This window comes from Arachis stenosperma, chromosome 4 (assembly GCF_014773155.1).
Source record: "Arachis stenosperma cultivar V10309 chromosome 4, arast.V10309.gnm1.PFL2, whole genome shotgun sequence".
NCBI classification, from domain to species: Eukaryota; Viridiplantae; Streptophyta; class Magnoliopsida; order Fabales; family Fabaceae; genus Arachis; species Arachis stenosperma.
In genome coordinates, this window is record NC_080380.1 from 90,071,355 (window position 1) to 90,143,443 (window position 72,089).

General features: G+C 40.3%; 1 protein-coding gene and 4 non-coding genes across 5 annotated transcripts; 4 read left to right on the forward strand and 1 right to left on the reverse strand.

The window, feature by feature from the left end:
- Positions 1 to 6,656: 6,656 nt before the first annotated feature.
- LOC130975189 (uncharacterized) lies at positions 6,657 to 8,386 on the forward strand. Its single transcript, XM_057900014.1, has 2 exons — positions 6,657 to 7,074; positions 7,788 to 8,386. Exons 1-2 carry the CDS (start codon positions 6,657 to 6,659, stop codon positions 8,384 to 8,386), a joined length of 1,017 nt encoding a protein of 338 aa, XP_057755997.1.
- Positions 8,387 to 22,317: 13,931 nt separating this feature from the next.
- LOC130977739 (small nucleolar RNA R71) lies at positions 22,318 to 22,425 on the forward strand. Its single transcript, XR_009085418.1, has one exon. It is a non-coding gene; the product is annotated as a small nucleolar RNA R71 (small nucleolar RNA).
- A 13,221-nt stretch (positions 22,426 to 35,646) lies between these two features.
- Positions 35,647 to 35,754, forward strand: LOC130978221 (small nucleolar RNA R71). The gene has a single exon (XR_009085876.1). It is a non-coding gene; the product is annotated as a small nucleolar RNA R71 (small nucleolar RNA).
- Positions 35,755 to 53,439: 17,685 nt separating this feature from the next.
- Positions 53,440 to 53,547, reverse strand: LOC130977955 (small nucleolar RNA R71). The gene has a single exon (XR_009085623.1). It is a non-coding gene; the product is annotated as a small nucleolar RNA R71 (small nucleolar RNA).
- A 17,498-nt stretch (positions 53,548 to 71,045) lies between these two features.
- LOC130978666 (small nucleolar RNA R71) lies at positions 71,046 to 71,153 on the forward strand. The gene has a single exon (XR_009086285.1). It is a non-coding gene; the product is annotated as a small nucleolar RNA R71 (small nucleolar RNA).
- Positions 71,154 to 72,089: the final 936 nt, after the last annotated feature.

The following is a 72,089-nucleotide window of genomic DNA, read 5'->3' on the forward strand; positions in this document are numbered from 1 at the left end:
AAGCTGGGGATCAAGGAATTGAGCATCGAACCCTCATCGGAAGTGTTTGCACTCTAGTCACTCGGTGTTTGGGGTTGATTCACTCAATTCTCCCCTAATCATGCTATCCAAGATTTGATTTTCATCTAACAATCAACAATTATTCAATGCACGCATACATGTATCATGAGGTCTTTTCTTTAGGTTGTAATGGGGCTAGGGTCAAGGTAGGATCATATATGGCTAGTGGACTTAGGATTTGAATCTTTGATTAACTGAAACTTTCCCACCTAACCTATATAATGACCTATACAATTAAGTACTAATCTAACTACCTATTCCTCACTTTTTCATATACTCATGCATTTTTGACGGTATAGAATTTCATAAATGAATTCTCGTTGCAAGTATAGTTTCTAAACCAATCACTAATCCTTTCATACAAAAAGTTGTTTGTCACTAAAACAAACCCCTAAAATTTATAAATCGAAGTATTCAAACCTCGGGTCGTTCTCCCTAGGAATTACAATAAAGTGTCTTGTTATTGGTTGTGAGTTATTTTGGGGTTTTGATAAGAAGCATGAAAGATAAATGACAAGAAAGTAAACTAAGGCCTAAAAAGATCTTCGCAAGGGTTGGTGGTCAAGGATCTCTATCCTAATCACTAACCACAATATGAGAATTGGCAAGGATTAATCTCATTAAATCATCCTCTAACTAGTAGTAAAGGAAAGTCAAATGAGCTATATCAATCCTAGTCCATAAGTCCTAACTCTCCACTAATTCAATTAGTGAGAACTAGAGTCAATGGATCCCAATCATCAATTACTTGGACATTAGTAACTCAAGAGGTCCTAAATTACCTTTCCAAGCCAAGAGTATAAAATTCTACTCTAAAATCCAACCAAGCATTTCATCAAACACTTGGAAGGCATAAAAGGAAAGCATAGTAAAATTGCAAGAAAAGTAAATCTACACTACTCAATTGCAAGGAATTAAACAACAACAAATCAAATGAACACAATTATTATGAATTACCTCTAATCGAATTGAAAGAGAATAGGAGGAACAAAAGTAGATCCACAACAAAGCATAAGAACAACATAAAGGAAATTACAACAAAGGAATAGAGGAAGATGAATGTAACAACAAAGAATTGAAAGGTAGAAGTAGAAGAAAACAAAGATTAAAACCTAGATCTAAGAACTAATCCTAATCCTAATCCTAGAGAGAAGTGAGAGCTTCTCTCTCTAGAAACTAACTCTAACTACTAAACTAAACTAATGGTTAAAAGTATGTAAAGTATCCTCATTCCCTCTTCAATCCTTGGCTTAAATAGCATCAGAAATGAGTTGGATTGGGCCCACAAGGCTTTAGAATTCGCTGGCCATGTATTGCTTTAAGTGGACCATATGGCAGCAGCGACGCGCGCGCGTACAGTGCGCGTACGCGTCACCATACGTGTAGCAACTATGGTAAATCTTATATCGTTTCGAAGCCCCGGATGTTAGCTTTCCAACCCAACTAGAACCGCATCATTTGGACCTCTGTAGCTCAAGTTATGGTCGTTTAAGTGCGAAGAGGTCGGCTTGACAACTTTCCGGTTCTTTCATTTCTTTATGAGTTCTCCAACTTTTCATGCTTCTTTCTTCATTCCCTTGATCCAATCTTTGCCTCTTAAACCTTAAATCACTTAACAAACATATCAAGGCATCTAATGGAATCAAGGAGAATTAAATTTAGCTATCTTAAGTCCTAAAAAGCATGTTTTCACTCTTAAGCACAATTAAGGGAGAAGTTATAAAACCATGCTATTTTATTGAATAAATGTGGGTAAAAGGTCATAAAATCCCTTAAATCAAGCACAAGATAAACCCTACAAATGGGGTTTATCAACCTCCCCACACTTAAACCAAGCATGTCCTCATGCTTAAACCAAGAATGAAGTAAGGGTATGGCATTTATTCAATGTAACCTATCTATATGCATCCTATCTACATGAATGCAACTAGATGCAAAATGGTTGTACCTACTTGGTTAAAAATAAATCAATCTCCAAGTCATACATGCACAAGTAGGGTCAAGATCATATAACGATTCATGAATCCTACCAATTCAAATATAAAAATTGAAGTTCAAATAGACTTGCAAGAAGAATGCTCGTGAAAGCTGGGGATCAAGGAATTGAGCATCGAACCCTCACCGGAAGTGTTTGCACTCTAGTCACTCGGTGTTTGGGGTTGATTCACTCAATTCTCCCCTAATCATGCTATCCAAGATTTGTTTTTCATCTAACAATCAACAATTATTCAATGCACGCATACATGTATCATGAGGTCTTTTCTTTAGGTTGTAATGGGGCTAGGGTCAAGGTAGGATCATATATGGCTAGTGGACTTAGGATTTGAATCTTTGATTAACTGAAACTTTCCCACCTAACCTATATAATGACCTATACAATTAAGTACTAATCTAACTACCTATTCCTCACTTTTTCATATACTCATGCATTTTTGACGGTATAGAATTTCATAAATGAATTCTCGTTGCAAGTATAGTTTCTAAACCAATCACTAATCCTTTCATACAAAAAGTTGTTTGTCACTAAAACAAACCCCTAAAATTTATAAATCGAAGTATTCAAACCTCGGGTCGTTCTCCCTAGGAATTACAATAAAGTGTCTTGTTATTGGTTGTGAGTTATTCTGGGGTTTTGATAAGAAGCATGAAAGATAAATGACAAGAAAGTAAACTAAGGCCTAAAAAGATCTTCGCAAGGGTTGGTGGTCAAGGATCTCTATCCTAATCACTAACCACAATATGAGAATTGGCAAGGATTAATCTCATTAAATCATCCTCTAACTAGTAGTAAAGGAAAGTCAAATGAGCTATATCAATCCTAGTCCATAAGTCCTAACTCTCCACTAATTCAATTAGTGAGAACTAGAGTCAATGGATCCCAATCATCAATTACTTGGACATTAGTAACTCAAGAGGTCCTAAATTACCTTTCCAAGCCAAGAGTATAAAATTCTACTCTAAAATCCAACCAAGCATTTCATCAAACACTTGGAAGGCATAAAAGAAAAACATAGTAAAATTGCAAGAAAAGTAAATCTACACTACTCAATTGCAAGGAATTAAATAACAACAAATCAAATGAACACAATTATTATGAATTACCTCTAATTGAATTGAAAGAGAATATGAGGAACAAAAGTAGATCCACAACAAAGCATAAGAACAACATAAAGGAAATTACAACAAAGGAATAGAGGAAGATGAATGTAACAACAAAGAATTGAAAGGTAGAAGTAGAAGAAAACAAAGATTAAAACCTAGATCTAAGAACTAATCCTAATCCTAATCCTAGAGATAAGTGAGAGCTTCTCTCTCTAGAAACTAACTCTAACTACTAAACTAAACTAATGGTTAAAAGTATGTAAAGTATCCTCATTCCCCCTTCAATCCTTGGCTTAAATAGCATCAGAAATGAGTTGGATTGGGCCCACAAGGATTTAGAATTCGCTGGCCATGTATTGCTTTAAGTGGACCATATGGCAGCAGCGATGCGTGCGCGTACAGTGCACGTACGCATCACCATACGTGTAGCAACTATAGCAAATCTTATATCGTTTCGAAGCCCCAGATGTTAGATTTCCAACCCAACTGGAACCGCATCATTTGGACCTCTGTAGCTCAAGTTATGGTCGTTTAAGTGCGAAGAGGTTGGCTTGACAGCTTTCCGGTTCTTTCATTTCTTTATGAGTTCTCCAACTTTTCATGCTTCTTTCTTCATTCCCTTGATCCAATCTTTGCCTCCTAAACCTTAAATCACTTAACAAACATATCAAGGCATCTAATGGAATCAAGGAGAATTAAATTTAGCTATTTTAAGTCCTAAAAAGCATGTTTTCACTCTTAAGCACAATTAAGGGAGAAGTTATAAAACCATGCTATTTTATTGAATAAATGTGGGTAAAAGGTCATAAAATCCCTTAAATCAAGCACAAGATAAACCCTACAAATGGGGTTTATCACTTGTCCCCAAGCAACTAAAATCAAAATAGAATAAAAAGAAGAGAATATACAATAAATTCCAAAATATCAATGAAGCTTAGCTCCAATTAGATGAGCGGGACTAGTAGTTTTTTGCTTCTGAACAGTTTTAGCATCTCACTTTATCCTTTGAAGTTTAGAATGATTGGCATCTCTAGGAATTCAGATTTAAGATAGTGTTATTGATTCTCCTAGTTCAATATGTTGATTCTTGAATACAGCTACTTTACGAGTCTTGGCCGTGACCCTAAGCACTTTGTTTTCCAGTATTACCACTGGATACATAAATGTCACAGACACATAACTGTGTGAACCTTTTCAGATTTTGACTCAGCTTTGCTGAAGTCCCCAGTTAGAGGTGTCTAGTGTTCTTAAGCACACTCTTTCTGCTTTGATTCACGACTTTAACCACTCAGTCTCAAGCTTTTCACTTGGACCTTTATGACACAAGCACATGGTTAGGGACAGCTTGATTTAGCCGCTTAGGCCAGGATTTTATTCTTTTGGGCCCTCCTATCCATTAATGCTCAAAGCTTTGGGTCCCTTTTACCTTTGCCTTTTTAAGGGCTATTGGCTTTTTTCTGCTTGCTTTTTCTTTTTCTTTTATTTTTTTGCCACTTTTTTTCGCAAGCTTTGTATTTTTCACTACTTTTTCTTGCTTCAAGAATCAATTTCATAAATTTTCAGATTATCAATAACATTTCTCCTTTTTCATCATTCTTTCAAGAGCCAACAAGTTTAATATTCATAAACTTCACTATAAAAAATATGCACTGTTCAAGCATTCATTCAGAAAACAAAATGTATTGCCACCACATCAACATAATCAAACTAATTTCAAGATAAATTTCGAGATTCAAGTACTTCTTGTTCTTTTGTAATTAGGCACATTTTTCATTTAAGAAAGTTAAAGGGTTCATAAGACATTCATAGCCTTAAGACAGATACTAGACACTAATGATCATGTAATGAAGACACAAACATATATAACACATAAAGCATAAAAATTGAAAAACAGAAAGATAAGAACAAGGAAATCAAAGAACGGGTCCACCTTAGTGATGGCGGCTAGCTCTTTCTCTTGAAGATCCAATGGAATGCTTGAGCTCCTCTATGTCTCTTCCTTGCCTTTATTGCTCTTCCCTCATGGCTATTTGATCCTCTCTAATTTCATGGAGAATAATAGAGTGCTATTGGTGCTCCATCCTTAGTTGCTCCATATTGGAACTCAAATCTCCTAAAAAGGTGTTGAGTCGCTCCCAATAGTTGTGTGGAGGAAATTGCATCCCTTGACCCATCTCAGGGATTTCTTGATGAGGGACTTCCTCATTCTCTTGTTGAGGTCCATGAGTGGGCTCTCTTATTTGCTCCATCCTCTTTTTAGTGATGGGCTTGTCCTCTTCAATGAGGATGTCTTCTCCTATGACAACTCCAACTAAATTGCATAGGTGACAGATGAGATGAGGAAAGGCTAACCTTACCAAGGTGGAGGTTTTGTCGGCCACTTTGTAGAGTTCTAGAGATATGACCTCATGAACTTCTACTTCCTCTCCAATCATGATGCTATGGATCATGATAGCCCGATCTACAGTCACTGCGGATCGGTTGCTAGTAGGAATGATGGAGCGTTGGATGAATTTCAACCATCCTCTAGCCACGGGTTTAAGGTCATGCCTTCTTAATTGAACCGGCTTGCCTTTGGAGTTTCTTTTCCACTGAGCTCCTTCCACACATATGTCCATGAGGACTTGGTCCAACCTTTGATCAAAGTTGACCCTTCTAGTGTAGGGGCGTGCATCTCCTTACATCATTAGCAAGTTGAATGCCAACCTTACATTTTTCGGACTGAAATCTAAGTATTTCCCCCGAACCATTGTAAGCCAATTCTTTGGGCTCGGGTTCACACTTTGATCATGGTTTTTGGTGATCCATGCATTAGTATAGAACTCTTGAACCATTAAGATTTTGACTTGTTGAATGGGGTTGGTGATAACTTCCCAACCTCTTTTTCGAATCTCATGTCGGATCTCTGGATACTCATTCCTTTTGAGCATGAAAGGGACTGTTCATACCCTGGGTCGAGCTGTCCGACCCGGGATGTTCTACAGACAAAGCGACCGACCTCTTTCCAGGACAGGACAACCCGATCTCTTCTCACAAAGCTCGACCAAGTCACAGACGGCCCAAACAAAGGGCCCAAAATAGAGGAACACGTCCCAAATCCAAGGGCGGCCCAAGCCCGTAGAGATAAAGGCGGTTCCCTTGAAGATAAGAGGATCCCCGTCAAAGATAAGATAAAGATAAGATAAGATAGCTAACTTATCTTATCTAAGAAGGTCACTCTACGCCATTATAAATACACTGGAGCACCCAGGTATAACTCATACTCTGATTCTACATAAAAACCTGCTTAATACCCTTGCTAACTTAAGCATCGGAGTCCCTTGTAGGTACCACCACCCTCCGGTGACAAAGGATCAGCAGCATTATCAGTCCAGCAAACCAGACACATCATCTCTGATCAGCACAGAAGATCTCGTCTGAGATTGACCTACAGTTTCAGGTAACCACCGGAACATTGGCACCGTTGCCGGCGACCTGGAAGTCACCCCATTACCATGGCGGACGACCATGACAACGATCACACCTCAGATCTAGAAGAAAGAACGCTTTACAAAAACGTGGGCACAACACCAAAGGATACTCCTCAGGTCAATGATAAAAACTCCCCAAACAAGGGAGACCTGGAGGCATTCCAAAGTTGGTTAAAGCAACTCGAGGAAGACGCTCTACGTCAACGAGAGGCCGAAAAGGATCTACAAAGAGAAATAAGACGAGGCCGGGAATCGGAGAACAAACTCTCAAAAGTTGAGGCTGATGTCAAGACTAAAGCCAGCCATCCCACCCCCGAAGATAGCACCCGCAAGGAACAAGATCCATTCACCAGGGAGATCATGAAAACAAGAATCCCAAAAGACTTCAAACTCCCAGACATGACCTTGTACGACGGCACGACGGATCCCACCCATCATCTCAGCAACTTCAGAAGCAGAATGTACCTCACCGATGCCTCAGATGCAGTTCGTTGCAAAGCCTTTCCAACCACTTTAACAAAAACAGCAATTAGGTGGTTCGACAACCTCCCTCCTAGGTCCATCTCAGGTTTCGATGACTTGGCTAGAAAATTTCTGGCCAGATTCTCCATCCAAAAGGACAAAGCAAAACATGCTCCGAGCTTACTAGGAATCAGACAAGGAGAGCGGGAAACCCTGCGAAACTACATGGAGAGATTCAACAAAACATGCATGGATATACAAAATCTTCCAACAGAAGCTGCCATCTTGGGTCTCATTAATGGCCTACGAGAAAGGCCTTTCAGTCAATCCATATCAAAGAAGTATCAAACATTTCTGAACGAAGTGCAGGAGCAAGCAGAAAAGTACATCAACATGGAGGAAAACTCCCGATTAGGAGAGACTTCAAAACCAGGGTTCACCCCTCAGGATAAAGACAAAGATTCCAAAAAAAAGGAAGATCGACACAGAGAAAAAATCAAAAGTACCACAATTACACCCCTCTTCGGGTGTCTCTTGTAGATGTCTACAGAGAAGTTTGCAACACAGAAAAAATACCACCAGCTCGACCACTCAAAGGCAAAAAAGGAGGAGGAAACCGGGCTGAATACTATGAATATCATCGGATCCGCGGACACTCCACCAATGAGTGTTTCGATTTAAAAAACGTCATAGAAAAGCTCGTACGAGAAGGAAGGTTAGATCAATATCTGGCCACCCACGAAGATGAACAAAGGAAAAGAAGAAAAGCAGAGGATGTCGGACCCACTATGCGATCATCCCAGACACCAGAAAGACACGTCCACATGATACACGACAGATTGGCTGGAGGAGAAATCTCTAAGTCATCCCGCGAAAGACATCTCAAAGACATATATCACGTTGCGGAAAAGAAGGAAGCATCCGACATCCCGGCGATCACTTTTACCAAAGAAGACGCATCCAGCATCACATCAGGACATGACGATCCCATGGTCATCACAATCATACTGGCAAATGCAAATCTCCATCGCACACTGATAGACCAAGGGAGCTCTGCCGATATCCTATTCAAAACCTCCTTCGACAAACTCGGCTTGGAAGAAAAGGAACTCAGAGCATATTCGGACAGCCTGTTCGGATTAGGAAATACCCCGGTTCAACCAATGGGATACATTCCGCTCCACACAACTTTTGGAAAGGGAAGTCAGTCAAGAACACTCAAAATAGACTACATCGTCGTTGACATAAGCTCAGCCTATAATGCTCTAATAGGTCGGACAATGTTCAATTAACTCGGCGCAATAGTCCCGACTCCGCATCTATGCATGAAATTCCCAACTGCAGAAGGAATAGCCACAGTAAAGGCAGACCAGAAAATGGCGCGCCGCTGTAACAACGAAAGTCTAAACCTCAGGGGCAGAGGTGAAGAATTCTACACAATCGAGCTTGGTGGAGCTCGGAGGCGAGAGGAGCTTCGCCCACAACCCGAAGGAGAAATAGAGAAAATCCAGATCGAAAACACCCTGGACCAAATAACCAATATCGGCACACTCCTAAAAGGGGACACAAGAGAATCACTCATACAGTTCCTACGTGATAATGCCGACCTCTTTGCATGGAAGGCCGCAGACATGCCAGGTATAGACCCCAAACTAATGTGCCACAAGCTAGCAGTCTACCCAGGATCTCGGCCGGTACAACAATGACACAGAAAGCTAGGACCAGAATGCTCTCAAGCGGTGGAAGAACAGGTGCGAGCTCTACTGGAGGCAGGCTTCATAAGAGAAGTCAAATACCCGCTCTGGCTCACTAATGTCGTTTTGGTAAAAAAGTCAAATGGGAAGTGGAGAATGTGCACCGACTATACCGATCTCAACAAAGCTTGCCCAAAAGATCCTTATCCACTCCCAAACATCGACGCACTGGTAGATGCCTCCTCCGGATACAAATACCTCTCCTTTATGGACGCATACTCGGGATATAACCAAATCCCAATGTACTCACCCAACCAAGAAAAAACCTCTTTCTTAACCCCAAAGGCAAATTACTGTTACATTGTTATGCCTTTCAGTCTTAAAAATGCGGGAGCCACTTACCAAAGATTAATGAATAAAGTTTTTTCGGATCACATTGGAAAAATCACGGAGGTCTATGTAGACAACATGCTAGTGAAGACGCAAAATGAAGAGATGTTACTATCCGACCTGACACAAGTATTCGACACCATAAGACAACACGGCATGCGACTCAATCCCACAAAATGTACCTTCGCGATAGAAGCCGGTAAATTCTTGGGTTTTATGATCACAAAAAGAGGAATCGAAGCAAACCCGGACAAGTGCAGGGCCGTACTCGACATGAAAAGCCCGACTTGTATCAAAGAGGTGCAACAACTTAACGGACGGCTGGCAGCCTTGTCTAGATTCCTGGCGGGATCTGCAATAAGATCTCTCCCCTTCTACACCACTCTAAGGAAGGGAAAGGAATTTGAATGGACAGTCGAGTGCAAGCAAGCCTTCCAAAACTTTAAAAAGTTTCTAGGACAACCACCTATATTAGGTCGGCCTCAGAAGGGGGAACCGCTCATCTTGTACCTTGCAGTGGGAAATCAGGCAATAGCTTCAGCACTGGTCCGAGAGGACAACAGTGGACAGAAACCCGTATACTTTATCATCAAAGCATTGCAATGATCCGAGCTGAACTACCAGAAAATAGAAAAATTTGCTTACGCTCTCATAATAACATCTCGCCGACTTCGCCCATATTTCCAGTCTCACACCATTAAAGTTCGAACTAACCAGCCCATAAAAGGGATCTTATAGAAAATAGACTTGGCAGGAAAAATCTTGCAATGGGCAGTCGAGCTGTCCGAACTCGACCTTCAATACGAAGCTCGGACGGCAATCAAATCTCAATACCTGGCCGACTTCATTGCGGAATTTACAGACACACCGAAATTCCCCACAGAATGGAATCTATACGTGGACGGATCCTCAAATAAAACGGGAAGTGGTGCAGGCGTAATAATCGAAAGCAACCAGGGGACCCAGATCAAACTCTCCCTCAAATTTGGATTCCCCGCCTCGAATAATCAAGCAGAATATGAGGCACTACTAGCAGGCTTGAAGATGGCTAGAGAGGTCGGAGCTCAAAAACTTATCATCTTCACAAATAACAGGTAGCTACCAAGCCAAGGACCCCAATTTGAAAAGTACCTGGATAGAACCAGGGAACAGCTCGGACAACTCGGAGAATATGAGATTCGACACATACCCCGAGAACAGAATGCCCAGGATGATGCACTCTCAAAACTAGCCAGCACCAAACCAGGAGGTAACAATAGAAGCCTTATCCAAGAAATTCTACAGAAGCCATCAATCTCGGAAGAAGAAAAGGTCCTAGCCATAACAAGTCGTGATCAGGGATGGATGACCCCCATAATTAATTACCTCACAACAAAGGCCCTCCCTACAGATGAGAAAGAGGCAAAGAAGTTAAAACGGGAAGCACAATACTATACCATCATAAATAACACTTTATACAAAAGAGGGATTTCAACACCATTGCTAAAATGCGTGCCGACTTACAATACTAAGGACATCCTAGAAGAAGTACACAGTGGCATTTGTGGCAATCACCTCGGAGCACAAGCACTCGTCAAAAAAGTACTACGGGCCGAATTCTATTGGCCAACCCTACAAAAAGAAGCCACAGACTTCGTAAAGACATGTTCGCCATGTCAGAAGCATTCCAACTTCCACACCACTCCGCCCGAGGAGCTCATCAGCGTAACCTCACCATGGCCATTTGCAAAATAGGGACTCAATCTCCTCGGACCCTTTCCCCAAGGATCCGGACAGGTCAAATTCCTCATAGTAGGAATAGACTACTTCACAAAATGGATCGAGGCAGAACCCCTAGCCAATGCCACAGCTCAAAGAAGTCGGAAATTCCTGTATCGAAATATCGTCACAAGGTTCGGAGTTCCATACTCCATCACCACAGACAATGGTACCCAATTCACAGACGCAGGCTTCAGAAAACTTGTGGCCGACCTGAATATAAAATAATAATTCACCTCTGTTGAGCATCCTCAAGCCAATGGGCAAGCCGAAGCTGCCAACAAAGTTATATTAGCAGGGATAAAATGGAGATTACAGAATGCAAAGGGAGCCTGGGCTGAGGAGATTCCACAAGTCCAATGGGCATATTGAACGACCCCACATTGCACAACAAGGGAATCACCTTTCCGATTAGCTTATGGAATGGAGGCTATGATCCCAGTAGAGGTTGAAGAAAGATCCCTTAGAGTGATCTACTACAGTGAAGAAGCCAATCCCCAACTCCCAGAAGTCTGAGAAAGAGCTCGGATAAGGGAAGAAGCATTGAAATGATGAATGGCTTTCAGATACAATCAAAAAGTAATACAGCGGACCTTCATGAAGAATGACCTCATTCTAATCCGAAATGACATTGGAACAACTCGACCCGGAGAAGGAAAACTGGCTACAAATTGGAAAGGACCCTACCGAGTTATAGACGTGCTAGGAAAGGGCTACTACAGACTTTTCGAACTCGACGTGCGAAAGCTGCCAAGGTTATGGCACGCCTACAACTTAAGAAGGTACTATAGTTAGGGAGGATAAGGGACCTTGGGACAAGGCACACTCTTTTTCCCGAAAAGGTTTTTTAACGAGGTGTCAGGCCCAAGACCTACAAACTAACCCCCACGTGTATATATTTGCATTTCTCTTAATAAAATTTTTCAGATTTTCTACAAACGTTCAAGTCGTATTATTCTAAAAACAATCATCGCCCGATTATAAAGCTACAGATCGACAGAAAGTGAAAACCAAATTCACTGCGCAATCACGATAAAAACAAGGGTTAAAACCCAAAATTCTACAAAATCGGCAAAGATGAAAATAGAATAATACAAGAAGCTATAGAAAGTGATCCATAGAAAGGACCAGACGAGATCCTTATAAAATGGATTGCTATAAAATAGCTTAAAGGCTGGCCGACACCTAAAGTCGACCAGCCCCAACAAACCAAGTTATAAGTAAAGCCCTGGAAAGAGGTCTGGCCAACCCTATAAAAGAGGATTACTATAATTTCGAAGAGCCCGACGTGACGAAGTCGGACTCCTACAAAAGGTTACAAAAGGTAATCCCTGAAAGAGACCTGAACAAAGTCCAAGAAAGAGGATTATCAAGTAACTCGACAGAGTCCGACGTGACAAAGTCGGCCCAAAAAGATAAAGTTACAAAGATAATCCCTGAAAGAGACCTAAAACAAGGTCCAAGAAAGAGAATTATCAAGTAACTCGACAAGGCCCGACATAACAAAGTCGGCCCGAAAAGATAAAGTTACAAAGATAATCCCTGAAAGAGACCTAAACAAGGTCCAAGAAAGAGGATTGTCAAGTAACTCGACAAGGCCCGACATAACAAAGTCGGCCTGGGCAGATAAAGCTACAAAAGATAAATCCATGAAAGAGACCTGAACAATGTCCAAAAAGGAGGATTATCAAAGAACTCGACAAAGCCCGACATGACGAAGTCAGCCCGGAAAAGATAAAAGGTACAAAAGAGATCTGAACAAAGGTCCAAAAGAATTACCTAGTAACAAAACAGGGACCGACGTGAGAAAGTCAGACTAAAGCTACAGAAAGTTATAAAAAGTAATCCCAAGGGGTTGCTAGAAATAACTCAAGAAAAAGATCAACTGAGGAAATCAACCAACAAAAGGGAGATGGCTCGACTCAATAGACCTTGACCTCGCCAAAAGCAATCAAAAGAGAATGAATAAAAAAACAACTCTGGAAGATTCAAGAAAGCTGCAAGCAAGCATATCGTGAAAAACAAGGCAGTTACCATAAAACAAAGACTCAAGAGGCCGCTTGGAGCCAACCCCAAGAGCCAAGAGAAACTATTTTGTTTTTCAAAATAAAGTTGCTAAAAGTAGCAACTATCAACAGTCAACAAAACACCATTTACAAAAAGTTCAAACACCCACAGACCGGGCTATGCACAAATTTATCAAGAATAATCACAGAGAGTCCAAAGGCTTCCCAGTAGCAACATCAATAGGAGGTGAAGGAGGACGAGTCTGGAGAGGCACCGCATCCACTGTCCCATCGCCTCGATTCAAGATCTGACAGTCAGAATCTGGCTCAACTACGGTCGAGGGGGCTGAAGGAACCGTCATGGTAGAAGCTTTCAGACGAGGCGCAGGAGGTGGTTCAATATCATCATCAGGATCATCCGGGACAATCTTGCCATCCTTTACTACCTTATCAAGACTAACGAGAGTCAAATCGGAACCAGGGGCAACAATCCGGATATGCTCTATCAGGTTCTCATAGGCGGCAGTCACGCTACCCACAAGATGACCCTGAAGCTCGGCATAATCAACCCGAGCAGTTTCCAAGTCATCTCGGAGATGCACCAACTCCCTATAAGCCGAGATATAGCTATCTTTATACTTCAATGCCATGTCCTCAGCCAAGTTCAAAGAAGCCGCCAAGGCGATAGAGCTAGCCTTCTCACCCTCCAGTTCCTTTTCTACTTTCACCAACTTCACCTCCAATTCCTCCTTCAGACCCTTAATCCGATCAAACTCTGATTTAGCCTCCTCCATGAAAGATTTAGTAGCATGAATTGGGATACCCTGAACAGTCCAGAAAATGGCTGCACCCATATGTGCCATCTTCACACTATTTTTGGTAATGAAATCTAGGTGCTGAAGAAGGGACACATCATCCATAGAAAGCCCACCATAAGGAGCAATCTGCTGGTCGACAAACTCAATAGCATCAAAATCCGGGGCATCCAGGTTAAAGAGCTCAGATGTTTTCTGCTTTTTCAAAGGAGGAGCACCAGAAGCAGCAGCGGAAGATTGTGAGAGATCTACCAGACGAACCCGAGAAGTAGGGACACCCTCCTCGGGCCAGGGGAACTCAGCACAGGCGGCTTCGTGATGGTTTGGGAGGACCCCTCCCCAGTCGCCTTGATTGAGATGTTTTGGGCAGCGGCTGCCTTCTTGGCCTTTTTAAAAGCCTTCATGGAGTCGTTGTTCTTCGACAATTCTGAAAAATAGGAAAGACAGAATCAACAAACAAAGCCATGGAGCACAGGAAAAAATAGAATAAACTAAAAACACGTCAGACAGTACCCAACACATTTAGGACTAAAGATGGATCCCCCAGAAATTTCTTAGTATCTAGATACGGGGGCTCCCCCCAAATATCCTCCAACACACTTACAAAGGCCTGTTCGACCTCGTCCAACATCTCCCAAGTATACCGGGACACCATGACATTCTTTTGCCACTCAAGAGGAAAAACGGGCTCCTTATTTTCATCAAGAAAAAAGGGGCGAACACCCTCAACAGCTCAAACTTTAAAGAAATAGTTTTTGAAGTCCTTAAAAGACTCGTCATACATGGCAAAGACTTTGTGCCCCTGAGAAGATCTAAAAGAAACCCAAGAAGCTTTCTTTTTTGAAGAGGCCCCAAGCTTGGCGAAACAAACAAATAGAGGAAAAGAGTTAGAGAAGGCTTGATGCCTAACTCTTGACACAGCTGCTGAAAAATCTTTATAAAACCCCACGAATTGGGATGAAGCTGGGATGGAGCAATGTTACATGACAACAACAAGTCGGTCTCAAAGGCAGAAAAAGGAAAAGTAACGTTCAACTGACTAAAGAAATACTCGTAAGCATAGAAGAAGGGACGTTCCCCCTCGAGGGAAGTAGGTAAACAGACTCTCTCGTCAGAACCAGGCGCTACAAGCTCGTAATCCCTCTCCTGGGCATCACTACCATAAACCCTATGATGCTTTCGCAGCTCTATACAAAAATCTGAGTCCACCACAGAAATACACAGAAGAACCATAGAATCCACCCAATCAGCCATGCCCTCAGGGACTTGGGAAGACGTCTCAACAATATTTTTTGCGAGAAGCCATGAGGCCAACTAGTCCTACATTAAAGAGAAGAATATTGGATTACTAAAACACATCTCGGGTAACAACAAAACAACTCGGCTACATAATCAAGCACGGTATAAGGAACAAAAGGAGACCCAGGACCTACACGAAAGATCCAGGGGCGTCCTTTGGAGGAAACCATAGAACAAAAACTCAAGGGACCTATGAGTTTACACCCCAGCAATGACCCTTCATTCTTAACCAGAAACCACCAAGAAATCCAGAAGAAAGCATACAGAAAGACGAAAAGAAAATCAAAAACATACATCATAGCGACAGTCAAGCATAGTGGTACGAAAAGATTCAAGCTTTCCAACAACAACTCAGGCAAAATCAAAACTTTATTGAAGAATCACACTCCAAAATAAAGACAGAAATGAAGAAAAGGTTCGAGCTTTCCAAGCATGCAAAATCAAGGCGTTATCAAAAGGATCAAAAGCAAAAGTAGTAGAAATAAAAAGGCGAGGAAGAAAGCAAAACCAACTTGGAAGAAGGAAGAAAACTTTGAAAAGCGAGTAGCAGAGAATCGATCACAAAGCAAAAGCACCAAAGTGAAGGCCAAAGCTTCACAGAAAGACGAGAAGTGCAGAATGAGAAATGACGAAAGAAAAGGGAAGTTACAAGGAAAAGAAAACCGTCTCTTGGATACAAAAATTTGAAAAGAGAAAAACAAGAGAAACGGAACAAATTAATGGGGGCATTAAAAACCCTCGCGCATTCCCAAGGAAAACGATAAAAGGCAAAAGCGCGTGCTTTCAGAAGAAACAGAACAGAAACGTTCCGCATTCAAAGAAAGAGCTCTACGGAAAGATAAAGTGACAAAATGCTCGAGTTCGACTTTACCCGAGAAGGCTCGAAGTCCTAAAAACCAAGACTTGGCCTCCAGATAAAAGACCGAGCTCGAGCAGGGGCATTGTTGGTGCACGAAATTGTGATCACTGCTTTTCACAACTCAAATAATCCCTAGTAATGGCCCCAAAGACTTGGTGCTCAATACCATGGCATAAACACAACTTCGCATAACTAACCAGCAAGTGCACTGGGTCGTCCAAGTAATAAACCTTACGCGAGTAAGGGTCGATCCCACAGAGATTGTTGGTATGAAGCAAGCTATGGTCACCTTGTAAATCTCAGTCAGGCAGACTCAAATGGTTATGGATGATATATGAATAAAACATAAAGATAAAGATAGAGATACTTATGTATTTCATTGGTGAGAACTTCAGATAAGCGTATGAAGATGCTTTGTCCCTTCCGTCTCTCTGCTTTCCTACTGTCTTCATCCAATCCTTCTTACTCCTTTCCATGGCAAGCTTATGCAAGGGTTTCACTGTTGTCAGTGGCTACCTCCCATCCTCTCAGTGGAAATGTTCAACGCACCCTGTCATGGCACGGCTATCCAGCTGTCGGTTCTCGATCATGTCGGAATAGAATCCAGTGATTCTTTTGCGTCTGTCACTAATGCCCCACAATCGCGAGTTTGAAGCACGTCACAGTCATTCAATCATTGAATCCTACTCAGAATACCACAGACAAGGTTAGACCTTCCGGATTCTCTTGAATGCCGCCATCAGTTCTAGCCTATACCACGAAGACTCTGATCTCACGGAATGGCTGGCTCGGTTGTCAGGCGAGCGCTCGGTTGTCAGGCGATCAACCATGCATCGTGTATCAGGAATCCAAGAGATAAACATTAGAGCCTTGTTGCTTGTAGAACGACAGTGGTTGTCAATCACGCGTTCATAAGTGAAAATGATGATGAGCGTCACATAATCATCACATTCATCAAGTTCTTGAGTGCGAATGAATATCTTGGAATAAGAACAAGCTGAATTGAATAGAAGAACAATAGTAATTGCATTAATACTCGAGGTACAGCAGAGCTCCACACCTTAATCTATGGTGTGTAGAAACTCCACCGTTGAAAATACATAAGAACAAGGTCTAGGCATGGCCGTGAGGCCAGCCCCATGATCTAAGATAGCATAAGACTAAAGATAGCTACCAAGATTCCAAGACATCAAATACAATAGCAAAAGGTCCTATTTATAGGGAACTAGTAGCTTAAGAATTACAAAGATGAGCAAATGACATAAAAATCCACTTCCGGGCCCACTTGGTGTGTGCTTGGGCTGAGCATTGAAGCATTTTCGTGTAGAGACTCTTCTTGGAGTTAAACGCCAGCTTTTGTGCCAGTTTGGGCGTTTAACTCCCACTTTGGTGCCAGTTCCGGCGTTTAACGCTGGAAATTCTGAGGGTGACTTTGAATGCCGGTTTGGGCCATCAAATCTTGGGCAAAGTCTGGACTATCATATATTGCTGGAAAGCCCCGGATGTCCACTTTCCAACGCCGTTGAGGGCGCGCCAATTGGGCTTCTGTAGCTCCAGAAAATCCACTTCGAGTGCAGGGAGGTCAGAATTCAATAGCATCTGCAGTCCTTTTCAGTCTCTGAATAAGATTTTTGCTCAGGTCCCTCAATTTCAGCCAGAAAATACCTGAAATCACAGAAAAACACACAAACTCATAGTAAAGTCCAGAAAAGTGAATTTTAACTAAAAACTAATAAAAATATACTAAAAACATACTAAAAATAATGCCAAAAAGCGTACAAATTATCCGCTCATCACAACACCAAACTTAAATTGTTGCTTGTCCCCAAGCAACTGAAAATCAAATAAGATAAAAAGAAGAGAATATGCAATGAATTCCAAAAACATCTATGAAGATCAGTATTAATTAGATGAGCAGGGCTTTTAGCTTTTTGCCTCTGAATAGTTTTGGCATCTTACTTTATCCTTTGAAATTCAGAATGATTGGCTTCTTTAGGAACTCAGAATCCAGATAGTGTTATTGATTTTCCTAGTTAAGTATGATGATTCATGAACACAGCTACTTTATGAGTCTTGGCCGTGGCCCAAAGCACTCTGTCTTCCAGTATTACCACCGGATACATACATGCCACAGAAACATAATTGGGTGAACCTTTTCAGATTGTGACTCAGCTTTGCTAGAGTCCCCAATTAGAGGTGTCCAAGGTTCTTAAGCACACTCTTTTTACCTTGGATCACGACTTTAACCGCTCAGTCTCAAGTTTTCACTTGACACCTTCACGCCACAAGCACATGGTTAGGGACAGCTTGGTTTAGCCGCTTAGGCCAGGATGTTATTCCTGTAGGCCCTCCTATCCACTGATGCTCAAAGCCTTGGATCCTTTTTATTACCCTTGCCTTTTGGTTTAAAGGGCTATTGGCTTTTTCTGCTTACTTTTTCTTTTTCTCTTCTATTTTTTTCGTTTTTCTCCTTCTCTTTTTTTTTTTTGTATTCACTGCTTTTTCTTGCTTCAAGAATCATTTTTGTGATTTTTCAGATCCTCAGTAACATGTCTCCTTTTTCATCATTCTTTCAAGAGCCAACAACTTTAACATTCATGAACCACAAATTCAAAAGACATATGCACTGTTTAAGCATACATTCAGAAACAAAAGTATTGCCACCACATCAAAATAATTAATCTGTTATAAAATCTGAAAGTCATGCAATTCTTCTCTTTTTCAATTAAGAACATTTTTTTTTATTCAAGAAAGGTGATGGATTCATAGGACATTCATAACTTTAAGGCATAGACACTAATGATCATAAGACACAAACATGGATAAACATAAAGCATAATTTTCGAAAAACAGAAAAATAAAGAACAAGGAGATTAAAGAACGGGTCCACCTTAGTGATGGCGGCTTGTTCTTCCTCTTGAAGGTCTTATGGAGTGCTTGAGCTCCTCAATGTTTCTTCCTTATCTTTGTTGCTCCTCTCTCATGATTCTTTGATCTTCTCTAATTTCATGGAGGAGGATGGAATATTCTTGGTGCTCCACCCTTAGTTGTCCCATGTTGGAACTCAATTCTCCCAGGGAGGTGTTGAATTGCTCCCAATAGTTTTGTGGAGGAAAGTGCATCCCTTGAGGTATCTCAGGGATTTCATGATGATAGGGGTCTCTTGTTTGCTCCATCCTTTTCTTAGTGATGGGCTTGTCCTCATCAATGAGGATGTCTCATTCTATGTCAACTCCAACTGAATAACAGAGGTGACAAATGAGATGAGGAAAGGCTAACCTTGCCAAGGTAGAGGACTTGTCCGCCACCTTATAAAGTTCTTGGGCTATAACCTCATGAACTTCTACTTCTTCTCCAATCATGATACTATGAATCATGATGGCCCAGTCTATAGTAACTTCGGACCGGTTGCTAGTGGGAATGATTGAGCGTTGGATAAACTCCAACCATCCTCTAGCCACGGGCTTGAGGTCATGCCTTCTCAATTGAACCGGCTTCCCTCTTGAATCTCTCTTCCATTGGGCACCCTCTTCACAAATGTCTGTGAGGACTTGGTCCAACCTTTGATCAAAGTTGACCCTTCTAGTGTAAGGATGTTCATCTCCTTGCATCATGGGCAAGTTGAATGCCAACCTTACATTTTCCGGACTAAAATCTAAGTATTTCCCCCGAACCATTGTAAGCCAATTCTTTGGGTCCGGGTTCACACTTTGATCATGGTTCTTGGTGATCCATGCATTGGCATAGAACTCTTGAACCATTAAGATTCCGACTTGTTGAATGGGGTTGGTGAGAACTTCCCAACCTCTTCTTCGAATCTCATGTCGGATCTCCGGATATTCACTCTTTTTGAGTTTGAAAGGGACCTCGGGGATCACCTTCTTCAAGGCCACAACTTCATAGAAGTGGTCTTGATGCACCCTTGAGATGAATCTCTCCATCTCCCAAGACTCGGAGGTGGAAGCTTTTGCCTTCCCTTTCCTCTTTCTAGAGGTTTCTCCGGCCTTAGATGCCATAAATGGTTATGAAAAAACAAAAAGCAATGCTTTTGCCACACCAAACTTAAAAGGTTTGCTCGTCCTCGAGCAAAAGAAGAAAGAATAGAGTAGAAGAAGAAGAAAATGGAGGATATGGAGGAGATGGCGTTGTGGTTCGGTCAAAAGGGGAAGAAGTAGTGTTTAGGGTGTGTGAAAATGAAGGAGTGAAGATGGGTTTATATAGGGATGAAGAGAGGGGTAGGGTTCGTGGGGATCCTGTGGGGTCCACAGATCCTGAGGTGTCAAGGAAAAGTCATCCCTGCACCAAATGGCATGCAAAAATGCACTTTGTGCCAATTCTGGCGTTAAATGCCGGGCTGGTGCCCATTTCTGGCGTTTAACGCCAGCTTCTTGCCCTTTTCTGGCGTTTAACGCCAGTCTGGTGCCCCTTTCTGGCGTTAAACGCCCAGAATGGTGCCAGACTGGGCGTTAAACGCCCAACTGCTATCCTTACTGGCGTTTAAACGCCAGCAAGGCCTTCCTCCAGGGTGTGCTGTTTTTCTTCCTGATTTTCATTCTATTTTTGCTTTTTTAATTGATTTTGTGACTTTTCATGATCATCAACCTACAAAAAATATAAAATAACAAAGGGAAATAGATAAAATATAACATTGGGTTGCCTCCCAACAAGCGCTTCTTTAATGTCAGTAGCTTGACAGAGGGCTCTCATGGAGCCTCACAGATACTCAGAGCAATGTTGGAACCTCCCAACACCAAACTTAGAGTTTGAATGTGGGGGTTCAACACCAAACTTAGAGTTTGGTTGTGGCCTCCCAACACGAAACTTAGAGTTTGACTGTGGGGGCTCTGCTTGGCTCTGATTTGAGAGAAGCTCTTCATGCTTCCTCTCCATGGTGACAGAGGGATATCCTTGAGCTTTAAACACAAAGGATTATTCATTCACTTGAATGATCAATTCTCCTCTGTCAACATCAATCACAGCCTTTGCTGTGACTAGGAAGGGTCTGCCAAGGATGATGGATTCATCCATGCACTTCCCAGTCTCTAGGACTATGAAATCAGCAGGGATGTAATGGTCTTCAATCTTCACCAAAACATCCTCTGCAAGTCCATACGCTTGTTTTCTTGAATTGTCTGCCATCTCTAGTGAGATTCTTGCAGCTTGTACCTCAAAGATCCCTAGCTTCTCCATTACAGAGAGAGGCATGAGGTTTACACTTGACCCTAGGTCACACAGAGCCTTCTTGAATGTCATGGTGCCTATGGTGCAAGGTATTGAAAACTTCCCAGGATCTTGTCTCTTTTGAGGTAATTTCTGCCTAGACAAGTCATCCAGTTCTTTGGTGAGCAAAGGGGGTTCATCCTCCCAAGTCTCATTACCAAATAACTTGTCATTTAGCTTCATGGTTGCTCCAAGGTATTTAGCAACTTGCTCTTCAGTGACATACTCATCCTCTTCAGAGGAAGAATACTCATCAGAGCTCATGAATGGCAGAAGTAAGTCCAGTGGAATCTCTATGGTCTCATTTTGAGCCTCAGATTCCCATGGTTCCTCATTAGGGAACTCATTGGAGGCCAGTGGACGTCCATTGAGGTCTTCCTCAGTGGCGTTCACTGCCTCTCCCTCCTCTCCAAATTCGGCCATGTTGATGGCTTTGCACTCTCCTTTTGGATTTTCTTCTGTATTGCTTGGAAGAGTACTAGGAGGGAGTTCAGTAATTTCCTTGCTCAGCTGACCCACTTGTGCCTCCAAATTTCTAATGGAGGACCTTGTTTCAGTCATGAAACTTTGAGTGGTTTTGATTAGATCAGAGACCATGGTTGCTAAGTCAGAGTGGCTCTGCTTAGAATTCTCTGTCTGTTGCTGAGAAGATGATGGAAAAGGCTTGCCATTGCTAAACCTGTTCCTTCCACCATTATTATTGTTGAAACCTTGTTGAGGTCTCTGTTGATCCTTCCATGAGAAAGTTGGATGATTTCTCCATGAAGAATTATAGGTGTTTCCATAGGGTTCTCCCATGTAATTCACCTCTTCCATTGAAGGGTTCTCAGGATCATAAGCTTCTTCTTCAGACGAAGCATCCTTAGTACTGCCTGGTGCATTTTGCATTCCAGATAGACTTTGAGAAATCAAATTGACTTGCTGAGTCAATATCTTGTTCTGAGCTAATATGGCATTCAGAGTATCAATCTCAAGAACTCCTTTCTTCTGATTTGTCCCATTGTTCACAGGATTCCTTTCAGAAGTGTACATGAATTGGTTATTTGCAACCATTTCAATTAGTTCTTGAACCTCTGTAGGCGTCTTCTTCAGATGAAGAGATCCTCCAGCAGAGCTATCCAAAGACATCTTGGATAGTTCAGAGAGACCATCATAGAAAATACCTATGATGCTCCATTCAGAAAGCATGTCAGAAGGACATTTTCTGATCAATTGTTTGTATCTTTCCCAAGCTTCATAGAGGGATTCTCCTTCCTTCTGTCTGAAGGTTTGGACTTCCACTCTAAGCTTACTCAATTTTTGAGGTGGAAAGAACTTTGCCAAGAAGGCATTGACTAGCTTTTCCCAAGAGTTCAGGCTGTCTTTAGGTTGTAAGTCCAACCATATCCTAGCTCTGTCTCTTACAGCAAAAGGGAATAGCATAAGTCTGTAGACCTCAGGGTCAACCCCATTAGTCTTGACAGTGTCACAGATTTGCAAGAATTCAGCTAAGAACTGATGAGGATCTTCCAATGGAAGTCCATGGAACTTGCAATTCTGTTGCATTAGAGAAACTAATTGAGGCTTAAGCTCAAAGTTGTTTGCTCCAATGGCAGGGATAGAGATGCTTCTCCCATAGAAGTCGGGAATAGGTGCAGTAAAGTCACCCAGCACCTTCCTTACATTGTTGGCATTGTTGTTGTTTTCGGCTGCCATGGTTTCTTCTTCTTTGAAGATTTCTGTTAGGTCCTCTACAGAGAGTTGTGCCTTAGCTTCTCTTAGCTTTCACTTCAAGGTCCTTTCAGGTTCAGGGTCAGCTTCAACAAGAATGCCTTTGTCTTTGCTCCGGCTCATATGAAAGAGAAGAGAACAAGAAAAAATGTGGAATCCTCTATGTCACAGTATAGAGATTCCTTGAGGTGTCAGAGGAACAGAAAAATAGAAGAAAGAGGTAGAAGAATTCGAATTTAGTGAGATAGAGTTCGAATTGTGCATTGAGGAGGAGTGTCACTCCATAAATAGAAGGATGTGAGAAGAGGGGAAGAGATTTTTTTTCGAAAATTAAGTTAAAAAGATTTTAAAAACATTTTGAAAAACTTGAATTGATTTTCGAAAACTAAGAGTGGAAAAGAAATCAAGTGATTTTTGAAAAAGATTTGAAATTAGAAATAAAAAAGATATGATTGAAAACTATTTTGAAAAAGATATGATTGAAAAGATATGATTTGAAAAACAATTTTTTAAAAAGATTTGATTTTAAAAATTAATGACTTGCCTAACAAGAAAAGATAAAACATTAAACCTTTCTCAACAGAAAAGGCAACATACTTGAAATGTTGAATCAAATCATTAATTGACAGCAAGTATTTTTGAAAAAGGAAAGAAATTGATTTTAAAAACATTTGATTGAAAATATATGATTTGAAAAAGATTTGATTTTGAAAAACTTTGAAAACTTGAAAAAAAATCTGAATTAAAAATAGAATCTTCCCTCTTGTGCCATCCTGGCGTTAAACGCCCAGAATGGTGCACATTCTGGCGTTTAACGCCCAAAGCTCTACCCTTTTGGGCGTTAAACGCCCAGCCAGGCACCCTGGCTGGCGTTTAAACGCCAGTTTTTCCTTCTTCCCTGGGCGTTTTGAACACCCAGCTTTTTCTGTATAATTCCTCTGCTGCATGTACTGAATCTTCAGTTCCCTGTATTATTGACTTGAAAATAGAACCAAGATCAAATAAACAATGCATGCAAGACACCAAACTTAAAATTAGACACTAGACTCAAACAAGAAACATAAAATATTTTTGGTTTTTATGATTTTGTAATTTTTTTGGATTTTTCGAAAATTAAGTGGAAAAGAAAATAAAGGTATCAAAATTCTTAATGAGAATTCCAGGAATCATGCAATATTAGTCTAAAGCTTCAGTCTAAAGGAATTAGACATGGATAGCCAAGCTTTAGCAGGACATTGCATTCAAGAGCTAAATTGATGATAATCAATCAGCTTTGGTGATGATAAGAACATCACCTTGAAACACTAGAATTCATTCTTAAGAATTCTGAAAAATACCTAATCTAAGCAACAAGATGAACCGTCAGTTGTCCATACTCGAAACAATCCCCGGCGACGGCGCCAAAAACTTGGTGCACGAAATTGTGATCACTACTTTTCACAACTCAAATAATCCCTAGTAATGGCCCCAAAGACTTGGTGCTCAATACCATGGCATAAACACAACTTCGCACAACTAACCAGCAAGTGCACTGGGTCGTCCAAGTAATAAACCTTACGCGAGTAAGGGTCGATCCCACGGAGATTGTTGGTATGAAGCAAGCTATGGTCACCTTGTAAATCTCAGTCAGGCAGACTTAAATGGTTATGGATGATATATGAATAAAACATAAAGATAAAGATAGAGATACTTATGTATTTCATTGGTGAGAACTTCAGATAAGCGTATGAAGATGCTTTGTCCCTTCCGTCTCTCTGCTTTCCTACTGTCTTCATCCAATCCTTCTTACTCCTTTCCATGGCAAGCTTATGCAAGGGTTTCACCGTTGTCAGTGGCTACCTCCCATCCTCTCAGTGGAAATGTTCAACGCACCCTGTCACGACACGGCTATCCAGCTGTCGGTTCTCGATCATGTCGGAATAGAATCCAGTGATTCTTTTGCGTCTGTCACTAACGCCCCACAATCGCGAGTTTGAAGCACGTCACAGTCATTCAATCATTGAATCCTACTCAGAATACCACAGACAAGGTTAGACCTTCCGGATTCTCTTGAATGCTTCCATCAGTTCTAGCCTATACCACGAAGACTCTGATCTCACGGAATGGCTGGCTCGGTTGTCAGGCGAGTGCTCGGTTGTCAGGCGATCAACCATGCATCGTGTATCAGGAATCCAAAAGATAAACATTAGAGCCTTGTTGCTTGTAGAACGACAGTGGTTGTCAATCACACCTTCATAAGTGAGAATGATGATGAGCGTCACATAATCATCACATTCATCAAGTTCTTGAGTGCGAATGAATATCTTGGAATAAGAACAAGCTGAATTGAATAGAAGAACAATAGTAATTGCATTAATACTCGAGGTACAGCAGAGCTCCACACCTTAATCTATGGTGTGTAGAAACTCCACCGTTGAAAATACATAAGAACAAGGTCTAGGCATGGCCGTGAGGCCAGCCCCATGATCTAAGATAGCATAAGACTAAAGATAGCTACCAAGATTCCAAGACATCAAATACAATAGCAAAAGGTCCTATTTATAGGGAACTAGTAGCTTAAGAATTACAAAGATGAGCAAATGACATAAAAATCCACTTCCGGGCCCACTTGGTGTGTGCTTGGGCTGAGCATTGAAGCATTTTCGTGTAGAGACTCTTCTTGGAGTTAAACGCCAGCTTTTGTGCCAGTTTGGGCGTTTAACTCCCACTTTGGTGCCAGTTCCGGCGTTTAATGCTGGAAATTCTGAGGGTGACTTTGAACGCCGGTTTAGGCCATCAAATCTTGGGCAAAGTATGGACTATCATATATTTCTGGAAAGCCCAGGATGTCTACTTTCCAACGCCGTTGAGAGCGCGCCAGTTGAGCTTCTGTAGCTCCAGAAAATCCACTTCGAGTGCAGGGAGGTCAGAATCCAACAGCATCTGCAGTCCTTTTCAATCTCTGAATCAGATTTTTGCTCAGGTCCCTCAATTTCAGCCAGAAAATACCTGAAATCACAGAAAAATACACAAACTCATAGTAAAGTCCAGAAAAGTGAATTTTAACTAAAAACTAATAAAAATATACGAAAAACTCAACTAAATATACTAAAAACATACTAAAAACAATGCCAAAAAGCGTACAAATTATCCGCTCATCAACTGTTCATACCCTAGGTCGAGCTATCCAACCCGGGATGTTCTACAGACAAAGCGACCGACCTCTTTCCAGGACAGGACAACCCGATCTCTTCTCAAAAAGCTCGGCCAAGTCACAGGCAGCCCAAACAAAAAGCCCAAAATAGAGGAACACGTCTCAAATCCAAGGGCGGCCCAAGCCTGTAGAGATAAAGGTGGTTCCCTTAAAGATAAGAGGACCCCCGTTAAAGATAAGATAAAGATAAGATAAGATAACTAACTTATCTTATCTAAGAAGGTCTCTTTACGCCATTATAAATACACTGGAGCACCCAAGTATAACACATACTCTGATTCTACATAAAAACCTGCTTAATACCCTTGCTAACTTAAGCATCGGAGTCCCTTGCAGGTACCACCACCCTCCGGTGACAAAGGATCAGCAACATTATCAGTCCAGCAAACCGGACACATCATCTCCGATCAGCACAGAAGATCTCGTCCGAGATCGACCTACAGTTTCAGGTAACCACCGGAACAAGGACCTTAGGGATTGGTGGACGAAATTGTGATTTATGCTTGAATTGTTGTTCGAAATTAATTCCCCAGTAATGGCTCCAAAAAACTTGGTGCTCAATACCATGGCCTAAATATAACCTCACAACTTCACTCAACTAACCAGCAAGTGTACTGGGTCGTCCAAGTAATACCTTACGTGAGTAAGGATCGATCCCACAGAGATTGTTGGTATGAAGCAAGCTATGGTCATCTTGTAAATCTCAGTCAGGCGAATAATAATTGATTATTGGGTTTTCGAAAATATAAAGAGATAATTAATTTATTAATAAAGGATAGAAATACTTATGTAATTTCATTGGTAGGAATTTCAGATAAGTGTATGGAGATACTGTATTCCTTTTGAATCTCTGCTTTCCTACTGCATCCATCGAATCCTTCTTACTCCTTTCCAAAGCAAGCTGTATGAAGGGCATCACCGTTGTCAATGGCTACATCCCATCCTCTCAGTGAAAATGGTCCAAATGCTCTGTCACAGCACGGCTAATCATATGTCGGTTCTCAATCAGGTTGGAATAGCATCCAGTGATTCTTTTGTGTCTGTCACTAACGCCCAGCCTTCAAGAGTTTGAAGCTCGTCACAGTCATTCAATCCCGGAATCCTACTCAGAATACCACAGACAAGGTTAGACTTTCTGGATTCCCATGAATGCCGCCATCAATTCTAGCTTATACCACGAAGATTCTGATTAAGGAATCCAAGAGATATGCACCCGGTCTAAGGTAGAACAGAAGTGGTTGTCAGTCACGCGCGTTCGTAGGTGAGAATGATGATGAGTGTCACGGATCATCACATTCATCAAGTTGAAGTGCAACGAATATCTTAGAATAGGAATAATTCGAATTGGATAGAAAATAACAGTAATTGCATTAAAACTTGAGGTATAGCAGAGCTCCACACCCTTAATCTATGAAGGTTCAGGCATGGCCGAGAGGCCAGCCCCCAAGCTCTAAGAACTAAACGTTCAAAGATGTCTAATACACTAGTAAAAAGTTCTATTTATAATAAACTAGCTATTAGGGTTTACAGAAGTAAGTAATTGATGCATAAATCCACTTCCGGGGCCCACTTCGTGTATTTTTGGGCTGAGCTTGATCTATCCACGAGCTGAGGCTTCTCTTGGAGTTGAACGCTAAGTTGTAACATGTTTTGGGCGTTCAACTCTGGTTCGTGACGTGTTTCTGGCGTTTGACTCCAGACAGCAACATGGAGCTGGCGTTGAGCGCCAGTTTACGTCGTCTAATCACGAATAAAGTATGGACTATTATATATTGCTGGAAAGCTCTGGATGTCTACTTTCCAACGCCGTTGAGATCTCGCCATTGGAGTTTTGTAGCTCCAAAAAATCCATTTTGAGTGCAGGGAGGTCAGATTCCAACAGCATCAGTAGTCCTTTGTCAGCCTCCTATCAGAGTTTTGCTCAAGTCCCTCAATTTCAGCCAGAAAATACCTGAAATCACAGAAAAATACACAAACTCATAGTAAAGTCCAGAAATGTGAATTTAGCATAAAAACCAATGAAAACATACCTAAAAGTAACTAGATTATATTAAAAACTACCTAAAAACAATGCCAAAAAGCGTATAAATTATCCGCTCATCACAACACCAAACTTAAATTGTTGCTTGTCCCCAAGCAACTGAAAATCAATTAGGATAAAAAGAAGAGAATAAACTATAAATTCCAAAATATCAATGAATATTAATTCTAATTAGATGAGCGGGACTTGTAGCTTTTTGCTTCTGAACAGTTTTGGCATCTCACTTTTTCCTTTGAAGTTTAGAATGATTGGCTTCTCTAGGAACTTAGAATTTCGGATAGTGTTATTGATTCTCCTAGTTAAGTATGTTGATTCTTGAACACAGCTACTTTTATGAGTCTTGGCCGTGGCCCTAAGCACTTTGTTTTCCAGTATTACCACCGGATACATAAATGCCACAGACACATGACTGGGTGAACCTTTTCAGATTGTGACTCAGCTTTGCTAGAGTCCCCAGTTAGAGGTGTCTAGAGCTCTTAAGCACACTCTTTTTGCTTTGGATCACGACTTTAATCACTCAATCTCAAGCTTTTCACTTGGACCTGCATGCCACAAGCACATGGTTAGGGACAGCTTGATTTAGCCGCTTAGGCCTGGATTTATTTCCTTGGGCCTTCCTATCCATTGATGCTCAAAGCCTTGGATCATTTTTTCCTTGCCTTTTTGGTTTTAAGGGCTATTGGCTTTTTCTGCTTGCTTTTTCTTTTTCTTTCTATTTTTTTTTCGCAAGCTTTTTACTTTTCACTGCTTTTTCTTGCTTCAAGAATCAATTTCATGATTTTTCAGATCATCAATAACATTTCTCTTTGTTCATCATTCTTTCAAGAGCCAACAATTTTAACATTCATAAACAACAAGATAAAAAATATGCACTGTTCAAGCATTCATTCAGAAAACAAAAATTATTGTCACCACATCAATATAATTAAACTAAATTCAAGGATAATTTCGAAATTCATGTACTTCTTGTTCTTTTGAATTAGAAACATTTTTTTATTTAAGAGAGGTGAAGGATTCATGGAGTTATTCATAACTTTAAGACATAGTTACTAAATACTAATGATCATGAAGTAGAGACACAAAACATAGATAAACATGAAGCATAAAAATCGAAAAGCAGAAAAATAAGAACAAGGAATGAGTTCACCTTAGTGGCGTCTTCTTCTTGAAGGACCAACAATGTCCTTAAGCTCTTCTATGTCCCTTCCTTGCCTTTGTTGATCCTCCCTAATGATTTTGGTGCTCTTATCCTTAATTGCTCCCAATAATTGTGTGGAGGAAAATGTATCCCCTGAGGTATCCAGGGATTTCTTGATGAGGGAATTCCTCATGCTCTCTTGATGTGCAGTCAAATGCTCTATTACTGAGCTATGGACTCTTGAGATGAATCTCTCCATCTCCCATGACTCGGAGGTAGAAGCTTTTTGTCTTCCCATTTTTTCTTCTCTTTTTTTTTTTTGAGGTTTCTCTAGCCTTAGGTGCCATCAATGGTTATGGAAAAACAAAAAAGCTATGCTTTTACCACACCAAACTTAGAATGTTGCTCGCCCTCGAGCAAAGAAGAAAGAATGGAGGGAGAAGAAAATATGGAGGAGAGGGAGAAATGTGTATGTTTCGGCCATCTGGGTGGGAATTGAGATGTTTCTTCCATCAAACTTGGACGTGGGTTTAGTAAAATCACCAAGCATCCTCCTTGCATTATTGTTGTTGGGTTCGGCTGCCATCTCCTTCTCTTGTTCGAAAATTTCAGAAAGGTTGCCTCTGGATTGTTGTAATTTAGCTTCTCTTAGTTTCCTCTTCAGAGTCCTTTCAGGTTCAGGATCAGCTTCAACAAGAGTACCTTTTTCCTTGTTCCTGCTTATATGAAAGAGAAGAGAAAAAGAAAAGGAAGAGGAATCCTCTATGTCACAGTAAAGAGGATTCTTATTATTAGTAGAAGAAGAAAGGGGATAAGGATTAAGAAGAAGGAATAATCCAAACACACGGGTAAGGATAGGGGCAGTGATTTGAGATGAGAAGAGGTGAAGAGAAGTGTTAGTAAATAGATAAATAAATAGAAGAAGATGAGAGAGAGAATTCATAAATTAATTTTGAAAAGGAGTTAATGATTTTCGAAAATTAAATATGAGATAGAATTAAAATTAAAATTTTAAAACAATTAGTTAATTTAAAAAGAATTTTGAAAAAGGAATGAGATATTTTCGAAAATTAGAGAGGGAAAAGTAGTTAGGTGGTTTTGAAAAAGATAAGAAACAAACAAAAAGTCAAATAGTTAGTTGAAAAAGATATTAAAGTCAAATTTGAAAAGATAAGAAGATAAGAAGTAAGATAAGATATTTTGAAATCAAATTTTTGAAAAAGATAAAATTTTGAAAAAGATATGATAAAGGGATAAGATAAAAAGATATGATAAAAAGATATGGTTGAAAAAGATTTAAAATTTTTAAAATTAAAATTAATTACTTAACTAACAAGAAACTAAAAGATAAGATTCTAGAGTTTAAAGATTGAACCTTTCTTAACAAGAAAGTAACAAACTTCAAATTTTTGAATCAATCACATTAATTGTTAGTGTAATTTCGAAATTTTGAAATAAAATTAAGAAAAAGATTTTTGAAAAAATATTTTGAAATTTTCGAAATTAATAAGATAAAAATGAAAAAGATTTGATTTGAAAAAGTTTTGAAAAGATAAGATTTTTAAAATTGAAAATTTGACTTGACTTGTAAGAAACAATTAATTTTTAAAATTTTTTTGACCAAGTCAACCCAAAATTTCGAAAATTTGGAAAGAAATAAGGAAAAGATATTTTTTTATTTTTGAATTTTTGATGATGAGAGAGAAAAACATAAAAATGACTCACAACATGAAAATTATGAATCAAAACTCATGATGCATGCAAGAACACTATGAATGTCAAGATGAACACCAAGAACACTTTGAAGATCATGATGAACATCAAGAACATAATTTTGAAAAATTTTTGATGCAAAGAAAACATGCAAGACACCAAACTTAGAAATCTGTAATGCATGGACTCTAACAAACGAAAAATGCATATGAAAAACAACAAACAACACAAAACAAAAAAACATCAAGATCAAACAAGAAGACTTGTCAAGAACAACTTGAAGATCATGAAGAACACCATGAATGCATGAGTTTTCGAAAAATGCAAGAAAATTTTTAAAGCATGCAATTGACACCAAACTTAAAAGTTGACTCAAAACTCAAACAAGAAACACAAAATATTTTTTATTTTTATGATTTTATGATTTTTTTTTGTATTTTTATTATTTTTTTCGAAAATATTCTTTAGAAAAACAAAAATAAAGAAAAATTTGTTTGAAAGTTTTTTTTTTTGAAAACTTTTTGAAAAGAAAATTACCTAATGTGAGCAACAAGACGAACCGTTAGTTGTCCATACTCGAACCATCCCCAGCAACGGCGCCAAAAACTTGGTGCTCAATACCATGGTCTAAATATAACCTCACAACGTCGCTCAACTAACCAGCAAGTGTACTGGGTCGTCCAAGTAATACCTTACGTGAGTAAGGGTCGATCCCACAGAGATTGTTGGTATGAAGCAAGCTATGGTCATCTTGTAAATCTCAGTCAGGCGGATAATAATTGATTATTGGGTTTTCGAAAATATAAAGAGATAATTAATTTATTAATAAAGGATAGAAATACTTATGTAATTTCATTGGTAGGAATTTCAGATAAGTGTATGGAGATGCTGTATTCCTTTTGAATCTCTGCTTTCCTACTGCATCCATCCAATCCTTCTTACTCCTTTCCGTGGCAAGCTGTATGTAGGGCATCACCGTTGTCAATGTCTACATCCCATCCTCTCAGTGAAAATGGTCCAAATGCTCTATCACAGCACGGCTAATCATCTGTTGGTCCTCAATCAGGTTGGAATAGAATCCAGTGATTCTTTTGCGTCTGTCACTAATGCCCAGCCTTCAAGAGTTTGAAGCTCGTCAAAGTCATTCAATCCCGGAATCCTACTAGGAATACCACAGACAAGGTTAGACTTTCCGGATTCCCATGAATGCCGCCATCAATTCTAGCTTATACCACGAAGATTCTGATTAAGGAATCCAAGAGATATGCGCCTGGTCTAAGGTAGAATGGAAGTGGTTGTCTGTCACGCGCGTTCATTGGTGAGAATGATTATGAGTGTCACGGATCATCACATTCATCAAGTTGAAGTGCAACGAATATCTTAGAATAGGAATAATTCGAATTGGATAGAAAATAATAGTAATTGCATTAAAACTTGAGGTACAGCAGAGCTCCACACACTTAATCTATGGTGTGTAGAAACTCCACCGTTGAAAATACTTAAGTGATGAAGGTTCAGGCATGGCCGAGGCCAGCCCCCAAGGTCTAAGAACTAAATGTTCAAAGATGTCTAATACACTAGTAAAAAGTTCTATTTATAATAAACTAGCTACTAGGGTTTTCATCAGTAAGTAATTGATGCATAAATCCACTTTCGGGGCCCACTTGGTCTATGTTTGGGCTGAGCTTGATCTATCCACGAGCTGAGGCTTCTCTTGAAGTTGAACGCCATGTTGTAACGTGTTTTGGGCGTTCAACTCTGGTTCGTGACGTGTTTCTGGCGTTTGACTCCAGACAGCAACATGGAGCTGGCGTTGAGCGCCAGTTTACATCGTCTAATCACGAATAAAGTATGAACTATTATATATTGCTTGAAAGCTCTGGATGTTTACTTTCCAACGCTGTTGAGAGCGCGCCATTTGGAGTTTTGTAGCTCCAGAAAATCCATTTTGAGTGCAGGGAGGTCAGATTCCAACAGCATCAGTAGTCCTTTGTCAGCCTCCTATCAGAGTTTTGCTCAAGTCCCTCAATTTCAGTCAGAAAATACCTGAAATCACAGAAAAACTCACAAACTGATAGTAAAATCTAGAAATGTGAATTTAGCATAAAAACCAATGAAAACATCCCTAAAAGTAACTAGATTATATTAAAAACTACCTAAAAACAATGCCAAAAAGTGTATAAATTATCCGCTCATCAGGGATCACCTTCTTCTTGGCCACAACTTCATAGAAGTGGTCTTGATGGACCTTTGAGATAAATCTCTCCATCTCCCATGACTCGGAGGTGGAAGCTTTTGCCTTCCCTTTTCTCTTTCTAGAGGTCTCTCCGGTCTTAGGTGCCATAAATGGTTATGGAAACACAAAAATCAATGCTTTTTCCACACCAACCTTAAAAGATTTGCTCGTCCTCGATCAAAGAAGAAAGAAGGATGGAGAAGAAGAAGAAGTAGAAGAGATGGAGAGGTGTGAGTGGTGAAGAGGTGATGGGGAAAAGAAATGGAGGTGATTGGTGAGGGGTATTTGAGGAAGGGTATTATGGGAAGGTGTGAAGAAGAGAGAGAGTGAGTTGAGGTAGGTGGGGATCCTGTGGGGTCCACAGATCCTGAAGTGTCAAGGATTTCTCATCCCTGTACTATTTTGGCGTGTAAACGCCCCTTTGAGTGCCAATCCTGGCGTTAAACGCCAGGTTGTTGCCTATTTTTGGCATTTAGTGCCAGCTTTTCTTCCCTTTCTGGCGTTTAATGCCAGCTTGGTGCCCTTTTCCGGCATTAAACACCAGTCTGGTTCCCTTTTCTGGCGTTAAACATCCAGAATAGTGGCAGACTGTGCGTTTAACGCCTATTCTGCTACCTTTACTGGCGTTTAAACGCCAGTAAGCTCATCCTCCAGGGTGTGTTGTTTTCAATGTTGTTTTTGATTTTTGCTTTTGTTTTTGTGACTCCACATGATCATCCTAAAGAAAACATAAAATAACAGTGGAAAATAAAATGAAAGAGTAAATAATATAGATAAATAAAATTGGGTTGCCTTCCAATAAGTGCTTCTTTAATGTCAATAGCGTGACAGTGAGCTCTCATGGAGCCTCATAGATACTCAGAGCATGATGATGGCCTCTCAACACCAAACTTAGAGTTTGAATGTGGGGGCTCTGTTTGACTCTGTATTGAGAGAAGCTTTTCATGCTTCATCTCTATGTGTACAGAAGGAGATCCATGAGCTTTAAACACAATGTAGTCCTCATTCACTTGAAGGACCAACTCTCCTCTGTCAACATCAATTACAGCTTTTGCTGTGGCTAGGAAGGGTCTGCCAAGGGTGATGGATTCATCCTTGTTCCTACCAGTGTCTAGGATTATGAAGTCAGCAGGGATGTAAAGGCCCTCAACCTTCACTAAAACATCCTCTACAAGTCCATAAGCCTGTTTCATGGATTTGTCTGCCATCTTTAGTGAAATTATTCCAGCTTGCACCTAAAAAATTCCCAATTTCTCCATTACAGAGAGTGACATGAGGTTTATTCCTGACCCCAGGTCACACAGAGCCTTCTCAAAGGTCATGGTGCCTATGGTACAGGGTATTAAAAGTTTTTCAGGATCCGGTTTATTCTGAGGTAATGTCTGTCTAATCAAGTTATTCAGTTCATTGGTGAGCAAGGGGGGTTCATCCTCCCAAGTCTCATTACCAAATAACTTGGCATTCAACTTCATGATTGCTCCAAGGTACTTAACAACTTGCTCTTCAGTAATATCTTCATCCTCTTCAGAGGAAGAGTACTCATTAGAGCTCATGAATGGCAAAAGTAGGTTTAATAGAATCTCTATGGTGTCTGTATGAGCCTCAGATTTCCTTGGTTCCTCAAAGGGAAACTCCTTTTTGTTTAAAGGACATCCCATGAGGTTTTTCTCACTGGGAATCACATCCTCCTTACTCTCTCCAGGTTCGGCCATGTTGGCCATGGTTATGGCCTTGCACTCTCTCTTGAGATTTTCTTCTGTATTACTTGGGAGAGTGCTAGGAGGAGTTTCAGTAACCTTTTTACTCAGCTGACCCACTTGTGCCTCCAAATTTTTAATGAAGGATCTTGTTTCATTCATGAAACTTAGTGTGGTCTTAGATAGATCAGAGATTATGGTTGCTAATCCAGAATGACTGTGCTCAGGGTTCTCTGTCTGTTGCTGAGAAGATGATGGAAAAGGCTTGCTATTGCTAAACCTATTTCTTCCACTATTATTGTTGTTGAAGCCTTGTTGAGGCTTCTATTGGTCCTTCCATGAGAGATTTGGATGATTTCTCCATGAAAGATTATAGGTGTTTCCATAGGGTTCTCCCATGTAATTCACCTCTTCCATTGCAGGGTTCTCAGGATCATAAGCTTCTTCTTCAGAAGATGCTTCTTTATTACTGTTGGATGCAGCTTGCAATCCAGTCAGATTCTGAGAAATCATATTGACTTGCTGAGTCAATAATTTGTTCTAAACCAATATGGCATTCAGAGTATCAATCTCAAGAACTTCTTTATTCTGAGTTGTCCCATTGTTCACAGGATTTCCTTTAGAAGTGTACATGAACTGGTTATTTACAACCATTTCAATGAGTTCTTGAGCTTCTGCAGGCGTCTTCTTCAGATGAAGAGATCTTCCAGCAGAGCTATCCAATGACATCTTGGACAGTTCAGACAGACCATCATAGAAGATACCTATGATGCTCCATTCTGAAAGCATGTCAGAAGGACACCTTCTGATCAATTTCTTGTATCTTTCCCAAGCTTCATAGAGGGATTCACCTTCCTTTTGTTTGAAGGTTTGAACTTCCACTCAAAGCTTACTCATCTTTTGAGGTGGAAAGAATTTAGCTAAGAAGGCATTGACCAGCTTTTCCCAAGAGTTCAGGCTGTCTCTAGGTTGTGAGTTCAACCATATACTAGCTCCGTCTCTTACAGCAAAAGGGAAAAGCATTAGTCTGTAGACCTCGGGATCAACTCCATTGGTCTTAACAGTGTCACAGATTTGCAAAAATTCAGCCAAGAACTTATGAGGATCTTCCAATTGAAGTCCATGAAACTTGCAATTCATAGAAAAAAATACCTGAAATCACAGAAAAACACACAAACTCATAGTAAAGTCCAGAAAAGTAAATTTTAACTAAAAACTAATAAAAATATAATAAAAACTAACTAAAACATACTAAAAACATACTAAAAACAATGCCAAAAAGCGTATAAATTATCCGCTCATCAACCTACATGCCACAAGCACATGGTTAGGGACAGTTTGATTTAGCCACTTAGACCTGGATTTATTTCCTTGGGCCCTCCTATCCATTGATGCTCAAAGCCTTGGATCCTTTTCACCCTTGCCTTTTGGTTTAAAGGGCTATTGGCTTTTTCTACCTCTTTTGCTTTTTTTTTTCACTGCTTTTTCTTGCTTCAAGAATCAATTTCATGATTTTTCAGATCATCAATAACATTTCTCTTGTTCATCATTCTTTCAGGAGCCAACAATTTTAACATTCAAAAAATTCAATATAAAAAATATGCACTGTTCAGGCATTCATTCAGAAGACAAAAAGTATTGCCACCACAAATAAATAATTAGAATTTTCCTTATTAAGAACTCGAAAAAAAATATTGCCTCTTTATTCTAAAAATCTACTATTTTATTCATGTTTAATGATGATGAGAAAAATAAATTATAGCTTAATTGGAGATAAAATCAAAATAGATATACTAATTACAACTACTCATATATAATTTCTAAGGTAAATTCATATAAGAACAAGTATCACAGAGTTAAGTTTAAGATTAGGACTCAACAACCTTTGGTTTGGGAGATGATGGGTGCTCCTTCAACTTGTGGGGTGCTTGGTCCTTCAAGAGACAGCTTCTGGCGCTTCAGCTCCTGTATCTCTAGATATTCATCTTCTTTCATATCGAATTTAACTTCCAAGATCACTGATCTCAGACTCATTATTTTGTGGTACTAGTCTGCATGTTCTTTGGTTAAGAACTTCTCTTGATTCTAAAGTGGTTTTGGAATATTCTCTTTCTTGCATCTTAAAGTGGTTTGTTTTCCCTTAGGTGCCATGATCTTGATGAGTTTTAGCTCAGTGATCATGGAAAAACACACCAAACTTAGAGATTTGCTTGTCCTCAAGCAAAAGAAAGGAAAGGAGAGGAATAGAAGGAGAGGCAATTTCGAAAATTTTAAAAAGATAAGATATAAGATATGATTTATAAAAGATAAATATGATAAGAAAAAGATATAATTTAAAAATAAAAAAGTTGTGAATGATATTTGGAAAAGATAAATCAGAATTTTTTATTTTGAAAAAGATTTTAAAAGATAATTGAGTTTTGAAAAATTTGAAAAATAGTTGGATTGGATTGGAAAAAGATTTGTGTTTATGGATTAAGATGCATTTGATATTTTTGAAAAAGGGATTTTAGAAATTAGGATTAAAATTTTTGGAATTGAAGGATGAGATTTTGTGATAAACCACTATTTTATGGTTTATCTTGTACTCAATTGAGTGGTTTTTATCAACTCTTTACCCACTTATTCATATGATTTGCATGTTTTATATTTTCCTTCCTGATTCTGTGCTATGATTGAAAATATGCTTCTTTGGCTTTTATTTCCTTTTATTTAATCCTCTCTTATTACCATTAGATGCCTTGATATGTGTGTTAAGTGATTTCAGGAATTACAGAATAGAAATGGCTTAGAGGATGGAAAGGAAGCATGCAAAAGTGGAAGGAATACAAGAAGTTGAAGGAACTGCAAAGCTGTCAGCCTGACCCTCTCGCATTAAAACGATCATAACTTGAGCTACAAAGGTCCAAATGATGCGATTTCACTTGCGTTGGAAAGCTAACGTTCAGGGCTTCGATTTGATATATAATTCGCCATAGTGGCCGTACAGATAGGCGACACGAACGTGCGCTCCACACGGACGTGTTGCATCTGCGAATCTCATTCCACGCAAACGCGTGGATGATGCCTCCGCGTCACTCTGCCGCAACCTGTACGGACCAGATTTCACAATCAGCAATTTTTGGGCTATTTTTGACCCAGTTTTTGGCCCAGAGAACACAGATTAGAAGGTATAAAGTGGGAGAATGCATCCATTCATAATTATGCTTTCATAATTCACTTTTCATAGTTTAGATGTAGTTTTTAAAAAGAGAGGTTCTCTCCTCTCTCTTAGGATTAGGATTAGGATTTCTTTTCACTTCAGGATTATTTCATCTTCATATCAGGTTCAATATTCCTTTTATTTATTTCCTCAATTTAGTTTATGGATTTCTATGTTTAACTCAACTTCTTTATTTGGCTACAACTGCCCATGTTACATTTGATATCTTTATTAATTCATGATTTTGAGGTCTTTCAGATCTAAGATTCTTATTTAGCTTTTTATATTATTGGCTTTAATTGATTAACTGGAAGCTCTTGAGTTATCAACTATTCATGATTGATTGTTATGTCGATTAATTAATTTGAATTCCACTAACTCTAGTCTTTCCTTAGGAGTTGGCTAGGACTTGGGAATTCTAACCAATTGGTTCACTTGACTTTCCCTTGCTTACGCAAAGGTTAACTAAGTGGGATTTACTTTCATTCTCATAGGAGTAACTAGGATAGGACTTCCAAATTTTTATATCTTGCCAAGAGTTTATTTTATAGTTAATTATTTATTTTATTTGTCATTTAATTTACTTGTTCCTCACTTTCAAAACCCCAATTTACAAAACCCATAACCAATAATAAGAACATACCTAACTGCAATTTCTTGAGAAGACGACCCGATGTTTGAATAATCAGTTATCAATTTTAAAGGGTTTGTTACTTGTGACAGCCAAAACGTTGGTACGAAGGGATTTCTGTTGGTTCAGAATCTATACTTACAACGTGACTTTATAAAATTCTTTACTAGCAAAAAAAATCCCGACGTCAAAAATGGCGCCGTTGCCGGGGAATTGCAAACGTGTGTGATGAGCGGATAATTTGTACCCTTTTTGGCATTGTTTTAAGTATGTTTTTAGTATCTTTGAGTTAGTTTTTATTATATTTTTGTTAGTTTTTAGTTAAAATTCACTTTTCTGGACTTTACTATGAGTTTGTGTGTTTTTCTGTGATTTCAGGTATTTTCTGGCTGAAATTGAGGGATCTGAGCAAAAATCTGATTCAGAGACTGAAAAGGACTGCAGATGCTGTTGGATTCTGACCTCCCTGCACTCGAAGTGGATTTTCTGGAGCTACAGAAGCCCAATTGGTGCACTCTCAACGGCGTTGGAAAGTAGACATCCTGGGCTTTCCAGCAATATATGATAGTCCATACTTTGCCCAAGATTTGATGGCCCAAACCGGCATTCAAAGTCACCCTCAGGAATTCCAGCGTTAAACGCCGGAACTGGCACCAAAATGGGAGTTAAACGCCCAAACTGGCATAAAAGCTGGCGTTTAACTCCAAGAAGAGTCTCTACACGAAAATGCTTCATTGCTCAGCCCAAGCACACACCAAGTGGGCCCGGAAGTGGATTTTTATGACATTTACTCATCTCTGTACACCCTAGGCTACTAGTTTTCTATATATAGGACCTTTTACTATTGTATTTAGACATCTGGTGCACGAAATTGCAATCACACTTTTGCAATCCCGCACAACTAACCAGCAAGTGCACTGGGTCGTCCAAGTAATACCTTGCGTGAGCAAGGGTCGATCCCACGGAGATTGTCGGCTTGAAGCAAGCTATGGTTATCTTGTAAATCTTAGTCAGGATATCAGAAATTATCAGGATTGATTGTGAAAAGCAAAAGAACATGAAATAGGTACTTGTTTTGCAGTAATGGAGAATAGGTTGAGGCTTTGGAGATGCTCCATCTTCTGAATCTCTGCTTTCCTACTGTCTTCTTCATCAAACACGCAAGGCTCCTTCCATGGCAAGCTGTATGTAGGGTTTCACCGTTGTCAGTGGCTACCTCCCATCCTCTCAGTGAAACGTTCCTATGCTCTGTCACAGCATGGCTAATCATCTGTCGGTTCTCGGTCAGGCCGGAATAGAATCCATTGATTCTTTTGCGTCTGTCACTAACGCCCCGCCTGCTAGGAGTTGAAGCACGTCACAGTCATTCAGTCATTGAATCCTACTCAGAATACCACAGACAAGGTTTAGACCTTCCGGATTCTCTTGAATGCCGCCATCAGTTCTAGCTTATACCACGAAGATTCTGGTTAAGGAATCCAAGAGATATCTACTCAATCTAAAGTAGAACAGGGGTGGTTGTCAGGCACATGTTCATAGTTGAGAATGATGATGAGTGTCACGGATCATCACATTCATCCGGGTTAAGAGCAAGTGATATCTTAGAATGGAAGCAAGCATGATTGAATAAGAAACAGTAGTAATTGCATTAATCCATCAAGACACAGCAGAGCTCCTCACCCCAACCATGGGGTTTAGAGACTCATGCCGTGGAAGGTATACAATGAAATGTGTAAAAATGTCATGAGGTACAGATACAATGTCAAAAAGATCCTATTAATAGTAAATAGTATCCTAAGGTTTACAGAAATGAGTAAATGACAGAAAAATCCACTTCCGGGCCCACTTGGTGTGTGCTTGGGCTGAGCATTGAAGCATTTTCGTGTAGAGACCTTTTCTGGAGTTAAACGCCAGCTTTCATGCCAGTTTGGGCGTTTAACACCAAGTTTTATGCCAGTTCCGGCGTTTAACGCTGGAATTCCTGAGGGTAACTTTGAACGCCAGTTTGGGCCATCAAATCTTGGGCAAAGTATAGACTATCATATATTGCTGGAAAGCCCAGGATGTCTACTTTCAAACGCCGTTGAGAGCGCACCAATTGGGCTTCTGTAGCTCCAGAAAATCCACTTCGAGTGCAGGGAGGTCAGAATCCAACAGCATCTGCAGTCCTTTTCAGTCTCTGAATCAGATTTTTGCTCAGAACCTTCAATTTCAGTCAGAAAATACCTGAAATCACAGAAAAACACACAAACTCATAGTAAAGTCCAGAAAAGTGAATTTTAACTAAAAACTAACAAAAATATACTAAAAACTAACTAAAAGATACTAAAAACATACTAAAAACAATGCCAAAAAGTGTACAAATTATCCGCTCATCACAACACCAAACTTAAATTGTTGCTTGTCCCCAAGCAACTGAAAATCAAAATAGGATAAAAAGAAGAGAATATACTATAGACTCCAAAATATCAAAGAAACATAGCTCCAAATTAGATGAGTGGGACTAGTAGCTTTTTGCCTCCGAACAGTTTTGGCATCTCACTCTATCCTCTGAAATTCAGAATGATTGGCTTCTTTTAGGAACTCAGAATCCAGATAGTGTTATTGATTCTCCTAGTTAAGTATGATGATTCTTGAACACAGCTACTTTATGAGTCTTGGCTGTGGCCCAAAGCACTCTGTCTTCCAGTATTACCACCGGATACATACATGCCACAGACACATAATTGGGTGAACCTTTTTAGATTGTGACTCAGCTTTGCTAGAGTCCCCAATTAGAGGTGTCCAGGGTTCTTAAGCACACTCTTTTTGCCTTGTTGCAACTTGGTGATAGATGCTTCTAGGCTGGCCCAGTAGCCAATTTCAGGAAATTCAGGGAGGAACTCCTGCGCCCTCCTTTTGATAGAGTTGTCTTGCACTTGTCCTTCCATTGACTTCTTCTTGGTGATTGGGTGTTCAATGGGTATGAATTCATCTACTCCCATTTTTACCCCAGCCTCTTTACAGAGCAAGGAGATCAAGCTTGGGTAAGCCAGTTTGGCTTCAATGGAATTCTTATTTGCAATTGTGTAGATCTCACAAGCAATCACATGATGAACCTCCACTTCTTTTCCAAGCATAATACAATGAATCATCACTGCTCTTGATAGTTACCTCAGAACGGTTGCTAGTGGGCAGTATGGAACGCCCAATAAAGTCTAGCCAACCTCTTGCAATTGGTTGAGGTCTCCCCTCTTGAGTTGGTTTGGGACACCCTTAGAATTGGTTCCACTTAGTTCCAGGGAGGCATATGTCCTCTAGAACTTGATCCAACCCTTTATGCTCTCACCATTCTCCTATTAAAGGAGTCAGGATCATCTTGCAGTTGAGGCAACTTGAAGATTTCTCTTATTTTGTCCAGATGGAAGTACATAACTTTCCCTCTGACCATGGTTCTGTAGGTATGGTAAGCGGTTCCAGTCATTCTTGCTTATCTGTTAGCCACAGGTTTGAGTAGAATTCCTGAACCATGTTCCTTCCAACCTTGTCTCAGGATTGGTTAGAACTTCCCATCATCTGTTTCGAATTTGCTCTTGGATCCCGGATATTCATCTTCTTTCAGATCAAATTTTACTTCCGGGATCATGACCTCAGACCCATTATTTTGTGATAATGGTCTTCATGTTCTTTGGTTAAGAACTTCTCTTGATTCCAAAGATTCTTTGGATTATTCTCTTTCTTGCCTCTTAAATTGGTTTGTTTTCCCTTAGGAGCCATGATATTGATGAATCTTGGCTTAGTGATCACGGAAAAGCACACCAAACTTAGAGGTTTGCTTGTCCTCAAGCAAAAGAAAGGAAAGAAGAGAGAGAGGAGCAAATTCGAATGGTGTGGGCTATGAGGGGTCCAAACGTGTTCTTATAAGGGGGGGGAGAAGGGATTTCGAAAAAAAATAAGAATTTGAAAGAAAATTTGAGAAGATATGGAAAGGATTTGAGAAAAGGGTGAGTTTTTGAAGAAGATTTGGAATTAATTTGAGATAGATTTGAAGAATGGTTTTGATTTGTGAAGATTTGAAAGTGAATGATGAAAGGTTGAAGTGCATTTATGTAGAAGAGTATGGGTAATAAAAGGAAAGTTTGAAAAAATTTGAGTTGAAAACGAAATTGTGGTCCCCCCCACCTTTCTGGCGTTAAACGCCCAGAATGGCACCCATTCTGGCGTTTAACGCCCAATTGTTGCCCCTTTTGGGCGTTTAACGCCCAGCCAGGTGCCCTGGCTGGCGTTAAACGCCAGAAAGCCTTTGTCACTGGGCGTTTTTCTAAACGCCCAGGATTCTGCACACCTGGCGTTAAACGCCCAGAATGGTGCCCATTCTGGCGTTTAACGCCCAAAATGGCACCATTCCTGGCGTTAAACGCCCAGAATGATACCCATTCTGGCGTTTAACGCCCAAAATGCCCCTTACTGGCGTTTTTTTGCCAGTAAGCTCATTTTCTCTGCTTTTTTAGCTGAATCCTTCTGTAACTCTGTGAATTCCTTCATTTTTGATACTTGCCTCTGTAAGAACAAATCATATAACCTCCTAATGACTGGGTTGCCTCCCAGCAAGCGCTTCTTTACTGTCTTTAGCTGGACCTTTACTGAGACTCACTCAAGTCTCAGTTTTGAGCATTCCTGCTCAAAATTGCTTTCAAGATAATGCTTGATTCTCTGTCCATTAACAATGAACTTTTTGTCAGAATCAATATCCTGAAGCTCAACATATCCATATGGTGACACTCCTGTGATCACATACGGACCCCTCCATCGGGATTTGAGTTTTCCTGGAAACAATTTGAGCCTGGAGTTGAAGAGCAGAACTTTTTGTCCTGGCTCAAAGACTCTGGTTGACAACTTCTGTCATGCCACTCTTTGCCTTTTCCTTATAAATTTTTGCATTTTCAAAGGCATTGAGTCTGAACTCCTCTAGCTCATTTAACTGGAGCAGTCTTTTTTCTCCAGCTAACTGAGCATCCATGTTTAGGAATCTGGTTGCCCAGTAGGCTTTATGTTCCAGTTCCACGGGCAGATGACAGGCCTTCCCATACACCAGTTGGTATGGAGAGGTTCCTATAGGAGTCTTGAATGCTGTTCTGTATGCCCACAGAGCATCATCCAAGCTCTTTGCCCAATCCTTTCTTCGGGCTATCACAGTCCGTTCTAGGATTCTTTTTAGCTCTCTGTTAGAGACTTCAGCTTGCCCATTCGTCTGTGGATGATATGGAGTTGCCACTTTATGGCTGATTCCATATCTAACCATAGCAGAGTATAGCTGTTTTTTGCAGAAATGAGTGCCCCCATCACTGATTAGTACTCTGGGAACACCAAACCTGCTGAAGATGTGTTTCTGGAGGAATTTCAGCACGGTTTTGGTATCATTAGTGGGTGTAGCAATTGCTTCTACCCACTTAGATACATAGTCCACTGCCACCAGAATGTAAGTGTTTGAGTATGATGGTGGGAATGGACCCATGAAGTCAATTCCCCATACATCAAACAATTCTATCTCTAATATCCCTTGTTGAGGCATGGCATATCCGTGAGGCAAGTTACCAGCTCTTTGGCAACTGTCACAGTTACGCACAAACTCTCGGGAATCTTTATAGAGAGTAGGCCAGTAGAAGCCACATTGGAGGACTTTAGTGGCTGTTCGCTCACTTCCAAAATGTCCTCCATACTGTGATCCATGGCAATGCCATAGGATCCTTTGTGCTTCTTCTCTGGGTACACATCTGCGGATCACTCCGTCAGCACATCTCTTAAAGAGATATGGTTCATTCCAGAGGTAGTACTTGGCATCTGACATTAATTTCTTTCTTTGCACACTGCTGTACTCCTTGGGTATGAACCTCACAGCTTTATAATTTGCAATATCTGCAAACCATGGAGCTTCCTGAATGGCAAAGAGTTGCTCATCTGGGAAAGTCTCAGAGATCTCAGTAGAAGGGAGGGACGCCCCAGCTACTGGTTCTATTCGGGACAGATGATCAGCTACTTGGTTCTCTGTCCCTTTTCTGTCTCTTATTTCTATATCAAACTCTTGCAGAAGCAACACCCATCTGATAAGCCTGGGTTTTGAATCCTGCTTTGTGAGTAAGTATTTAAGAGCAGCATGGTCAGTGTACACAATCACTTTGGATCCTACTAGATAGGATCTAAACTTGTCAATGGCATAAACCACTGCAAGTAATTCTTTTTCTGTGGTTGTGTAATTCTTCTGTGCATCATTTAGAACACGGCTAGCATAATAAATGACATGCAGAAGTTTGTTATGCCTCTGTCCCAACACTGCACCAATGGCATGATCACTGGCATCACACATTAATTCAAATGGCAATGTCCAATCAGGTGCAGAGATGACTGGTGCTGTGACCAGCTTAGCTTTCAGGGTCTCAAACGCCTGCAGACACTGTGTGTCAAACACAAATGGTGTGTCAGCAGCTAGCAGATTACTCAGAGGTTTGGCAATTTTCGAAAAATCCTTTATGAACCTTCTGTAAAATCCTGCATGCCCCAGAAAGCTTCTGATTGCCTTAACATTGGCAGGTGGTGGTAATTTTTCAATTACCTCTACCTTTGCCTTATCCACCTCTATTCCCCTGCTTGAAATTTTGTGCCCAAGGACAATCCCTTCAGTCACCATAAAGTGACATTTCTCCCAGTTTAAAACCAGGTTAGTCTCTTGGCACCTTTTCAGGACAAGTGATAGGTGGTTCAGACAGGAGCTGAATGAGTCTCCATATACTGAGAAGTCGTCCATGAAGACTTCCAGAAATTTCTCTACCATATCTGAGAAGATAGAGAGCATGCACCTCTGAAAGGTTGCAGGTGCATTGCACAGACCAAAAGGCATCCTTCTGTAAGCAAACACGCCAGAAGGGCAGGTAAATGCTGTTTTCTCTTGGTCCTGAGGATCTACTGCAATTTGGTTGTAGCTTGAATAGCCATCCAAAAAGCAGTAATAATCATGACCAGCTAGTCTTTCTAGCATTTGGTCTATGAATGGTAAAGGAAAATGATCCTTTCTGGTGGCTGTATTGAGCCTTCTGTAGTCAATACACATACGCCACCCTGTGACTGTTCTTGTAGGAACCAGTTCATTTTTTTCATTATGAACCACTGTCATGCCTCCCTTTTTGGGGACAACTTGGACAGGGCTCACCCAGGGGCTATCAGAAATAGGATAAATAATCCCAGCCTCCAGTAATTTAGTGACCTCTTTCTGCACCACCTCCTTCATGGATGGATTTAGCCTCCTCTGTGGTTGGACCACGGGTTTGGCATTATCCTCCAACAGGATCTTGTGCATGCATCTAGCTGGGCTAATGCCCTTAAGATCACTTATGGACCACCCAAGAGCTGTCTTGTGTGTCCTTAGCACTTGAATCAGTGCTTCCTCTTCCTGTGGATTTAAAGCAGAGCTTATAATCACTGGAAAAGTGTCACCCTCTCCCAGAAATGCGTACTTCAGGGATGGTGGTAGAGGTTTGAGTTCAGGTTTGGGAGGTTTATCCTCCTCCTGAGGAATTTTCGAAAATTCCTTTGCTTCCTCTAGTTCTTCTTGATCAGGTTGAGCATCCTTGAAGATGTCCTCAAGCTCTGATTCCAGGCTTTCAGCCATATTGATCTCTTCTACCAGAGAGTCAATAATGTCAGCGCCCATGCAGTCATTTGGTGTGTCTGGATGCTGCATAGCTTTTACAGCATTTAACTTGAACTCATCCTCATTGACTCTCAGGGTTACTTCCCCTCTTTGTACATCAATGAGAGTTCGTCCAGTTGCTAGGAAAGGTCTTCCTAGAATGAGAGTTGCACTCTTGTGCTCCTCCATTTCCAACACCACAAAGTCAGTTGGAAAGGCAAAGGGCCCAACCTTGACAATCATGTCCTCTATTATGCCTGATGGGTGTTTAATGGAGCCATCAGCAAGTTGGAGGCATATCCTAGTTGGTTTGACTTCTCCAGTCAACCCAAGCTTTCTGATAGTGGATGCAGGTATTAGATTGATGCTTGCTCCAAGATCACATAGAGCTGTCTTGGTGCAAGCGCCTTCTAATGTGCATGGTATCATAAAGCTTCCAGGATCTTGAAGCTTTTCTGGTAAGCTTTTCAAAATGACTGCACTGCATTCTTCAGTGAGAAACACTCTTTCAGTTTCTCTCCAATCCTTCTTATGACTTAAGATTTCTTTCATGAACTTAGCATAAGAAGGTATTTGCTCAAGTGCCTCTGCAAACGGAATCTTTATTTCAAGAGTCCTTAGATAGTCTGCAAAGCGGGCAAATTGTTTATCCTGTTCCGCTTTGCGGAGTTTCTGAGGATAAGGCATCTTGGCTTGATATTCTTCAACCTTTGATGCTGCAGGTTTATTCCTTACAGAAGTGGTTGAAGAAGCCTTGTTAGAGGGATTATTGTCAGCACTCTCAGGTGTCTGATCCTCCCTTGGCGTCTGAACGCCAGGATTGGGTGGAAAATGGGCGTTTAACGCCAACTTTTCCCCCTTTTCTGGCGTTTGAACGCCAGAACTGGGCAAGGAATGGGCGTTTAACGCCAACTTTCCTTCCCTTTCTGGCGTTTGAACGCCAATAACATTCCTCTCTGGGCTCTTACTGTCCTCAGAGGGATTTTGAACAGTGGTTTGGTTATCCTCTGTCAATTGTTCCTTGTTTGGCTTTTTGCTCTTTTGAGCAGTGGTGTTCAGTGTTTTCCCACTCCTCAGTTGAACTGCTTGACATTCTTCTGTTATCTGTTTAGATATTTGCTGTTTTGCTTGATTCAACTGCAGTTCTATGTTCTTGTTAGCAACCTTAGTATCATGGAGCATTTCTTTAAATTCTGCTAACTGTTCTGTCATCAGGAGCAATTGTTGATTAAGCTCATTCATCTGTTCTTGAGGATTAGGATCAGTGACTAATGCCAGGACTTCCTCTTTTGGAACGAACTCTTTGCTAGAATATAAGTATTGGTTTCTAGCAACAGTGTCTATAAGCTCTTGAGCTTCTTCAATTGTCTTCCTCATGTATATAGATCCACCAGCTGAGTGGTCTAAAGACATCTGAGCTTTTTCTGTGAGCCCATAGTAGAAGATGTCTAACTGTACCCACTCTGAAAACATTTCAGAGGGGCATTTTCTAAGCATACCTCTATACCTCTCCCAGGCATTATAAAGGGATTCATTATCCTCTTGTTTAAAGCCTTGGATGTCCAGCCTTAGCTGTGTCATCCTCTTTGGAGGGTAAAAATGATTCAGGAATTTGTCTGATAACTGTTTCCATGTTTTTATGCTTGCTGTAGGTTGGTTATTCAACCACCTTTTAGCTTGATCTTTTACAGCAAATGGAAACAGTAATAGTCTGTAGACATCCTGATCTACCTCTTTATCATGTACTGTGTCAGCAATTTGTAAGAACTGTGCCAGAAACTCAGTAGGTTCTTCCTGTGGAAGACCGGAATACTGGCAATTTTGCTGCACTATGATAATGAGTTGAGGATTTAGCTCAAAGCTGCTTGCTTTGATGGGAGGTGTACAGATGCTACTCCCATATGCAGCTGTAATGGGGTTAGCATATGACCCCAGAGTCCTTTTGGACTGATCAATCCCTCTTAGGTCCATAATGGACAAAAGGGAAATGATAATGATTGCAAATAGATAAATTTTGTTTTTTGAGTTAAACGAAAAAAATTAAAATAAAATAAAAGGAAATTAAAAAAAAATTCGAAAATCAAAAGGAAAACAAAATCAAAGCAAATTGAGAACTGAATCAATTAGTTAATTAAAAAGATTTTGAAGAAAAAGCAATTAGAAAGATATGATTGAAAAGTTTTATGAAAAAGATTTGATTTTTAAAAAGAGGAAAGAGAAAAACAACAAAAAGACACCAAACTTAAAATTTTTAGAAAATCAAGCACTAATTTTCAAAAATTTTAAAGGAAAACACAAAGAGGACACCAAACTTAGAAATTTTATGAATCAAAAAGGGACTAAGAACATGCAAAATCGAAAATTTTAAAAGAAAAACAAAAGCATGCAATTGACACCAAACTTAGAATATGAAACTAGACTCAACTAAAAGACTCTAAACCAACAAAAATAAAACAGTCCTAATCTAAGCAACAAGATAAGCCGTCAGTTGTCCAAACTCGAACAATCCCCGGCAACGGCTTCAAAAACTTGGTGCACGAAATTGCAATCACACTTTTGCAATCCCGCACAACTAACCAGCAAGTGCACTGGGTCGTCCAAGTAATACCTTGCGTGAGCAAGGGTCGATCCCACGGAGATTGTCGGCTTGAAGCAAGCTATGGTTATCTTGTAAATCTTAGTCAGGATATCAGAAATTATCAGGATTGATTGTGAAAAGCAAAAGAACATGAAATAGGTACTTGTTTTGCAGTAATGGAGAATAGGTTGAGGCTTTGGAGATGCTCCATCTTCTGAATCTCTGCTTTCCTACTGTCTTCTTCATCAAACACGCAAGGCTCCTTCCATGGCAAGCTGTATGTAGGGTTTCACCGTTGTCAGTGGCTACCTCCCATCCTCTCAGTGAAAACGTTCCTATGCTCTGTCACAGCATGGCTAATCATCTGTCGGTTCTCGGTCAGGCCGGAATAGAATCCATTGATTCTTTTGCGTCTGTCACTAACGCCCCGCCTGCTAGGAGTTTGAAGCACGTCACAGTCATTCAGTCATTGAATCCTACTCAGAATACCACAGACAAGGTTTAGACCTTCCGGATTCTCTTGAATGCCGCCATCAGTTCTAGCTTATACCACGAAGATTCTGGTTAAGGAATCCAAGAGATATCTACTCAATCTAAAGTAGAACAGGGGTGGTTGTCAGGCACATGTTCATAGTTGAGAATGATGATGAGTGTCACGGATCATCACATTCATCCGGGTTAAGAGCAAGTGATATCTTAGAATGGAAGCAAGCATGATTGAATAAGAAACAGTAGTAATTGCATTAATCCATCAAGACACAGCAGAGCTCCTCACCCCCAACCACGGGGTTTAGAGACTCATGCCGTGGAAGGTATACAATGAAATGTGTAAAAATGTCATGAGGTACAGATACAATGTCAAAAGATCCTATTAATAGTAAACTAGTATCCTAAGGTTTACAGAAATGAGTAAATGACAGAAAAATCCACTTCCGGGCCCACTTGGTGTGTGCTTGGGCTGAGCATTGAAGCATTTTCGTGTAGAGACCTTTTCTGGAGTTAAACGCCAGCTTTCATGCCAGTTTGGGCGTTTAACACCAAGTTTTATGCCAGTTCCGGCGTTTAACGCTGGAATTCCTGAGGGTAACTTTGAACGCCAGTTTGGGCCATCAAATCTTGGGCAAAGTATAGACTATCATATATTGCTGGAAAGCCCAGGATGTCTACTTTCAAACGCCGTTGAGAGCGCACCAATTGGGCTTCTGTAGCTCCAGAAAATCCACTTCGAGTGCAGGGAGGTCAGAATCCAACAGCATCTGCAATCCTTTTCAGTCTCTGAATCAGATTTTTGCTCAGAACCTTCAATTTCAGTCAGAAAATACCTGAAATCACAGAAAAACACACAAACTCATAGTAAAGTCCAGAAAAGTAAATTTTAACTAAAAACTAACAAAAATATACTAAAAACTAACTAAAAGATACTAAAAACATACTAAAAACAATGCCAAAAAGTGTACAAATTATCCGCTCATCAACATCTTTTGATCACTTGAGATCTCTAGATTATCTTGGTAGCTATCTTTGAGTTTCATGCTATCTTAGATCATTTGGGAGGCTGGCCATTCGGCCATGCCTAGACCTTGTTCTTATGTATTTTCAACGGTGGAGTTTCTACACACCATAGATTAAGGTGTGGAGCTCTGCTGTACCTCGAGTATTAATGCAATTACTATTGTTCTTCTATTCAATTCCGCTTGTTCTTTGTCCAAGATATCACTTGTTCTTCAACTTGATGAATGTGATGATCCGTGACACTCATCATCATTCTCACTTATGAACAAAGTGACTGACAACCACTCTGTTCTACAAGCAACAAGGCTCTAGTGTTTATCTCTTGGATTCCTGATACACGATGCATGGTTGATCGCCTGACAACCGAGTGCTCGCCTGACAAACGAGCCAGCCATTCTGTGAGATCAGAGTCTTCGTGGTATAGGCGAGAACTGATGGCGGCATTCAAGAGAATCCGGAAGGTCTAACCTTGTCTGTGGTATTCTGAGTAGGATTCAATGATTGAATGACTGTGACGTGCTTCAAACTCCTAGCAGGCGGGGCGTTAGTGACAGACGCAAAAGAATCACTGGATTCTATTCCGGCCTGACCGAGAACCGACAGCTGATTAGCCATATGCTGTGACAGAGCATAGGAACATTTTCACTGAGAGGATGGGAGGTAGCCACTGACAACGGTGAAACCCTTGCATAAGCTTGCCATGGAAAGGAGTAAGAAGGATTGGATGAAGACAGTAGGAAAGCAGAGAGACGGAAGGGAAGGCATCTTCATACGCTTATCTGAAGCTCTCACCAATGATATACATAAGTATCTCTATCTTTATCTTTATGCTTTATTCATCATCTATACCCATTTGAGTCTGCCTGACTGAGATTTACAAGGTGACCATAGCTTGCTTCATACCAACAATCTCCGTGGGATCGACCCTTACTCACGTAAGGTATTACTTGGACGGCCCAGTGCACTTGCTGGTTAGTTGTGCAAAGTTGTGTAGTGATCACAATTTCGCGCACCAAGTTTTTGGCGCCGTTGCCGGGGATTGTTCTTGTGTATGGACAACTGACGGTTCATCTTGTTGCTTAGATTAGGTATTTTTCTTCGGAGTTCTTAAGAATGAATCCTAGAGTTTCATGATGATCTGCTGAAATCTGGCTGGCTGAGAAGCCATGTCTAATCTTATTGGACCGAGGTTTCAACTAATCATCACAATAGCTTGTTGATTTCTATCAATCTTGCTATTGGAGCAATGATCTGCTAAGGCTTGGCTGGCCATTGGCCATGTCTAGTGCTTTGGACCGAAGCTTTCTTTGGAAGCTTGGCTGGCTGTGAAGCCATGTCTAATTCCTGGACCGGAGTCTTAGACTAGCATTGCAATGATTCCTGGAATCCAAATTGAGAATTCTGAAACCTTTATTTTCTATTTTCATATAATTTTCGAAAAAAGCACAAAAAAATTACAAAACCATAAAAACCAAAAAAAAGATTTTATGTTTCTTGTTTGAGTCTAGTGTCTAATTTTAAGTTTGGTGTCTTGCATGCCTTGTTTATTTGACCTTGGTTCTATTTTCAAGTCAATAGTACAGGGGACTGAAGATTCAGAACATGCAGCAGAGGAATTACACAGAAAAAGCTGAGCGTTCAGAACGCCCAGTGAAGAAGGACAGACTGGCGTTTAAACGCCAGCCAGGGTACCTGGTTGGGCGTTTAACGCCCAAAAAGGTAGCATTTCTGGGCGTTTAACGCCAGGATGGCAAAAGGGGGAAGATTTTGTTTTCAAATCAAATTTTTTTTCAAGTTTTCAAAGTTTTTCAAAATCAAATCTTTTTCAAATCATATCTTTTCAATCAAATGTTTTCAAAATCAATTTCTTTCTTTTTTTTTAAAGATACTTACTAACAATTAATGATTTGATTGAACATTTTAAGTATGTTGCCTTTTTTGTTGAGAAAGGTTTAATGTTTGAATCATATCTTTTCTTGTTAGGCAAGTCATTAATTTTTAAAATCAATTCTTTTTAAAATTGTTTTCAAAATCATATCTTTTCAATCATATCTTTTTAAAACCATAACTTTTCAATCATATCTTTTTAATCACATCTTTTTCAAAACTAGTTTTCAATCAAATCTTTTTGATTTCTAATTTCAAAATCTTTTTCAAAAAAATTACTTGATCTCTTTCTCACTCTTGTTTTCAAAAATCAAATTAAAGTTTTTCAAAATGTTTTTAAAATCTTTTTAACTTAATTTTCCAAAATTACTTCCCCTCTTCTCACATCCTTCTATTTATGAACTAACTCTATTCCTTAATGCAAAATTTGAACTCCATCTTCTTTGATAAGTTCGAATTTTCTACTTCTGTCTTCTACTTTTCTTTTCCTCTGACACCTCAAGGAATCTCTATACTGTGACATAGAGGATTCCACATTCTCTTGTTCTTTTCTCTTTCATATGAGCAGGAACAAAGACAAAGGCATTCTTGTTGAAGCTGACCCTGAACCTGAAAGGACCTTGAAGCGAAAGCTAAGAGAAGCTAAAGCACAATTCTCTGTAAAGGACCTGACCGAATTCTTCAAAGAAGAAGAACACATGGCAGCCGAAAACAACAACAATGCCAACAATGCAAGGAAGGTGCTGGGTGACTTTACTGCACCTACTCCCGACTTCTATGGGAGAAGCATCTCTATCCCTGCCATTGGAGCAAACAACTTTGAGCTTAAGCCTCAATTAGTTTCTCTAATGCAACAGAATTGCAAGTTCCATGGACTTCCATTGGAAGATCCTCATCAGTTCTTAGCTGAATTCTTGCAAATCTGTGACACTGTCAAGACTAATGGGGTAGACCCTGAGGTCTACAGACTTATGCTATTCCCTTTTGCTGTAAGAGACAGAGCTAGGACATGGTTGGACTCCCAACCTAAAGAAAGCCTGGACTCATGGGAAAAGCTAGTCAATGCCTTCTTGGCAAAGTTCTTTCCACCTCAAAAATTGAGTAAGCTTAGAGTGGAAGTCCAAACCTTCAGACAGAAGGATGGAGAATCCCTCTATGAAGCTTGGGAAAGATACAAACAATTAATCAAAAAATGTCCTTCTGACATGCTTTCTGAATGGAGCATCATAGGTATTTTCTATGATGGTCTCTCTGAACTGTCCAAGATGTCTTTGGATAGCTCTGCTGGAGGATCTCTTCATCTGAAGAAGACGCCTACAGAGGCTCAAGAACTCATTGAAATGGTTGCAAATTTCCAATTCATGTACACTTCTGAAAGGAATCCTGTGAACAATGGGACAAGTCAGAAGAAAGGAGTTCTTGAGATTGATGCTCTGAATGCCATACTGGCTCAGAACAAGATATTGACTCAACAAGTCAATTTGATTTCTCAAAGTCTGTCTGGAGTGCAAAATGCACCTGGCAGTACTAAGGATGCTTCATCTGAAGAAGAAGCTTATGATCCTGAGAACCCTTCAATGGAAGAGGTGAATTACCTAGGAGAACCCTATGGAAACACCTATAATTCTTCATGGAGAAATCACCCAAATTTCTCATGGAAGAATCAAGAGAGACCTCAACAAGGTTTCAACAATAATGGTGGAAGAAATAGGTTTAGCAATGGCAAGCCTTTTCCATCATCTTCTCAGCAACAGACAGAGAATTCTAAGCAGAACCCCTCTGACTTAGCAACCATGGTCTCTAATCTAATCAAAACCACTCAAAGTTTCATGACTGAAACAAGGTCCTCCATTAGAAATTTGGAGGCACAAGTGGGACAGCTGAGCAAGAAAGTTACTGAACTCCCTCCTAGTACTCTCCCAAGTAATACAGAAGAAAATCCAAAAGGAGAGTGCAAGGCCATCAACATGGCCGAATTTGGAGAGGAAGGAGAGGAAGTGAACGCCACTGAGGAAGACCTCAATGGGCGTGCACTGACCTCCAATGAGTTCCCAAATGAGGAACCATGGGAATCTGAGGCTCAAAATGAGACCATAGAGATTCCATTGGACTTACTTCTGCCTTTCATGAGCTCTGATGAGTATTCCTCCTCTGAAGAGGATGAGTATGTCACTGAAGAGCAAGTTGCTAAATACCTTGGAGCAATCATGAAGCTAAATGACAAGTTATTTGGAAATGAGACTTGGGAGGATGAACCCCCTTTGCTCACCAAAGAACTGGATGACTTGTTTAGGCAGAAATTACCTCAAAAGAGACAAGATCCTGGGAAGTTCTCAATACCTTGTACCATAGGCACCATGACCTTCAAGAAGGCTCTGTGTGACTTAGGGTCAAGTGTAAACCTCATGCCTCTCTCAGTAATGGAGAAGCTAGGGATCTTTGAGGTACAAGCTGCAAGAATCTCACTAGAGATGGCAGACAACTCAAGAAAACAAGCTTATGGACTTGTAGAGGATGTATTGGTGAAGATTGAAGACCATTACATCCCTACTGATTTCATTGTCCTAGAGACTGGGAAGTGCATGGATGAATCTATCATCCTTGGCAGACCCTTCCTAGCCACAGCAAAGGCTGTGATTGATGTTGATGGAGGTGAACTGATCGTTCAAGTGAATGAAAAATCCTATGTGTTTAAGGCTCAAGGATATCCCTCTATCACCATAGAGAGGAAGCATGAAGAGCTTCTCTCAAATCAGAGTCAAACAGAGCCCCCACAGTCAAACTCTAAGTTTGGTGTTGGGAGGCCACAACCAAACTCTAAGTTTGGTGTTGAACCCCCACATTCAAACTCTAAGTTTGGTGTTGGGAGGTTCCAACATTGCTCTGAGTATCTGTGAGGCTCCATGAGAGCCCTCTGTCAAGCTACTGACATTAAAGAAGCGCTTGTTGGGAGGCAACCCAATGTTATATTTTATCTATTTTCTTTTGTTATTTTTTGTTATTTTGTAGGTTGATGATCATAAGAAGACACAAAATCAATTGAAAAAGCAAAAACAGAATGAAAAACAGGAAGAAAAACAGCACACCCTGGAGGAAGAACCCACTGGCGTTTAAACGCCAGTGAGGCTAGCAGTTGGGCGTTTAACGCCCAGTCTGGCACCATTCTGGGCGTTTAACGCCAGAAAGGGGCACTAGACTGGCGTTAAACGCCAGAAAAGGGCAAGAACCTGGCGTTAAACGCCAGGAATGGGCATCAGCCCGGCGTTTAACGCTAGAAATGGCTCAAAACATGATTTTGAATGCCATTTGGTGCAGGGATGACTTTTCCTTGACACCACAGGATCTGTGGACCCCACAGGATCCCCACTAACCCACCACTCTCTCTCTTCTTCTTCACCCATTCACCAATCACCTCAACTCCTCTTCCCCAAAAACCATTCACCTATCAAATCCCATCTTTCTCTTCACCACTCACATCCATCCTTCATAAAACCCCACCTACCCTACCATTCAAATTCAAACCACTTTCCCTCCCAAACCCACCCATAATGGCCGAACCCTACCCCTCCCCTCTCCTATATATACCCTTCTTCACCCCTTCATTTTTACCCAACCTAAACACCACTTCTCTCCCTCTTTGGCCGAACACTAAGCCACTCCCTTCTTCCTCATTTCTTCTTCTTCTACTCTCTTCTTTCTTCTTTTGCTCGAGGACGAGCAAACCTTTTAAGTTTGGTGTGGTAAAAGCATTGCTTTTTGTTTTTCCAGAACCATTTATGGCATCTAAGGCCGAAGAAACCTCTAGAAAGAGGAAAGGGAAGGCAAAAGCTTCCACCTCCGAGTCATGGGAGATGGAGAGATTCATCTCAAGGGTGCATCAAGACCACTTCTATGAAGTTGTGGCCTTGAAGAAGGTGATCCCCGAGGTCCCTTTTTCACTCAAAAAGAGTGAATATCCGGAGATCCGACATGAGATCCGAAGAAGAGGTTGGGAAGTTCTCACCAACCCCATTCAACAAGTCGGAATCTTGATGGTTCAAGAGTTCTATGCTAATGCATGGATCACCAAGAACCATGATCAAAGTGTGAACCCGGATCCAAAGAATTGGCTTACTATGGTTCGGGGGAAATACTTGGATTTTAGTCCGGAAAATGTAAGGTTAGCATTCAACTTGCCCATGATGCAAGGAGATGAACATCCTTACACTAGAAGGGTCAACTTTGATCAAAGGTTGGACCAAGTCCTCATAGTCATATGTGAAGAGGGCGCACAATGGAAGAGAGATTCAAGAGGGAAGCCGGTTCAATTGAGAAGGCATGACCTCAAACCCGTGGATAGAGGATGGTTGGAGTTTATCCAACGCTCAATCATTCCCACTAGCAACCGGTCCGAAGTTACTATAGACCGGGCCATCATGATTCATAGCATCATGATTGGAGAAGAAGTGGAAGTTCATGAGGTTATAGCCCAAGAACTCTATAAGGTGGCGGATAAGTCCTCTACCTTAGCAAGGTTAGCCTTTCCTCATCTCATTTGTCACCTCTGTTATTCAGTTGGAGTTGACATAGAGGGAGACGTCCTTATTGATGAGGACAAGCCCATCACTAAGAAAAGGATGGAGCAAACAAGAGACCCCTCTCATCATGAGATCCCTGAGATACCTCAAGGGATGCACTTTTCTCCACAAGACTATTGGGAGCAACTAAACACCTCCCTAGGAGAATTGAGTTCCAACATGGGACAACTAAGGGTGGAGCACCAAGAGCATTCCATCCTCCTCCATGAAATTAGAGAAGATCAAAGAATCATGAGAGAGGAGCAACAAAGACAAGGAAGAGACATTGAGGAGCTCAAGCACTCCATAAGACCTTCAAGAGGAAGAACAAGCCGCCATCACTAAGGTGGACCCGTTCTTTAATCTCCTTGTTCTTTAATTTTCTGTTTTTCGAATTTTAGTACTTTATGTTTGTCCATGTTTGTGTCTTGTGATCATTAGTGTCTTAGTGCCTATGCCTTAAAGTTATGAATGTCCTATGAATCCATCACCTTTCTTGAATAAACAATGTTCTTAATTGAAAAAGATAAGAATTGCATGAATTTTGAATTTTATAACAGTTTAATTATATTGATGTGGTGGCAACACTTTTGTTCTCTGAATGTATGCTTGAACAGTGCATATGTCTTTTGAATTTGTGGTTCATGAATGTTGGCTCTTGAAAGAATGATGAAAAAGGAGACATGTTACTGAGGATCTGAAAAATCATAAAAATGATTCTTGAAGCAAGAAAAAGCAGTGAATACAAAAAAAAAACGAAAAGAGAAAAAGAAAGAAAAAGAAAGAAATAAAGTTGTGATCCAAGGCAATAAGAGTGTGCTTAAGAACCCTGGACACCTCTAGTTGGGGACTTTAGCAAAGCTGAGTCACAATCTGAAAAGGTTCACCCAAGTATGTGTCTGTGGCATGTATGTATCCGGTGGTAATACTGGAAGACAGAGTGCTTTGGGCCACAGCCAAGACTCAATAAGTAGATGTGTTCAAGAATCATCATACTTAACTAGGAGAATCAATAACATTATCTGGATTCTGAGTTCCTAAAGAAGCCAATCATTCTGAGTTCCAAAGGATAGAGTGAGATGCCAAAACTGTTCAGAGGCAAAAAGCTAAAAGCCCCGCTCATCTAATTAATTCTGATCTTCATAGATGTTTTCGGAGTTCATTACATATTCTCTTCTTTTTATCCTATTTGATCTTCAGTTGCTTGGGGACAAGCAACAATTTAAGTTTGGTGTTGTGATGAGCGGATAATTTGTACCCTTTTTGGCATTGTTTTTAGTATGTTTTTAGTATCTTTGAGTTAGTTTTTATTATATTTTTGTTAGTTTTTAGTTAAAATTCACTTTTCTGGACTTTACTATGAGTTTGTGTGTTTTTCTGTGATTTCAGGTATTTTCTGGCTGAAATTGAGGGATCTGAGCAAAAATCTGATTCAGAGACTGAAAAGGACTGCAGATGCTGTTGGATTCTGACCTCCCTGCACTCGAAGTGGATTTTCTGGAGCTACAGAAGCCCAATTGGCGCGCTCTCAACGGCGTTGGAAAGTAGACATCCTGGGCTTTCCAGAAATATATGATAGTCCATACTTTTCCCAAGATTTGATGGCCTAAATCGGCGTTCAAAGTCACCCTCAGGAATTCCAGCGTTAAACGCCGGAACTGGCACCAAAATGGGAGTTAAACGCCCAAACTGGCATAAAAGCTGGCGTTTAACTCCAAGAAGAGTCACTACACGAAAATGCTTCATTGCTCAGCCCAAGCACACACCAAGTGGGCCCGGAAGTGGATTTTTATGACATTTACTCATCTCTGTACACCCTAGGCTACTAGTTTTCTATATATAGGACCTTTTACTATTGTATTTAGACATCTTTTGATCACTTGAGATCTCTAGATCATCTTGGTAGCTATCTTTGAGTTTCATGCTATCTTAGATCATTTGGGAGGCTGGCCATTCGGCCATGCCTAGACCTTGTTCTTATGTATTTTCAACGGTGGAGTTTGTACACACCATAGATTAAGGTGTGGAGCTCTGCTGTACCTCGAGTATTAATGCAATTACTATTGTTCTTCTATTCAATTCCGCTTGTTTTTTGCCCAAGATATCACTTGTTCTTCAACTTGATGAATGTGATGATCCGTGACACTCATCATCATTCTCACTTATGAACAAAGTGACTGACAACCACTCTGTTCTACAAGCAACAAGGCTCTAGTGTTTATCTCTTGGATTCCTGATACACGATGCATGGTTGATCGCCTGACAACCGAGTGCTCGCCTGACAAACGAGCCAGCCATTTCGTGAGATCAGAGTCTTCGTGGTATAGGCGAGAACTGATGGCGGCATTCAAGAGAATCTGGAAGGTCTAACCTTGTCTGTGGTATTCTGAGTAGGATTCAATGATTGAATGACTGTGACGTGCTTCAAACTCCTAGCAGGCGGGGCGTTAGTGACAGACGCAAAAGAATCACTGGATTCTATTCCGGCCTGACCGAGAACCGACAGCTGATTAGCCATATGCTGTGACAGAGCATAGGAACATTTTCACTGAGAGGATGGGAGGTAGCCACTGACAACGGTGAAACCCTTGCATAAGCTTGCCATGGAAAGGAGTAAGAAGGATTGGATGAAGACAGTAGGAAAGCAGAGAGACGGAAGGGAAGGCATCTTCATACGCTTATCTGAAGCTCTCACCAATGATATACATAAGTATCTCTATCTTTATCTTTATGCTTTATTCATCATCTATACCCATTTGAGTCTGCCTGACTGAGATTTACAAGGTGACCATAGCTTGCTTCATACCAACAATCTCCATGGGATCGACCCTTACTCACGTAAGGTATTACTTGGACGACCCAGTGCACTTGCTGGTTAGTTGTGCAAAGTTGTGTAGTGATCACAATTTCGCGCACCAGTGTGCCTTATTATTGGTTATTGTAAATATTTTTTAAAAAAAAAATTTCAGATTTTAAAATTTTTATCTTATCTTATCTTATTTTTCAAAAATTATATCTTTTTTTTCAAAATCTTATCTTATCCTCTTTCAAAAAAATCATATCTTTTTCAAAATATCTTCTTTTTGTTAGTTTTTGTTTTTATTTTCTCCTACTACTATGAACTCTCACCCCTTTGGCTATGAGTCTGGTTACAACTATGTTGTAGGAAGAGAAAGCTATAACATGAATATGCATCAAGGTCAGACCAATCAAAGATGGACGGAGCCAAGAGGATCTGATCAACCCTTTAGGCAACAACACCTTCCAAGATATCACAGACAAAGACCATCCTACAATGCATACCAAGCTGATAGATATGGTGGACCGCCTAGTAGCTACCAACAAGCCCCACCGTATGCTCAGAGACCATCCTCACAACATAACTTTGAACCACCACACTCACAAGCCCCTTTCCACCATTCACCTCCATATGACCCCAATCCTTATTCACCACACCAACCACCATATGAACCATACCCAGAACCACCACCTCAATATACACCATCTCCATATCCTTATCAAGAGGAACCATGATGCGAGCAGAAATTGGCGAATTAAAAATTATTAAAATATATACGTTGCAAGTATAGTTCTTAACTCGCCCGAAATCCACTTATCAATTTAGAAAGGTGTCACAGAAATTTAAAATTAAAATACTGGGAGTATGAATCCCAGGTTGTCTCCCAACGAGTTGCAGGAAAGTGTGTTGTTTTATTAATCAGATGTTTTCAGAAAAAAGGTTTGAGTTGAGTAAACGGGAAATTAAATTGGAGAATTTGAATAATATAAATAAAAACCTTGACTGGGAGTTGATTAGTTGGAAGTCCACTGTTGTTGGATTACTCTCTAGATTAATTGATAATTAAAGATTATACTGTTTGGTTATCTCTTACTAGGTAAGGGAAAGTCAAACAAGTTGGGATGCTATGCCCGTTCACAAGTTGCAACCCACTTAATTAAAAGGGATTGGTGTTAGTGACTAGAGGGCAAGCCAACAATAACCCAATTATAATCTTTCTTTCAAGCCTTCCAACTCAAGGGTTCCTTTCAATCAACTCCCCATCAAGTTAGGGAACTACTCGCTCATTGTGAATGTAAAATTCATAACATATGAAAAGGAATTAAGGAAAGACATTGTAAATAAAAATAAAAAATAATCAATTAAAAATAAAAGTAATCCTTGTATTAAATAATCCTAAAAATATTCCAATGGAAAAATTAAACAAAGCAAAGGACATGGAAGAGTAAAGCCAAGTAAAGAAAACAAACTAGAATGACGAAGTCTTGATGAGGTACTAACTCTTCTCAGTATCCCAATGCAAAAAGTGGTAGAAAAATAAAATCCTAAGAACTATGAATGTCTAGAGAGAAAAACCTAGAGGAGGAGTAAAAACTAGATCTAAAACTAAAACTCTGTAGAATGAATTGTTATTCTGGTTTCTGCATGTTCTCTGGCTCTAGTTGTAACGACCCAATTTTCAGTATGCCTAGGACACACCAGAAACTGAGTGCTACCAATTTGTCTTCCTAGTTATTATCTATTATTTATCATATGAGCCTGATTCGTTGTTAAAAGCGTAGTTAATTTGCGAGGTGTATTTTTTTTTGAAAACGTTTGGATTAATAAACATAATCATTTACAATCAATTCACAAATAATAACAGATAAAACAGTTATAAACAACCACACATAAATACATCACAAGCAGCTAACAAGATTCAGTGATCCAGCCTTTATTAGAATATAGACTGTTAGTTAGAACACCCCTAGATATAGCTAGATAATAACTATATACATATATATACATACAACATCCCAGGTCCTGACCTGTTCAAGAGGTCCCTAAGCTGGCACCCAGGCTAGCCTAGACTCTATACTCACCTAGTCCCTCTAAACTACTAAAGCGAGGGAAAGTACGTTCTAAGTCTTCAAAACTCAAGTCAGGTGGAACATCATCAAAAGGTAGAACATCATTTGTTACTCCTCTGCACGATCAGACATTGCCATATGACGTCTCTCTGGTACCTCATCAAGTAGCCACACAACGGGAGTCTCGTACACAGGATTCAGGTTAAAGTGCGCATACGAACGGGGTGCAGACGTTGGCTGGTCTCACAGTATATACATATACATAGATAAAGAGATTCACCCTAGACTCAGAAGACTACCTAGAGCGGAATTCTCTTTACGAACGGTCATCAGTGAACTATGGAAGGGTACTCATGCTTCCATCTGGAGGGGGAAGGGAGAGAGAAGGGGTAAGAACTGGGGAGTTCTTAGTAGGGTCGGGGTTATTAGTTACGTTCATTAATTTTGTGTTGTTTAGCAGACTAATAACAGAATATAGAGAAGTAGTAAACAGAAGACAGATAAATAGAGAAAATAGAAAAAACAGAAAAAGATCACAAACAGAAGAATACAAGAAAGTAAAACACAGACACAAACACGGAGAATAGAATACAAACAAAGAAAGCATACATTCACGCAACAATCATAATAGAGAAAATGCACAACCAAGTATGATGCATGTCTAGTCCTAGCGCAGGTAATGAGCTCATTTGTCGGTTACATACCCGCTCCCGACGTTACCCAGCAACCTTTGTCTGGATAAGGCTTTCCTGTTGGCAATAACCACTGCGAGCAACCTTTGTCTTGCAGGGTATCCACTGCAAGCAACCTTTGTCTTGCAGGGCGGCACTTATTAGCCAATATACGCCCAACACACTGTAAGCAACCTCTGTCTTACAGTTGCAACAACACACTCACTGTAAGCAACCTCTGTCTTACAGGAGCACAACACACTCACTGTAAGCAACCTTTGTCTTACAGGAGCACATTCATCTTGATACCTCTGTAAGCAACCTCTGTCTTACAGCAAAGCATTATAGCAAGGTATCCCAGGAAAGCGTTCTCAGTGGTCGTACCACCATCTATCTGACTGCCTCTCTGCACCAGATTCTTACATAATCATTATCATTATCATCATTCATTATCATTCTCATTATTCATCGTCACTTTCACATTCTTATACAGTACCTCTTTCTTTCCCTGTTCAATCACAACACAACAACTTTCTATAGGTGAACTTCGGCCTATAGAAATGGCACCTCTGTAAGTGAACTTCGGCTTACAGAAAAGGCGCCCCTGTAAGTGAACTTCGGCTTACAGGTATCATAACTCTCTATAGGTGAACTTCGGCCTACAGGAGCAACACCCTGAGATGCACAATTGATATTCACTGTAGGTGAACGTGGGCCTACAGGACCTCTAGGGCCAATGGAAAAGCAGCAGATGAACATACAACAGAACATCATGCCACAAGGCTTAACTCTTTATTCGTATACTCTTCTCCTCTATTCTTTTTGTTATATTACTCTTTTCTCATTATCTCTTTACTCTGTTCTCTGTATCTTTTTACTCTGCTCTAGTTACTCTTTTCTCTGCTTAACTTATGTATTTAAAGCTTATGTAAATCTCGGTATGAATAGTTCGCCTGTCCCAAGTATAGGTTCATTAAGTCTATACTGAAACAGTTTAACTTTTCATATAATACCTAACCCTAGTCGCAACTCAAGGACTAACTATGTTGCCCTAGTTCGTTCACTAATGTCTGTCTGTTTTTCTGTCATTAAAACTTTACAGACTTTTTCTTCAATTTTTATCTTTTCTTTAACTTTTTATCTTTTCTTTTATCTTTACCTCACTAATATGTTCTTACCACTCCCTAAGTGTTTTATGAAGGTAATTATGAGATTCTGCACTTAAAGTTGTCTTTCTAAAGCTTTTACAGAAAACTGCCTTTTCTGCATTATTTTATTATTTTTATTAAAATATTATTTTTAATTAAATATTATTATTTAATATTTTATTATTATTTATTATTTTATTATTATTTTTCGAAAATTAACTTACCTTTTACCTTTAACCTTTAAAATTCACTTTTTACCCCGGTAACTTTTAATATTTCTACTTTAACCACCCTAACTTTCAGAAATTACCAAATAACCCCTTAAACACCAAAATAATTACTTCCTTGCCCTTTCTAAGATCTAAAAGGTGTTCTTCAATGTTCTTCACCACACTCAAAGTGTTCTTCATGTTCTTCATATATTCTTCAAATTCTTTCTCTGTTTTTACCCGTTTTTCAGTCTTTTCAGCAACCGATTTTTACCATAATTCAAAATAAAATTGCAGCCACTAAAACCCCATCATTTCTACATGATTTCAACACAAATTGAACCCCAATTTAAGCCTAGGGTTTCGTTTTTCCAGCTGCTCCAAGAACATGAACATAAAGCTTGAATTTCATCAAATTTCATCAAAATTTCACCAAATTTTCACCAAGAATCAATCATATATGCAACCAATTTTTAGCACAGCCAATTTATACAACATTCACACAAATCAAACACAAATAATCAAGATTAATTTCGTGACACCCTACCTGGTTTTGCTGCTCCTAATTCAATCAAACTTTCAGGTGGTCCTTAAGCACTTTTTCCTCCTAAAACACATCAAGAAAACACATTTTTACCCATGTTTCCTTGAAACCGAATTGAAGAGGGAGGGAGACAGCTATCTCACCTTATTTCCAGCCTTGATAATTCACATGGTTATGTAGAGAAAGAAGAGAGGATCATTTTGGTGAAATCGGTGTTTTGATTTGAGTTTTAGTTCAGAAGAAATCAAGCTTTGAAGATTTATGAACTAAGAACTTTCTCTCCTTTTTCTCTTGGTGATTTTCGGCCACAATGAGCAAATGAGGCAGCCTTGGGGGTTTTGGGGGTGTAGGGTGAGTTGTGATTGGTTGGCTTGGAGGTGGGTGGTGCACGAAATTGTGATCAATACTTTTCAAAACACAAACAATCCCTAGTAATGGCTCCAAAGACTTGGTGCTCAATACCATGGCATAAACACAACTTCGCACAACTAACCAGCAAGTGCATTGGGTCGTCCAAGTAATAAACCTTACGCGAGTAAGGGTCGATCCCACGGAGATTGGTAGTATGAAGCAAGCTATGGTCATCTTGTAAATCTCAGTCAGGCAGACTCAAATGGGTATGGTGATGAACGAAAATAACATAAAAGATAAAGATAGAGATACTTATGTATATCATTGGTGAGAGCTTCAGACAAGCGTATGAAGATGCTTTCCCTTTCGCCTCTCTGCTTTCCTACAGTCTTCATCCAATCCATCTTACTCCTTTCCATGGCAAGCTCGTGTAGGGTTTCACCGTTGTCAATGGCTACCTCCCATCCTCTCAGTGAAAATACGTCCCTGATGCTCTGTCACAGCATAGGCTAATCATCTGTCGGTTCTCGGTCCGGCCGGAATAGAATCCAGTGATTCTTTTGCGTCTGTCACTAACGCCCCGCCTTTCGGAGTTTGAAGCACGTCACAGTCATTCAATCATTGAATCCTACTCAGAATACCACAGACAAGGTTAGACCTTCCGGATTCTCTTGAATGCCGCCATCAGTTCTTGCCTATACCACGAAGACTCTGATCTCACAGAATGGCTGGCTCGTTTGTCAGGCGAGCACTCGGTTGTCAGGCGATCAACCATGCATCATGCAATCAGAAATCCAAGAGATATTCACCAAGCCTCGAATGCTTGTAGAACAAGAATGGTTGTCAGTCACCTTGTTCATAGGTGAGAATGATGATGAGTGTCAATCATCACCTTCATCAAGTTGAATAACAAGTGATATCTTGGACAAAGAACAAGCGGAATTGAATAGAAGAACAATAGTAATTGCATTAATACTCGAGGTACAGCAGAGCTCCACACCTTAATCTATGGTGTGTAGAAACTCCACCGTTGAAAATACATAAGAACAAGGTTTAGGCATGGCCGAATGGCCAGCCTCCCAAAGTGAGTTCAATCATCAAAACATGATCAAAAGACTCTCTATATCTATTACAATAGTAAAAGGTCCTACTTATAGAAAACTAGTAGCCTCCGGTGTACAAAGATGAGTAAATGACATAAAAATCCACTTCCGGGCCCACTTGGTGTGTGCTTGGGCTGAGCAATGAAGCATTTTCGTGTAGAGACTTCTCTTGGAGTTAAACGCCAGCTTTTATGCCAGTTTGGGCGTTTAACTCCCAATTAGGTGCCAGTTCCGGCGTTTAACGCTGGAATTTCTGTAGGTGACTTTGAACGCCGGTTTGGGCCATCAAATCTTGGGCAAAGTATGGACTATCATATATTGCTGGAAAGCCCAGGATGTCTACTTTCCAACGCCGTTGAGAGCGCGCCAATTGGGCTTCTGTAGCTCCAGAAAATCCACTTCGAGTGCAGGGAGGTCAGAATCCAACAGCATCTGCAGTCCTTTTCAGTCTCTGAATAAGATTTTTGCTCAGGTCCCTCAATTTCAGCCAGAAAATACCTGAAATCACAGAAAAACACACAAACTCATAGTAAAGTCCAGAAAAGTGAATTTTAACTAAAAACTAATAAAAATATATTAAGAACTCAATTAAAACTACTAAAAACATACTAAAAACAATGCCAAAAAGCGTACAAATTATCCGCTCATCACAACACCAAACTTAAATTGTTGCTTGTCCCCAAGCAACTAAAGATCAAATAAGATAAAAAGAAGAGAATATGCAATGAACTCCAAAAACATCTATGAAGATCAGTATTAATTAGATGAGCGGGGCTTTTAGCTTTTTGCCTCTGAATAGTTTTGGCATCTCACTTTATCCTTTGGAACTCAGAATGATTGGCTTCTTTAGGAACTCAGAATCCAGATAGTGTTATTGATTCTCCTAGTTAAGTATGATGATTCTTGAACACAGCTACTTTATTGAGTCTTGGCTGTGGCCCAAAACACTCTGTCTTCCAGTATTACCACCGGATACATACATGCCACAGACACATAATTGGGTGAACCTTTTCAGATTGTGACTCAGCTTTGCTAAAGTCCCCAATTAGAGGTGTCCAGGGTTCTTAAGCACACTCTTATTGCCTTGGATCACAACTTTATTTCTTTCTTTCTCTTTCCTTTTTTCTCCCTTTTTTTTTCGTTTGCTTTTTGCTTCTCTTTTTTTTTTTGTGTTCACTGCTTTTTCTTGCTTCAAGAATCATTTTTATGATTTTTCAGATCCTCAGTAACATGTCTCCTTTTTCGTCATTCTTTCAAGAGCCAACATTCATGAACCACAAATTCAAAAGACATATGCACTGTTCAAGCATACATTCAGAGAACAAAAGTGTTGCCACCACATCAAAATAATTAAACTGTTATAAAATTCAAAATTCATGCAATTCTTGTTCTTTTCAATTAAGCACGTTTTTATTTAAGAAAGGTGATGGATTCATAGGACATTCATAACTTTAAGGCATAGACACTAAGACACTAATGATCATAAGACACAAACATGGATAAACATAAGCACTAAAATTCGAAAAACAGAAGAATAAAGAACAAGGAAATCAAGGAACGGGTCCACCTTTAGTGATGGCGGCTCTTCCTTCCTCTTGAAGGTCCTATGGAGTGCTTGAGCTCCTCAATGTCTCTTCCTTGCCTTTGTTGCTCCTCTCTCATGATTCTTTGATCTTCTCTTATTTCATGGAGGAGAATGGAGTGTTCTTGGTGCTCCACCCTTAGTTGTCCCATGTTGGAACTCAATTCTCCTAGGGAGGTGTTTAGTTGCTCCCAATAGTTTTGTGGAGGAAAGTGCATCCCTTGAGGCATCTCAGGGATCTCATGATGAGAGGGGTCTCTTGTGTGCTCCATCCTTTTCTTGGTAATGGGCTTATCCTCATCAATGGTGATGTCTCCCTCTATGTCAACTCCAACTGAATAACAGAGGTGACAAATGAGGTGAGGAAAGGCTAACCTTGCCAAGGTAGAGGACTTATCCGCTACCTTGTAGAGTTCTTGGGCTATAACCTCATGAACTTCCACTTCTTCTCCAATCATGATGCTATGGATCATGATGGCCCGGTCTAAAGTAACTTCGGACCGGTTGCTAGTGGGAATGATTGAGCGTTGGATAAACTCCAACCATCCTCTAGCCACGGATTTGAGGTCATGCCTTCTCAATTGAACCGGCTTGCCTCTTGAATCTCTCTTCCATTGTGCGCCCTCTTCACATATGATTGTGAGGACTTGGTCCAACCTTTGATCAAAGTTGACCCTTCTTGTGTAAGGATGTTCATCTCCTTGCATCATAGGCAAGTTGAACGCCACCCTCACACTTTCCGGACTAAAATCCAAGTATTTCCCCCGAACCATAGTAAGATAATTCTTTGGATCCGGGTTCATACTTTGATCACGGCTCTTGGTGATCCATGCATTGGCATAGAACTCTTGAACCATCAAGATTCCAACTTGTTGAATGGGGTTGGTAAGTACTTCCCAACCTCTTCTTTGGATCTCATGGCGGATCTCCGGATATTCACCCTTTTTGAGTAAAAAGGGGACCTCGGGGATCACCTTCTTCAAGGCCACAACTTCATAGAAGTGGTCTTGATGCACCCTTGAGATGAACCTATCCATCTCCCATGACTCGGAGGTGGAAGCTTTTGCCTTCCCTTTCCTCTTTCTAGAGGTTTCTCCGGCCTTGGATGCCATAATGGTTATGGAAAAACGAAAAAGCAACGCTTTTACCACACCAAACTTAAAATGTTTGCTCGTCCTCGAGCAAAAGAAGAAAGAAGAGAGTAGAAGAAGAAGAAATGAGGAAGAGGGAGATGGTGGTGTATTCGGCCAAAGAGGGGGAGAAGTGGTGTTTTGGTTGTGTGAAAATGAAGGAGTGAAGAAGGGTATTTATAGGAGAGAGGGGAGATGGGGTTCGGCCATATTGGGTGGGTTTGGGAGGGAAAGTGGTTTGAATTTGAAGGGTGAGGTTGGTGGGGTTTTATGAAGGATGGATGTGAGTGGTGAAGAGAAAGATGGGATTTGATAGGTGAAGGGGTTTTGGGGAAGAGGTATTGAGGTGATTGGTGAATGGGGGAAGAAGAGAGAGTGGTGGTGGGGTTGGTGGGGATCCTGTGGGGTCCATAGATCCTGTGGTGTCAAGGAAAAGTCATCCCTGCACCAAATGTTGCTCAAAATCACGTTTTGAGCCATTTCTGGCGTTAAACGCCGGGCTGGTGCCCATTCCTGGCGTTTAACGCCAGGTTCTTGCCCTTTTCTGGCGTTTAACGCCAGTCTGGTGCCCCTTTCTGGCGTTAAACGCCCAGAATGGTGCCAGACTGGGCGTTAAACGCCCAACTGCTAGGTTTACTGGCGTTTGAACGCCAGCAACATCTTCCTCCAGGGTGTGCTGATTTTCTTCCTGTTTTTCATTTTGTTTTTGCTTTTTCAATGGATTTTGTGACTTCTTATGATCATCAACCTACAAAAAACATAAAATAACAAAAGAAACTATATAAATTATAATCATTGGGTTGCCTCCCAACAAGCGCTTCTTTAATGTCAGTAGCTTGACAGAGGGCTCTCATGGAGCCTCACAGATACTCAGAGCAATGTTGGAACCTCCCAACACCAAACTTAGAGTTTGAATGTGGGGGTTCAACACCAAACTTAGAGTTTGGTTGTGGCCTCCCAACACCAAACTTAGAGTTTGACTGTGGGGGCTCTTCTTGACTCTGATTTGAGAGAAGCTCTTCATGCTCCATCTCTATGGTGACAGAGGGATATCCTTGAGCCTTAAACACAAAGGATTCTTCATTCACTTGAATGATCAATTCACCTCCATCAACATCAATCACAGCCTTTGCTGTGGCTAGGAAGGGTCTGCCAAGGATGATGGTTTCATCCATGCACCTCCCAGTCTCTAGGACTATGAAATCAGTAGGGATGTAATGGTCTTCAATCTTAACCAAAACATTCTCTACAAGTCCATAAGCTTGTTTTCTGGAGTTGTCTGCCATCTCTAGTGAGATTTTTGCAGCTTGTACCTCAAAGATCCTTAGCTTCTCCATTACTGAGAGAGGCATGAGGTTTACACTTGACCCTAAGTCACAGAGAGCCTTCTTGAAGGTCATGGTGCCTATGGTACAAGGTATGGAAAACTTCCCAGGATCTTGTCTCTTTTGAGGTAATTTCTGCCTAGACAAGTCATCTAGCTCTTTGGTGAGCAAAGGAGGTTCATTCTCCCAAGTCTCATTTCCAAATAACTTGTCATTTAGCTTCATGATTGCTCCAAGGTATTTAGCAACTTGCTCTTCAGTGACATACTCATCCTCTTCAGAGGAAGAATACTCATCAGAGCTCATGAAAGGCAGAAGTAAGTCCAATGGAATCTCTATGGTCTCATTTTAAGTCCCAGATTCCCATGGTTCCTCATTGGGGAACTCGTTGGAGGCTAGTGCACACCCATTGAGGTCTTCCTCAGTGGCGTTCACTTCCTATCTATCCTCTCCAAATTCGGCCATATTGATGGCTTTGCACTCTCCTTTTGGATTTTCTTCTGTGTTGCTTGGGAGAGTACTTGGAGGGAGTTCAGTAACTTTCTTGCTCAGCTGTCCCACTTGTCCTTCCAAATTTCTAATGGAGGACCTTGTTTCATTCATGAAACTTTGAGTGGTTTTAATTAGATCAGAGACCATGGTTGCTAAGTCAGAGGGGTTCTGCTTAGGATTCTCTGTCTGTTGCTGAGAAGATGATGGAAAAGGTTTGCCATTGTTAAACCTGTTTCTTCCACCATTATTATTGAAACCTTGTTGAGGTCTCTCTTGATTCTTCCATGAGAGATTTGGGTGATTTCTCCATGAAGAATTATAGGTGTTACCATAGGGTTCTCCTAGGTAATTCACCTCTTCCATTGAAGGGTTCTCAGGATCATAAGCTTCTTCCTCAGATGAAGCCTCCTTAGTACTGCTTGGTGCATTTTGCATTCCAGACAGACTTTGAGAAATCAAATTGACTTGTTGAGTCAATATTTTGTTCTGAGCCAATATGGCATTCAGAGCATCAATCTCAAGAACTCCTTTCTTCTGACTTGTCCCATTGTTCACAGGATTCCTTTCAGAAGTGTACATGAATTGGTTATTTGCAACCATTTCAATGAGCTCTTGAGCTTCTGTAGGCGTCTTCTTCAGATGAAGAGATCCTCCAGCAGAGCTATCCAAAGACATCTTGGACAGTTCAGAGAGACCATCATAGAAAATACCTATGATGCTCCATTCAGAAAGCATGTCAGAAGGACATTTTCTGATTAATTGTTTGTATCTTTCCCAAGCTTCATAGAGGGATTCTCCATCCTTCTGTCTGAAGGTTTGGACTTCCACTCTAAGCTTACTCCATCTTTGGGGTGGAAAGAACTTTGCCAAGAAGGCATTGACTAGCTTTTCCCAAGAGTCCAGGCTTTCTTTAGGTTGAGAGTCCAACCATATTCTAGCTCTGTCTCTTATAGCAAAAGGGAATAGCATCAGTCTATAGACCTCAGGGTCAACCCCATTAGTCTTGACTGTGTCACAGATTTGCAAGAATTCAGCTAAGAATTGATGAGGATCTTCCATTGGAAGTCCATGGAACTTGCAATTCTGTTGCATTAGAGAAACTAATTGAGGCTTAAGCTCAAAGTTGTTTGCTCCAATGGCAGGGATAGAGATGCTTCTCCCATAAAAATCAGGAGTAGGTGCAGTAAAGTCACCTAGCACCTTCCTTGCATTGTTTGCATTATTGTTGTTTTCGGCTGCCATGTCTTCTTCTTCTTTGAAGAATTCGGTCAGGTCCTCTAAAGAGAGTTGTGCTTTGGCTTCTCTTAGCTTTCTCTTCAAGGTCCTTTCGGGTTCAGGGTCAGCTTCAACAAGAATGCCTTTGTCTCTGCTCCTGCTCATATAAAAGAGAAGAGAACAAGAAAATGTGGAATCCTCTATGTCACAGTATAGAGATTCTTTGAGGTGTCAGAGGAAAAGAGAAATAGAAAGAAGAAGGAGAAGAAGAATTCGAACTTTAATTAACTAAGGTTCGAATTGTGCATTGAGAGGGAGTGGTACTCCATAAATAGAAGGATGTGGGAAGGAGGGAAGTAATTTTTTCGAAAATTAATTAAAATATTTTGAAAAACATTTTTGAAAAACACTAATTGATTTTCGAAAACAAAAGTGGAAAAGAAATCAAGTGATTTTTGAAAAAGGATTTGAAATTAGAAGTTAAAAAGATTTGATTGAAAACTTATTTTGAAAAAGATGTGATTAGGAAGATATGATTGGTTTTAAAAAATGTGATTG

What these genes read in the sequence shown, in the direction of transcription:
- LOC130975189 (XM_057900014.1), top strand. Translation starts at nt 6,657, where the DNA reads ATGGCGGACGACCATGACAACGATCACACCTCAGATCTAGAAGAAAGA. An exon ending in GGATCCCACCCATCATCTCA is followed by an intron (nt 7,075 to 7,787) that starts GCAACTTCAGAA and finishes AAAACGTCATAG; the next exon opens with AAAAGCTCGTACGAGAAGGA.